This window comes from Equus quagga, chromosome 8, assembly GCF_021613505.1.
Source record: "Equus quagga isolate Etosha38 chromosome 8, UCLA_HA_Equagga_1.0, whole genome shotgun sequence".
Lineage (NCBI taxonomy): Eukaryota > Metazoa > Chordata > Mammalia > Perissodactyla > Equidae > Equus > Equus quagga.
The window spans coordinates 61,612,411-61,674,087 of NC_060274.1; the positions used below are offsets into that span (position 1 = coordinate 61,612,411).

General features: G+C 37.4%; 1 protein-coding gene across 2 annotated transcripts; it reads right to left on the bottom strand.

The window, feature by feature from the left end:
* Nucleotides 1-23,465: 23,465 nt before the first annotated feature.
* Nucleotides 23,466-46,093, bottom strand: SAMD9 (sterile alpha motif domain containing 9). 2 transcript variants are annotated; one of them, XM_046670655.1, is made up of 3 exons: nt 45,921-46,093; nt 42,900-42,987; nt 23,466-29,563 (listed from the first exon to the last, which is right to left on the bottom strand). In XM_046670655.1, exon 3 carries the CDS (start codon nt 29,553-29,555, stop codon nt 24,789-24,791), a length of 4,767 nt encoding a protein of 1,588 aa, XP_046526611.1. In that variant the 5' UTR covers nt 29,556-29,563; nt 42,900-42,987; nt 45,921-46,093; the 3' UTR covers nt 23,466-24,788. The 2 variants fall into 2 exon arrangements, with proteins under 2 accessions (XP_046526611.1, XP_046526610.1); XM_046670654.1 differs by having other exon boundaries at nt 42,838-42,987.
* Nucleotides 46,094-61,677: the final 15,584 nt, after the last annotated feature.

Consider the following 61,677-nt stretch of genomic DNA (forward strand, 5'->3'; position numbering starts at 1 on the left):
TGTGTAAAATATTCTTGTATTATTATATATGTGTAAATATATATATATGCAAACCTTTTTTTTAATTTTTATTTTTTTTGGATGTACATCATATTTCGAATTCTGTATACATTACATCATGTTCACCACTCAAACACTAATTATAGTGCATCCCCTCACATGTGAGCCTAATCACCCCTTTTGCCCTCCCCCCTTCCCCAATGGTAACCACCAGTCCAATCTCCAATGCTATGTGTTTTTTTTTTTTTTTTTGTCGTTTTTATCTTCTACTTATGAGTGAGATCATATGGTATTTGACTTTCTCCTTCTGGCTTATTTCACTCAGCATAATACCCTCAAGTTCCATCCATGTTGTCACAAATGGCTGGATTTCATCATTTCTTATGGCTGAGTAGTAGTCCATCGTGTATAAATACCACATCTTCTTTATCCATTCGTCCCTTGATGGGCACCTAGGTTGCTTCCAAGTCTTGGCTATTGTGTATAATGCCGCAATGAACATAGGGGTGCAAGTACCTTTTTGCCTTTGTGTTTTCAAGTTCTTTGGATAAATACCCAGCAGTGGGATAGCTGGATCATATGATAGATCTATTCTTAATTTTCTGAGGATACTCTGTACTGCTTTCCATGTGGCTGCACCAGTTTGCACTGCCACCAGCAGTGAACAAGGGTTCCCTTCTCTCCACACCCTCTCCAACATTTGTCGTTTCCTGTCTTGTTAATTATAGCCATTCTGATCGGAGTGAGGTGATACCCCATTGTAGTTTTGATTTGCATTTCCCTGATAGCTAATGATGTTGAGCATCTTTTCATATGCCTGTTGGCCATCTGTATATCTTCTTTGGAGAAATATCTGTTCAGATCTTTTGCCCGTTTCCTAATTGGATTGTTGGTTTTTTTGTTGTTGAGCTGTATGAGTCCTTTGTATATTTTGGATGTTAACCCCTTATCTGATATGTGGTCTGCAAATATCTTCTCCCAATGGTTAGGTTGTCTTTTTGTTTTGTTGATGCTTTCCTTTGCTGTGCAGAAGCTTTTCAGTTTGATGTAGTCCCATTTGTTCATTTTTTCTTTTGTTTCCCTTGGCCGGTCAGACATGAGACTTGAAAATATGCTGCTCAGACCAATGTCATAGAGTGTACTGCCTATGTTTTCTTCTAGAAGTCTCATGGTTTCGGGTCTTACATTCAAGTCCTTAATCCATTTTGCGTTGATTTTTGTGCATGATGTAAGGAAATGGTCTACTTTCATTCTTTTGCATGTGGCTGTCCAGTTTTCCCAACACCATTTATTGAAGAGACTCTCCTTTCTCCATCGTATGCTCTTGGCTCCCTTGTCGAATATTAGCTGTCCATAAACGTGTGGGTTTACTTCTGGGCTCTCAATTTTGTTCCATTGATCTGTGTGTCTGTTTTTGTGCCAGTACCATGCTGTTTTGGTTACTATGGCTTTATAGTATAATTTGAAATTGGGGAGTGTGATACCTCCAGCTTTGTTCTTTTTTCTCAGGAATCCTTTGGCTATTCGGGGTTGTATATGCAAACCTTTAGCTTTTATCTGTTACAAATATTTTTCTCTAATCCCTTGTTTGTTGTCTTTGTTTATGATGTATTTTTCCTTATTTAGAATCAATACACTAATAGCTCCCAAATTTATTTCTCCAGCCTAGACCTCTCCTCCAAACTCCAGACTCATTTATTCTTCTGCTTACTCAGCATCTTCACTTGGATGTCTAACATGCATCTCAGACCTACTATGGCCAAAATGGAATTCCTGATCTTCCCTCAATACCACCTCCAGCTTCAGTCTTTCACGTTTCAGTCACTGGCAGCTCCCTCCTTCCAATTAGGCTGAAACTCTTGGAATCATCATTCCTTGTTCTCATTCTCTCCCAATCCATGTCAAATCTGTCAGCAAATTCTGTTGACTATATTTGCAAAATAAACCTGAATCTGGGTACTTTTTTAAAAAATATATTTCTGTGAAAAATGCCATTTGAATTAAAAGAAAAATTTTTTATTGTGGTCTAAATAGTTTATAACATTGTGAAATTTCAGTCGCACATTAATATTTGTCAAACACCATATAAATGTGCCCCTGCCCCCCTTGTGTGCACTCTCCCCCTGCCTTCCCCCCGGTAACCACTAAATTGTTCTCTTTGTCTGTAAGGTTGTTTGTTGAATCTGGGTACTCTTTGCCATCTCTGTTTCTTGCATCCTGGTGAAAAGCCACCATCAACTCTGGCCTAGATAATCACAATAGCCTACAGTCCACAGCTTGTCTCCCTGTTCCTTCCTTGTTCTTGCACACAATAAAGGTTTGGGAAAATAAAGATCGCTAATTTCAACAAAACTTTACTAATATGATACTTTTTGATAGAAGTGATCAGAGAGACTCAATAGTTCCCATCTTACTCAGAATAAAATCCAATGTCCCAGTACGGCTTACAAAAATTTACCAGGTCTGGCCTCTGGCTACCCTCTGACGTCATGTCCTGTCACTTTCCCACTTGCCTATTCTGCTCCAGCCACACTGGCTTCCATTCTGTTCTTCGAATATGCCTAGCCTGCTCCCACTTCATGGCCTTTGCACTTGCTGTCTCCTCTGTTTGGGGATTCCACGTGACCTGCTCTCTTATCTCCTTCAAGGCTTGGATTCAGATCACCTTAATCACCTTTTCAGGGAGGCCTTTCCTGAGCATCCTGTTTTGGGTTGTAACTGACCTCCCACCCTCACTCCCTGGCCTGGCATTCCCTTATGCTTTCTCTGCTTTACTTTTTTCTTTAGGCTTATGCCAAGGATATACTAAATAATTAACTTATTTATTTATTTTCTGATTCCCTCTACTAAAATCCAAGCTCCAGTAGGGTAGGAAATTTTGTGTTTTATTCACTGTTATATCCTTAGCATCTAGAAAAAATGCACAGTAGGAACTCAGTAATCTTGGTGGAATGAATAAAAAATATTTTAATTTTTGCAGGTAAATGAATGCATAGTTTCTTTCATGGCTTCCAGCTTTCTGTCTTGTTTTATGTCTTTCTTGCACTTAGATTGCACTTTTAGTCTCATAGATTTTGTTTCAACATTTTTTATTATTTTTAAATTCGTTAAAAAAAATTATATGCACCCAATATGGCAGCACTTAAATATATTGAGCAAATACCAACAGATCTGAAGAGAGAAATGGACAATAATACAAGGATAGCAGGGAAGTTAAATGCACCACTTTTAACAAGTAGATAAACCATCTAGACAGAAAATCAATAAGGAAACGTTGTACTTGAACTATGCTTTAGACCAAAGGGACCTAACAGACATATACTAACCATTCCATTGCAAGAGAAGCAGAATACACATTCTTCTAAGTGCACATGCAACGCTCTTGAGGATGGATCATACACTATGTCACAAAACAAGTCTTAGCAAGTTTAAGAAGATTGAAATCATACCAACATCTTTTCTGACCACAATGGTTTGAAACTAGAAATCAGTAACAGAAGGAAACTGGAAAATTCACAAATATGTGGAAATGAAACAACATACTCCTGAACAAACAAGAGGACAAAACAGAAATAAAAAAGAATCTTGAAACAAATGAAAATGGAAACACAACATGCCAAGTTCATGACATGCAGCAAAAGCAATTCTAAGTGGGAAATTTATAGCAATAAATGCTTCCATTAAGAAAAAAGAAAGATCTCAAATAAAAGACGACAGGCCAACATTCCTGAGCATGGAGGCAAAAATTCTCAACAAAATACTAGCAAACCAAATTCAACAGCACATTAAAAGGATTATACATCACAATCAAGTGAGAGTTATCCCTGGGATACCAGGATGGTTCAACATACATAAGTCAATAATGGAATACACTACATAACATAAGGAAAGATAAAAGTCATATGACCATCTCAATAGATACAGAAAAAGCATTTGAAAAAATTCAAAATCCTTTCATGATGAATACTCTCAACTACTTAGGTATAGGAGGAATGGACCTCAATATAATAAAGGCCATATATGACAAGCCCACAGCTAACATCATACTCAATGGTGAAAGGTTTCCTTCTAAGATCAGGAACAAGGCAAGGGTGCCCCATCTCACAGCTCCTATTCAACATAGTACTGGAAGTCCTAGGCAGAGCAATTAGGCAAGAAAAAGAAACAAAAGACATTGATTATACCTTTTCTCTCCTGTGTCTTTGGATATCCTTTCTACATGCATTTAAATGTTTTCAAGCTTGTAATTCATATTCTCCACTAGAATATAATTTCCATAAGGGGTATATCTTCATTATCACTTTATCCTTAGGACTTAGAATAATATCTGGTACATAGAAAGTGCTCAGTTATGTTTGATGAAGGAATAAATGAATGAAGAGGCAGCATGACCTAGCAGAAGATATAGGTTTTGATCTGGAATCACATCTCTGCTCAGCCACTTACTAATTGCATGACCCTTGCAAAGTGCTTAACCTCTCTGAGTGCTATTTTTCTCACCTGTATACTAGAAAAAGTGTATCCACCTTGTGAGATTTGAATTTAGATACAAATATAGGCCTGGAGATACCTGGCTTTGTAAGAACTCATGTGGAAAAGATGGGAGTGCTGTAATTCATTCAATCTCAGTCACGATGATGGAGTGTAGTGACTGCTAAAAAAGGAAGCAGGTGTAGTCTTGGTGGCATTTATCAGTCTAATGTCTTTATCGAGGTACCCAGTGGGTTCAACTGGTCAGAACATGTCTCCTGAATTGCATTCTATACTGAGAATGAATTTTAAGAATGAAGTGAAAACTGGAGCACAGCCAGGAAAGTGCTACAAGCATGGTGAGGGGTTTGGAAACTATCAAGTGTTCCCAGTGGAATAGTTTTAGATCTGGTGATGAGAAGGATTTTTGTGGAGAAACTAAGTGAAGACGTGATTACTATTGGCTAATATTTGGACTGTCCTGTAAATAGGAAGGGACCTGTTCTTTGTTCTGGAAGGAATGCCTGACACTAGCTGGCGCCATGCATGGGGACGTATATTTTGACTTAATATAGGGAAAAACTCTCTTACAGGTGTAGCGCCTGACAAAACAGGGCCTTACGTGTTACATGAAAGCATTCAGGTGGTTGAGTGATGACTTGTCAGGGAAATTACGACAGGGCTTCTAGCAGGAAAGGGACACTGGGCCAAGTGACCTTGACAACCCCTTCCAACTCCAAGTTTCTGTGATTCCATGACTCACAAATTGGAAGCCACTAAATAACACCAGATGGTAACTGCTGAAGACTTGGCCTGAGAAGGGATCCTGGAGGAAGATAAAAATAATTAGATTAAAATTGACTTAGCTGGAGATTGGGATTTGCAAATAACCAAGGAGGCATCCATGTTGAAAAAGAAACAGATCATCAGAGGTTTTGAGTGGCTGTTCATAATAAGCAGCCCCTTATGTGGCATAATTTGAAGTATGTTGGCCTGAAATAACCTGACTCTAAATCTTGACACTGTTACTAGTCCTACTTCTGCTGTTGCCTGAAATTCTACCATTAGAGGTTTCATTTTGAATCTTGAAGAGTTTTGATTTGTCAGTGGTTACCTATTAAAGTCAATTAAATCAGTGCTTAAAAACTTTCAAATTGGTGGAATGAAATATTTTTTCAAATAACGTTGTATATGGGATCATAACATGTAAATTAAAAAGGATTAAGCACGTTCTGGATGAAATGGGCACCAGAAAGCTTCACCTGCTGCTGTTGTCTTCGTGTTTGCTACACTTTGTTCCCCAAAGAGCTTCCCGAAGAGCCTCCACCAAAATTTTGGCTCTTCAGGGCAAAGTATACAAAATAATCCACAAAATTACTATCAGCAATCAGTTAAAGGAGGGTTATACAGAGTGTCTGACCTGGGGGGAGGGGAAGAGGAAAAGGGCCAGAAGCAAACGTTTCCCATTTTCTCTTTTTGGTGAGCCTGAGGCTCTAGGATTCCTAATACCAAGAATGAGACTTTTCCTGAAAGTTTGCATCCCTTCTGGAATTGGCTGAGATCACTCCAAGGTAATCACATCCAGCAGTTGATTCAGGCAAAGCACAGAATATACACACATCAGTAAGGTCCCAGCAGGAAATAGATGACAGGAGCAAATTAGGATAATCTAAGGAAGATTATTAAAGGAACATATATAAAGGTGTGAGTACAGGGAAACCATAAGCACTGTCCCAGAGTTAATGGCAGCAGAGCTGTTCCCCTTAGGTCCTAAAGAAATGAAGACGGGAAGGTTTTGGAACCCAAAAGGAGAGAGAGTCTTGTCAAGCAGGCTCCCCAGAAAGAAGTAGTTATCTTTAGTTAAGAACACAGCCAGAAAGGTGATTTTGCAAAGAGGAACCAGGGTAATAAATATCTTTACTTTTCTCCTTCTCTCCAGTTTCTTACTGAGACATCCTTAAAGGCCAAATAGGAAGCCAGAGGGCAAGAGGAGGCCTGTTGATGTGATGCATATAGGTGAGCATCTTGGGCAGAAAGGAGGATGGAGAAGGGTGGGGAAAATGGAAGCTATCAGAACAACAAAACCCTTGGAGAATAAAATCTACCAACCAATAGAGATGTTTCAAATGGTGGCTAATGCAAAATAATGCACTAGATACAGAGTAGAAATGGAAATAATTCTTGCTTTTTCTAAAACCTTCAGGAATGATTCAGATTAGAGAACTGCTGAGCCTTGGGGTGCTGGACGGTGGAATTCAGCTTCTATGACTCTACAATGACTTGAGCACCTCATTCTCTCTCTTCGTTACATCAGCAGAGCCTAGCGACCACCAACGAATTCTGCAACCTTTGTAGTTACTATTTTCAAGTGCCAGAAGTATTAAACAGGTGAGGGCATCTCCTTGCACTGAATCCCATCCAAATTTACCACAGACGAAAGTCTTAGGACTGCAGTGCTACAGCATGCCAGGGGCTGTTAACAGTTCTTACTTTGTCATGTACATTATTTACACATATATTTCATGTATATTATAGTTGTGTTATACACAAGTATTATGTGCATGTATGCATACATTTATTCATTTACTCAAGTTTACTTAAGTTATAGAAAATTTACAAAATTGACTGAAATAGTAAGTTTGGAAAGTTCTATTACTATTAAGGAAATTGAAACCATGGTTTTAAACCTTCCTATAAAGACAACATAAGACAAACAGATCTATATACAATTTCGGGAAACTATAAATGATACATATGAACAAATTCATATATATGAATAAATGCATAATTATGTGAATAAATTTGTAAATACAAATTCATATATACAAATTTATTAATTTACTTGTTTTCAAAGTTGTTGGTGTAAATAATTGGTAGTAATTTCTTATTAAATTTCTTAGTTAAAAAGCTTTGGAGGGGAGGATTGTAAATTCACAAGCAGTTGTAAGAAATAGTAGAGAGAGATCCGGTGTATCCTTTGTCTAGTTTCCCCTAATGGTATCTTCTTGGAAAGCTACAATATGAAATCACAAGCAGGATATTGACATTGATACAGTCAAGATACAGATAATTCCATCCCTAAAGGATCACTTTTATTGCCCTTTTATAACCACATCCTTCTTTCCCCCTACTTCCCCAGACCCAAACTTAACTCTTGGCAACCAGTAATCTGTTCTCCATTTCTATAACTTTTGTCACTTCAGGAATGTTATATGAATGAGATCACTTAGTATGTAAACTTTTGGGATTGGATTTTTTTACTCGGCCAATTCTCCAAACATATATCCAAGTTGTTGAGTGCATCAATAGTTTGTTTCATTTTATTGCTGAGTAATATTTCATAGTATGGATGTTCTATAGTTTGTTTAGCTATTTACCTGTTGAAGGACATTTGAATTTTTTCCAGTTTTGGGATTTTAGAAATAAAGCTGTTTTAAACATTTATGTGCAAGTTTTTAGGTAAACACAAGTTTTCATTTCTACGAAATAAATGCCCGTGTGTGCAAATCCTGGATAGTATAATAGTGGGGCAGTTAGATTTGTAAGAAACTGCCAAATTGCCTTCCATAGTGGCTATATCATTTTCTATCCCATCTGCAATGCGAGTTTCTTTTGATTCCTGCCAAAATTTGGTATTGGTACTATTTTTTATGTTAGCCTTCCTGATAAATGTGTAGTGATATCACATTGTGCTTTTGGTCTGCATTTCCTTGATGGCTAATGATGTTGAACATCTTTTCATGTGCTTATTTGCCATCTGTATATCCTTTTGAAGAAATGTCTCAATGTTTTTTCATGTCCCCCCCATTTCTAATTGAATTGGATGTTTTTTCCTTTTTTAACAGTTGGGTTTTGAGAGTTCTTTATATATTCTGGATACTGGTCCTTTGTCAAATATGTGCTTTGCAAATATTTTATTACATTCTGTATCTTGTCTTTTCATCCTCATAACAGGATCTTTCACAGAGCAAAATTTTTTATTTTGATTAAGTCCAATTTATCAATTTTTCTTTTTGTGAATGGTGCTTCTTGTGTCAAGCATAAGAAATCTTTGCCTAGCCATAGATACCAAAGATTTTCTTCTATGTTTTTCCTAAAAGTTTTATAATTTTATAGAATTAAAAGACTTTATAATTAGTGGCTGGCCCCATGGCCGAGTGGTTAAGTTCATGTGCTCCGCTGCAGGTGGCCCAGTGTTTCGTTGATTCAAATCCTGGGCGCGGACGTGGCACTGCTCATCAAACCACGCTGAGGCAGTGTCCCACATGCCACAACTAGAAGGACCCACAATGAAGAATATACAACTATGTACTGGGGGGCTTTGTGGAGATAAAGGAAAAAAATAAAATCTTTAAAAAAAAAGATTTTATAATTAAACCTAAACCTGTGATCCGTTTTGAATTAATTTTCACATAAGGTATGAGGTTTAGGTTTAGGTTCATTTTTTACATATGAATGTCCAATTGCTCCAGCACCATTTGTTGAAAAGACTATCCTTCTTTCATTGAATAACCTTTACAAATTTGTCAAAAATCAGTTGAGCATATTTATGGGTCTATTTATAAGTTCTCTATTCTGTCCCATTGGTCTATGTGTCTATCCCTCTGCCACACAGCCTTGATCATTGTATATATCTTGAGATCACATAAGCTGATTCCTCCCATTTTATTCTTTAAAAAAAATATTTTAGCTATTCTACTTTCTTTGCCTTTCTATATAAATTTTACAATAATCTTGTTTATACCTACAAAGAATCTTGCTGGGATTTTGATAAAAATTGCATTAAAACTATATATCAATTTGGGAAGAATGGATACCTTTACTATGCTGCATCTTCTAATTCATGAACATGGTATGTCTTTCTATTTGTTTAGGTCTTTGACTTCTTTCCTCAGTGTTTCGTAATTTTCAGTAAGAGTTATGCATGTTTTAAGTACTTCACTTTTTTTTTTTTTTTTTAAAGATTTTATTCTTTCCTTTTTCTCCCCAAAGCCCCCCGGTACATAGTTGTGTATTCTTCGTTGTGGGTTCTTCTAGTTGTGGCATGTGGGACGCTGCCTCAGCGTGGTCTGATGAGCAGTGCCATGTCCGCGCCCAGGATTCGAACTAACGAAACACTGGGCCGCCTGCAGCGGAGCGCGCGAACTTAACCACTCGGCCACGGGGCCAGCCCCAAGTACTTCACTTTTTTGAGTGATTATAAATGGTATTGATATTTTATTTTAGTGTCCATGTGTTGCTCATAAATAGAAAGACAATTGATTTCTTTTTTTTAAGATTGGCCCCGAGCTAACACCTGTTGCCAATTTTCCTGGTTTTTTTTTCTCCTCAAAGCCCGAGTACATAGTTGTATATCCTAGTTGTAGGTCATTCTAGTTCTTCTATGTGGGATGCTGCCACAGCATGGCCTGATGAGTCGTGTGTACATCTGCGCCCAAGATCCAAACTGGTGAACCCCACGGTGCTGAAGTGGAGCATGCAAATTTAACCACTTGGCCATGGGGACAGCCCCCAGACAACTGATTTTTGTACATTTACTTCGTATCATGTAAACTTGCTGAACTCATTTATTAGTTCTAGCTGGGTTTTTTGGGTAGTTTCCTTGGGATTTTGTATGTAGAAAATGATGTCACTTTCAAATGGGGACTTTCTGATCTGTATGTTTTTATTTCCTTTCTTGCTTTGTTGTATTAGCTCAAACTTCTAGTACAATGTTAAATAAAAGTGATGAGAGCAGACATCTTTGCCTTGTTCTCTATCTTAGGGAAAAAGCATTCAGTCTTTTACCTTTTAGGATAATGTGAACTGTAGGGCTTTTTGTAGATGCTCTTTATTTAGTTGAGGAAGTCCTCCTCTATTCTTAGTTTTCTATGAGACTTTATCCACATATGGATGTTGAATATTGTCACATGCTTTTTTTCTATTAGTTGGTATGATTGTGTAGTTTTTGTACTTTAGCCTGTTAATATGGTAGTTGATTAATTTTTGAGTATTAAACCAGCCTTATATCTGTGGCATAAACCCCACTTGTGACGGTATGTAATTCTTTTACATATTGCTGAATTCTGTTTGCTTATATCTCGTTAAGGATCTTTGTGTTTATGTTCATGAGGGATATTCGTCTCTACTTTTTTGGGGAAAGCACTCTCTTTGTCTGGTTTTGGCATCAGGGTAATTCTAGGTTCATAAAATGAATTTGGAATTGTTCTATTTTCTGGAAAAGATTGTATAGAACTGGTGTTAATTCTTGTTTAATTGTTTGCTGGAATTCTCCAGTGAAACTCTCTGTGCCTGGAGTCTTCATTTTTTTGAGTTTTAAAAATATACATTCAATTTTCTTAGGAGTTAGAGTGTTTTTCAAATGATTTATTTCACATTGGATGAGATATAGTAGTTGTGCGTTTCTAAGAATTGATCAACTTCATCTAAGTTGTCAAATTGATGTGTGTAGAGTTGTTCATGGTATTCTCTTATTATCCGTTTGATGTCTTCAGAATATATAGTGATATCCCTGTTTCATTCCTGATATTGGTAATTTATTTCTTTTCTCTTTTTTTTTTCCTTCGCCAGTCTTGCTGGAGGTTTGTAAATTTTATTGATCTTTTCTAATTACCAGCTTTTTAAAAGTTGATTTTCTCTATTGCCATTCTGAATTCAGTTTCACTGAATTCTGCTCTTATCTTTGACTATAATATGTCTTGATGTGCCTGTCTTTGGGTTTATTCAGTTGAGGTTTTCTCAGCTTTTTGGGGTTTTGTTCAATTATTTTATTGTGGTCTTAATGGCTTATAAAATTGTGTAATTTCAGGTGTACATTATTATTTATCAGTTTCTGTATAGAATGCACATGCTCATGACCAATAATCTACTTTTTATCCATTGCCATATATATGCGCTCCCTTACCCCTTTTTGCCCAAACCCCTTCTCCTCTAATAACCACTAATCTGTTCTCTTTGTCCATGTATTTGTTTATCTTCCACATATGAGTGAAATCATGCGGTGTTTGTCTTTCTCTGTCTGGCTTATTTCACTTAACATAATACCTTCAAGGTCCATCCACGTGGTTCCAAATGGAATGATTTTGTCTTTTTTATGGTTGAGTAGTATTCCAGTGTGTGTGTGTATACACACCACATCCTCTTTATCCATTCATCAGTCGGTGGGCACTTGGGTTGCTTCTATGTCTTGGCTATTGTGAATAATGCTGCAATGAATGTAAAGGTGCATAAATCTCTTTGAATTGTTGGTTTCAAGCTCTTTGGATAAATACCCATCAGTGGGATAGCTGGATCATATGATATTCCTATTTTCAATTTTTTGAGAAATCTCCATACTGTTTTCCATAGTGGGTGCACCAATTTGCACTTCCACCACCAGTGTATGAGGGTTCCCTTTTCTCCACATCCTCTCTAACATTTGTTGTTTTGTGTCTTGTTAATATATATATATATCTGACCTGTGTAAAGTGATATCTCATTGTAGTTTTGATTTGCATTTCCTTAATAATTAGTGATATCATGTGTCTGTTGGCCATCTGTATATCTTCTTTGGAAAAATGTCTGTTCATATCCTCTGCCCATTTTTTGATCTGGTTGTTTGTGTTTTTGTTGTTGAATTACGTGAGTTCTTTATATATTTTGGCTATTAGCTCCTTGTGAGATATATGATTTGCAAATATTTTCCCCCAGTTGGTGGATTGTCTTTTCGTTTTGTTTGTGGTATTCTTTGCCTGCAGAAGCTTTTTAGTCTGATGTAATCCACTTTATTAATGTTTTCTTTGTTTCCCTTGCCTGAGTAGACATAGTATTCAAAAAATGCTGCTAAGAGTGATGTCAAAGACTGTACCGCTTATATTTTCTTCTAGGGGTCTTATGATTTCAGGGCTTACATTCAAGTCTTTAATCCATATTGAGTTAATTTTGTGTATGGTGTAAGATAATGGTCTCTTTTCGTTCTTTTGAATGTGGCTGCCCAGTTTTTACACCATTTATTGAAGAGACTTTCTTTTCCCCATTGTATGCTCCTTGCTCCTGTGTCAAAGATTAGCTGTCCATAGATGTGTGGTTTTATTTCTGGGCTTTCAAATCTGTTCCATTGATCTATGTGAACGTTTTTGTGCCAATACCATGCTGTTTTGATTACTGTAGCTTTGTAGTATATTTTGATGTCAGGGATTATTGTGATGCCTCCAGCTTTGCTCTTTTTTCTCAGGATTGTTTTAGCTATTCAGGGTCTTTTGTTGTTCCATATAATTTTTTGGATTCTTTGTTCTATTTCTGTGAAGAATGTCATTGAGATTCTGACTGGGATTGCATTGAATCTGTAGATTGCTTTAGGTAATGTGGACATTTTAACTGTTTATTCTTCCAATTCATAAGCATGGAATATCTTTCCATTTCTTTTTTTTTTTTTCCTGTTCTTTTTAAAAAAAATTTTATTGAGTTAATGATAGGTTACAATCTTGTGGAATTTCAGTTGTTCATTAATGTTTGTCAGTCATGTTGTAGGTGCACCACTTCACCCTTTGTGCCCACCCCCCACCCCACCTTTCCCCTGGTAGCCACTAATCTGTTCTCTTTGTCTGCATTTTTAAATTCCTCATATGAGTGGAGTCATACAGAGATTGTCCTTCTCTATCTGGCTTATTTCACTTAACATAATTCTCTCAAGGTCCATCCATGTTGCTGCAGATGGGACGATTTTGTTCTTTTTATGGCTGAGCAGTATTCCATTGTATATATATACCACATCTTCTTTATCCAATCATCTGTTGATGGGCATTTAGGTTGCTTCCATATCTTGGCTATTGTAAATAATGCTGCAATGAACATAGGGGTGCATGGGACTTTTGGAATTGCTGACTTCAAGCTCTTTGGATAGATACCCAGTAGTGGGATGACTGGGTCATAAGGTATTTCTATTTTTAATTTTTTGAGGAATCTCCATACTGTTTTCCATAGTGGCTGTACCAGTTTGCATTCCCACCAGCAGTGTATGAAGGTTCCTTTTTCTCTACAACCTCTCCAACATTTGTTACTATTAGTTTTAGTTATTTTTATCATTCTAATGGGTGTAAGGTGTTATCTTAGCATAGTTTTGATTTGCATTTCCCTGATGATCAGCGATGGTGAACATCTCTTCATGTGCCTATTGGCCATCTGTATATCTTCTTTGGAGAAATGTCTGTTCATGTCTCCTGCACGTTTTTTGATCAGGTTGTTTGATATTTTTTGTTGTTGAGTTGTATGAGTTGTTTATATATTATGGATATTAAGCCTTTGTCAGATGTATGACTTGCAAATATTTTTTCCCAGTTAGTGGGTTGTTTTTTTGTTTCAATCCTGTTTTCCTTTGCCTTGAAGAAGCTCTTTAGTCTGATGAAGTCCCATTTGTTTATTCTTTCTATTGTTTCCCTTCTCTGAGAAGACATGGTGTCCGAAAAGATCCTTTTAATACTGATGTCAAAGAGTGTACTGCCTACATTTTCTTCTAGAAGCCTAATGGTTTTAGGTCTCACCTTTAGGTCTTTGATCCATTTTGAGTTTACTTTGGTGAATGGTGAGAAAGAATGGTCAATTTTCATTCTTTCACATGTGGCTTTCCAGTTTTCCCAGCACTATTTGTTGAAAAGACTTTTTTTTTCTCCATTGTATGCCCTCAGCTCCTTTGCTGAAGATCAGCTCTCCACAGATGTGTGGTTTTATTTCTGGGCTTTCAATTCTGTTCCATTGATCTGTGCACCTGTTTTTGTACCAGTACGATGTTGTTTTGATTACTGTAGCTTTGTAGTATCTTTTGAAGTCAGGGATTGTGATGCCTCCAGGTTTGTTCTTTTTTCTCAGGATTGCTTTAGAAATTCGGGGTCTTTTGTTGCCCCATATGAATTTTAGGATTCTTTGTTCTAATTCTGTAAAGAATGTCATTGGGATTCTGATTGGGATGGCATTGAATCTGTAGATTGCTTTAGGTAGAATGGAAATTTTAACTATGTTTTTTCTTCCAATCCATGTGCGTGGAATGTCTTTCCATCTCTTTATGTCATCATCCTTTTCTGTCAGAAAAGCCTTGTAATTTTCATTGTATAGGTCTTTCACTTCCTTAGTTAAATTCACCCCAAGGTATTTTATTCTTTTGGTTGCGATTGTGAATGGTATTGTGTTCTTGAGTTCTTTTTCTGTTAGTTCGTTATTAGAGTATAGAAATGCTACTGATTTGTGTAAATTGATTTTATACCCTGCAACTTTGCCGTAGTTGTTGAATACATCTAAAACTTTTCCAATGGATTATTTGGGGTTTTCTATATATAAGATCATATCATCTGCAAACAGCGAGGGTTTCATTTCTTCCCTTTCTGTTTAGATTCCTTTTATTCCTTTTTCTTGCCTGATTGCTCTGGCCAAAACCTCCAGTACTATGTTAAATAAGAGTGGTGATAGAGGGCATCCTTGTCTCGTTCCTGTTTTCAGGGGGATGGTGCTCAGTTTTTGCCCATTGAATATGATGTTGGCTGTGGGTTTGTCATATATGGCCTTTATTATGTTGAGGTAGTTCCCTTCTATCCCCATTTTGTTCAGAGTTTTTATCATAAATAGCTGTTGGATCTTGTCAAATGCTTTCTCTGCCTCTATTGAGATGATCATGTGGTTCTTATTCCTCAGTTTGTTGATGTGGTGTATCTTTCCATTTCTTTATGTCTTCTTTGATTTTTTTCAATAATGTCATAGTTTTTGGTGTATAGGTCTTTCACCTCCTGGGTTAAATTTATTCCTAGATATTTTATTCTTTTTTTGCAACTGTAAATGAGACTGTATTCTTGAGTTCCTTTTCTGCTAGTTCATTATTAGTGTATAGAAATGCAACTGATTTTCGTAGGTTGATTTTGTACTCGCCACTTTGCTGTAGTTGTTGATTATTTCTAATAGTTTTTTATGGATTCTTTAGGGTTTTCTATATATAGACTCATGTCACCCACAAACAGCAAAAGGTTCACTTCTTCCTATCCAATTTTGGATATCTTTTATTTTTTTTTTCTTGCCTAATTGCTCTGGTCTAAACCTCCAGTACTATGTTGAATAAGAGTGGTGAGAGTGGACACCTTTGTCTTTTTCCTGTTCTCAGCAGGATGGCTTTCAGTTTTCCCCCATTGAGTATGATATTGGCTGTGGGTTTGTCATATATGGCCTTTATTATGTTGAGGTACTTTCCTTCTATATCCATTTTATTTAGAGTTTTTGTCATAAATGGTTGCTGGATCTTGTCAAATGCTTCCTCAGCATCTATTGAGATGATCCTGTAATTCTTATTCCTCATTTTGTTAATGTGGTGTATCACATTGATTGATTTGTGGATATTGAACCATCCCTGCATCCCTGGAATGAATCCCACTTGATCATGGTGTATAATCCTTTTAACGTATTGCTGTATTCAGTTTGCCAATAATTTGTTGAGGATTTTTGCATCTATGTTCATCAGTGATATTGACCTGTAATCTTCCTTCTTTGTGTTGTCCTTGTCTGCTTTTGGTATCAGGGTGATTTTGGCCTCATAGAATGAGTTAGGAAGCATTCAGTCTTCTTCAGGTTTTTGGAAGAGTTTGAGAAGGATAGGTATTGAATCTTCTTTGAATGTTTGGTAGAATTCTCCAGAGAAGCCATCTGATCCTGGACTCTTTTATTTGGGAGGTTTTTGATTACTGTTTCAATCTCTCTACTTGTGATTGGTCCATTCAAATTTTTTATTTCTTCTTCTTCTTTTTTCTTGGAGAGGAAGATTGTTGCTGAGCTCACACCTGTTGCTGATCTCCCTCTTTTCTTTTTGCTTGAGGAAGATTGTCACTGAGCTAACACTGTGCTGATCTTCCTCTATTTTGTATGTGGGATGCTGCCACAGCATGGCTTGATGAGCAGTGTGTAGGTCTGTGCTTGGGATCCAAATCTGTGAATCCTGGGCTCCCAAAGTGGTGTGCGTGAACTTAACCACTACACCCCTGGGCTGGACGCTGTATTTCTTCTTGATTTAGTTTTTGAAGATTGTATGAGTCTAAGAATTTATCCATTTCTTGGAGGTTATTCAATTGGTTGGCATATAGTTTTCTGTATTATTCTCTTATAATCCTTTGTATTTCTGTGGTTTCCATTGTGATTTTTTTTCTCTCATTTCTAATTTTACTTATTTATATATGAGTAAAAATATAAGTATTTATATAGTGAGTCTGGCTAAGGGTTTGTCAATTTTGTTTATCTTCTCAAAGAACCAGCTGTTTGTTTCATTGATCCTTTCTACTATTTTTTTGGTTTCTATTTCACTTATTTCTGCTCTAATTTTTATTATTTCCCTCATTTTGCTGACTTTGGGCTTTTTTCCTCTTCTTTTTCTAGTTCTGGTAGGTGTAGTTTAGGGTTACTTATTTGAGATTTTTCTTATTTGTTGATGTAGGTCTGCATTGCTATGAATTAGTCAGTTTTTTGAATCTGTAGATTTATGTCTTTTGCAAAATTTCAAAAGTTTTTGGCCTTTATTTCTTCTAGTACTTTTCAGTCCCATTTTCTTTCTCCATTGCTTCTGGGATACCCATTAAATGAATAATAGATTTTTTTGTTATGGTCCCACAGGTCATGAGTCTCTTTGCATTTTTTTCCCAGTTGATTTTCTCTTTTTTATTTAGACTGGGTGATTTCTATTTTTCTAGCTTCAAGTTCATTAATTCTTTCTGCTGTCCCCTGAATTCCACCACTGAGTCCATCAATTGAGTTTTCTATTTCAATTATTGTGTTTTCAGTTCTAAAATGTCCACATGGTTCTTTTTTCTATTCTATTTCCTCATGGAATCTATTTCTTTGCTCAAATTTTCTAGTTTTTCATTTAAGTGTCTTTGTAGTTCTTCATTAAAGCAGTTTTATGATACCTGTTTTAAATCTTTGTTATAGAATTCTAATCTCTTTGTCATTTTGGTGTTGGCATCAATTGTATTTTTTCATTCATGTTGAGATTCTCCTGGTTCTTGGTATGATTGGTGATTTTTTAATTAAAATCTGGACATTTTGGGCATTATGTTATGAGGCTCTAAATCTTGTTTGAACCCTCTGTTTTAATAAGCTTTTGTGATACCACTCTGTCACAGAAAGAGGGGGTATTCCTTGTCTTATTACTCCCAGGTAGGGATAGAAATCCAGTTTCCCTACTTGATTTCCACTGAGTTGGGGCATTACGACTGAACAAAGGTGAGAGTTCTGGTTTCCCAATAGATGCAGATGTTATACCTGGTCATCATGTTGTTTCTTTGAGATCTAGGTGTCTAGTTAGTTTACCTTTGTTTCTATACATCTCAGAGCCTTCTTTTGTACTTAAGGAAGGAATAAGGAAACGTAGGTTTACTACATCTTCCTAAAAGAGAAAATCTATCTTTTTAACTTTATGTTTCTTTTTCATTCATTGTATCTTTAATTACTTTTTTCATTAATCATGCCAGAAATTTGCCTAGTTTATTAGTTTCTTCAAACAACCAGTTTTTGGTTTATTGAGCTCTTCTGTTTTCTTCTTTTCTATGTCATTATTTTCTGCTTTGATCTTTATTATAATAATATTATAATCTATCTTTTATTATTTTTTATTATATTTTTATAACTAATTTATACCAATTCATTAAATTTCTTTCTTTTTTATTATCTGGAATAAGCAATAAAGACCGTACATTTCTCTCCATGCAACAGTTTTGCTGCATCTCACAAGTTTTGAAATGTAATCTTTTAATTTTCCTTCAGTTATAAGCACTTAAAAAATTTCTTTCTGATTTTCTCTTTAGTTTGTGAGTTATTTTTTGTTTTCAAATTTCCACATATATAGGGGCATTTCTATTTAATTATTTTTATTTTTCACTTCAACCTTCCTTGCATTATAGTTCGATAATGTGAGTCTCTATTATGCTTATTACTTGAAGTTGTTAAGACCTCCACTCTAGACAATAAATTACCACAAACTCAACCAAATAGTAGTCCTAATTGCAGCTTCCTTGACAATTGTGGTGTCTTTGCTAGAGAAGATTAAAATGACCTCAGGTACATGTTATGAGGCCATTGTTTTAACCAATATCTAACATTCTAGGCCTATCAGAAAAAAGGATCAGAAATGGACAACAGTATACAATCATGGTTTTGCTCCAGGTCTGTGTAAACTCTTGGGCCCTCTGTCATGATACAATTACATGTATCTGGACATCTGCAGAACATCACTGTGATCCCCTATGTTGATGACATTATGCTAATCAAGTCAGATGAGCCAGAAGTGACTAGCATATTGGGAGGCTTGGTAAGAAACAAGTGCCCCAGAGGAAGAGAGAGAAACACTCTGAAGGTTCAGGGGCTGGCCATGTCAGTTAAAAGTGTCTGAGACCGCTTTCAGGAGAACATAAACTGCAGTTTATCATTAACTCTAAAGATACGTGAACTATTGATGTAGTATTTAATGCAGGCAAAAGTAAATTAAAAGAACATTATTGCTAGCCTTCTGCTTATTTTTCTATTGCTGATTCTGTGTTTGATTTTTTTTATAGAACCAATGAGATTCTAAAACTACTTCACATTGTGGAATATAATGCCGTGTGGAACACACCATGAGAATGAAGTAAACAGCCCATTTCTGTGAATGGCTAACTTTCCTTGTTTTATATGATCCTTGTCACCCTATGTCTAGTCATTAGCATGGGCCAGTGAACATGAACTATGTGCTGATCAACTTTTTTCTTCCCCAATAATCTATCTATATTACTTTTTTCTTGTATCATAATTTTGATATCATAATTAATGATAAAAAATTTTAAAACACTCAGCTCACTTAGAGTTTTCCATATAGATATTTATAGAAACAATACATCTCTTTGCATAGACATTCAGAGATCAAATTGACTTAGTTTAGTAAATGTGTTCCGTTTTTATCTAGGACTTGGAACTGTTTTAATTTTGGTTTATTTGTGTTTGGTGTTTGTGACAGCCAGGGGAATTCACTTTGCCAATTTCCATCTGCAGGGAGCTTAATTGATCAAGGGCCCTTGCTGCTGGGCTTTGAAATCCATTCCTTCATTTGCACCAAAAGAAATTCTATGAGCTTTTCCCAGGCAATGACTTAGCACAACAAGGATGCTAAGTAAGACTGGTTTCTGGGAGATATGAGACTCCTCTGATGGCTGACTTTTGGTTCAAGGACTGTATTAGCCACAGTTCTCCAGAGAAACAAAACCAAGAGGTTGTATATATAGAGAGAGATATACACATATAGATAAACATATATATATATAGAATGTGTGTGTGGTGTGTGTATCTATGTACAGAGAGAGAAAGAGAGAGATTTATTTTAAGGAATTGGGTCATGTGATTGGGTGGCTAGAAGTCCAAAATCTGCAGGGCAGGCCAGTAGGCTGGAGACCAAGGGAAGAACTGATGTTGTAGTTCGAGTCTGAAGGTAGTCTGAAGGCAGAATTCCTTATTCTTCAGAGGACCCCCGTCTTTTCTCTCTGAAGACCTTCAACTGATTGGATGAGGCTCACCTCTATAATGGAGGCTAAAATGCTTTACTCAAAGTCTACTGATTTAAATGTTAATTTGATCTAAAAAGTCCCTTCACAGCAACATCTAGATAGCTGTTTGATCAAATATCTGGGTACTGTGGCCTAGCCAAGTGACATATCAAACTAACCATTACAAAGACTCTCTGATAGAGGTCCTGCACCTTCCTTAGACTGCGCAGTAGTCAAGGATGCTTCTCCTGAACTTCTTTCCTTCTCTCCTTCATTTGGGATCAGACTTGCATCACAATCTGATGGCTCAGCTTTACCAGATGCGCTCTCCTCCATCCCCTCCCCCACCCCCCTTTTCTCTTATAGGCTTTCCCTCTAATAAAATCTTTGCACTTTCAATCCTTTCTTATTACTTCTTGGGCTTTTGACTAAGATCAAGTATAATCCTTTCTTGGCATCTATTTCTTGGAGGTCCTGGTTTAACAAACTTGTTTTTCTTTTAACCAGGTAAAAAGGGGTGATAAAGTGTTAACCTCAGAATATTGTTATAGGATCTTCAAGGGAAGGAGAAACGTAATCTATAAACTTAAAACGATAACAACAACAAGCATTACCGCAAAAAAGGCAGTTGTGATACAAGAGACAGAACTCTTCTCCTCACTGCCCACCTCAGTGAGTTTCTAATTCTCTCCTGAAACATATACGAAACTTCTGTAAATTGGAAACAAGTGGGTGCTGGAAATGATACTTAAAAACAAAGACAAAATTAAATCTATTCCCAAGCATGTACCCATTAACTAATTCCATTTGTAGGTTCCTCAATTGCCTTACTGACCAACAGGAAGAGGATTAGGTGAATGTGTGAACACCAAAACCAGGTTAAGATATCACTGTCATCACTAAGGAGTAGCGAAAGGAATTTACTCTTTAAAGTCATGTCTCAGTGATATTTAAGTTCCAGACATAAGTTAGTGCTGGAGATGGTTGTAGGAATTCAAAGGTTGCATGGACATGGTGCTGGATGTCTTGTTTGTCCCTCTAGATACTCTCTTCTCTTTTCTGTACCCTGTTGACCTGCATGGATTACATTAGTGGGCTCCCTTGCCCTCTGGCTTCTGGTTGGGTTTGGGCCAATGCAAGAATAGGCAAGAGATTAGGAGGAGGAGGAGAGTGAGGTCAGGGCGTTTCCCTGGGCTCTCTCCTTGGGAGGTACCTCAGGCTGGGTGCACCCCTCTACTGAACATTACAGCTCCCATTAGACAGTCTTCTCCACATCGTGTTCTCTCTTTCTCTCTCGTTTCCACTAACAGGTCCCCTTCAAGTTTAGGAATAGTAGGGGCTCCCGATGTTACTAGCAAGCCCTAGGGTATTGCTTTTATCCCTTGGGACTTCCCTACACCCTACTTACACTTTTGTAAATAGTTCCTCTGTTAAGCTCTCTTCAAATGACTCCTTTTCAATGTGCTATCTGCTTAATGCCAGTTCTGACACTTGTAGATCATCATCTTAAGTGAATCACTAAATTGTGGGCTTAAACTATTTCTTGCAACTAGGAAAAGATGATGATAGCATCTTGCTAAACGGAACGCTTCTGGATTTCAAACTGAACGATTTCCTCCCTCCACTAATGAAAGGAAATGTACTTTTTGACTTACTTGGAACGTCTTCAGTGGTGACGCAGGACGCTCAGACCATAAAGGCTGCCTTAGAGTTGGAAACTTGGCTACAATATTGTGATGATAGTGGACATACATATTTAAGTTTTAAAAATACAGAGAGTATTTAGAGTGAGACTAATAATACACATATTTTAATTGGAGCTGGGCTTCTTGACAATGCAGAAGATGAAAAAATAAAATATTTCAGTGCATATGAATTCTTTTCTAGTATGTCCCAAGTTGTGCAACAGAGAGACCTTTGGAGGAGCAAGGATATAAAAATAAGTGAGGAAAAAAAGTAAAATTTTAAAAAAAGAAATGTTAGTGTGTTTAACAAATGACCTTCCCTTTGATATGCCTGAGAGCTTTTTTGCTAATCCACATTCCAAATAGCCAGAAGCAGAATGTCTTACAGCTTGCAAAGCTCATTTGTTCAGGCCGCCATTTGTTTTGGGAGTATTGGTTAACATTTTCTTTTGAACACTGAGTTGGGAAACTGCTGCATCATAATGATCTAATCAATGGTTTTCAAGGTGACGGTTTAAAAAAATTCTGATTGCCTTCTCATTCTAGGCTCTGTCTCATTTGGGAGATAGAATATGCAACTTGGAGAGACCTCTTGGGGGGCTCTGTTCAAACTGAGAACTTCTGGCCTGTGGAATAGTAAATTGTTAATATTTAAATCTCACATTCAAAGTTTCTATTTTTCAAGACCAAATTCCATGGATCTAAGGAAAATATAAAGCTAAATAGGTACCGAGAATGATGATAGATCAATGTGCTTGTCAAATTTATCCAGCATAATTTGGCTACTTTTTAATTCATGAAAGGAGCACTCATACACATTTGTCACTCTGCTCTTCCTTGGGAAAGTGGACCTGGATTATTATAATGTGAAAAACAGATTTTGTGTGTTAAAATGTTTTGAAATTTTAACTTTTACCCTAAAATGATAGAAATCAGATACCAAAACTAGGTGATAAACGAAAATGCATATTTCAAAGTAAACGTCCACAAACCTATTAGACAATTGACCTAAAATAAAGACATAAAAGGGTTGACAGCATGGAGAAGGAATGGGCACACTTTTTCTGTAAAAAGCCAGATAGCAAGTATTTTAGATTTGCAGGCTATAGGGTCTCAGTTGCAACTACTCAACTCTGTTGTTGCAGTGCAAAAGCAGCCAAAGCCAATACTTAAACACATGAGCATGGTTGTGCCCCAATAAAACTTTATTTAGAAGACAGCCTAGATTTGGCCCACAGGCTGTAGTTTGCCTCCTGCTCGCATTGGGGAAGAGAGGGTTTATGAAAAAGTTCTTTCGGTGAAAGTTCTCCCAACCACCACGAGAATCTCATCTCGAGGCTAGAGGGAGAGGGGCTTGAAGTGGACCATCTGGACTGCTTGACCTGTGTCCTTCTGACTTTATGGGGCATGCTGTTCCCCAGACTGGAAATTAGCTGCACCCCCTACCAATGGTAGAACAAACATCCATGAGTGTTTCTTGTGCACCCAAGGAAGGTCATGGGGAGAGAGCATCTACTGAAGCTGGTCTAATTTGAGTTCAAAAGAATCACCCAGGAAGGCAAGAGGACTCCAACAGGGACAGTTCTGTATAAAGTAGACTGAAATCTGGGATAGTGGGAAGCAGCCCCAGAGAAAACTGTGACTAGACATTCTCATTTCTAAATTGACACTGTGTTTGACTAGAGCATTTTTATTTTTCTATTTTTTTTTAACCAAGAGTAAGCTGATAAGTTGTGAAGCTGAAATTTCATGGAGGAGCAAGGGGAAAACCTCCCTCAGTGAAAAAATTGGAATGAAATTGTGAAGATAAAAACAAATTGCACTTTTTATTTTACAAATGTTTTATAACAGAAAATTTCAAAAGCACAGTCCAAAGAAGAGAGGAGTATAATTAACTCTCATGCATTCATCATGACGTACTTGTTAACTCAGCTATCCTGCCCCTTCACTTTCCTTTCACTATCCCCATAACCCATACATGGAATTACTTAGGAGCATATCTAACATCTGTATTTCCTTTAAATTGGAAGCAAGATCCAGAGGCTTGATCAGATTCAGGTTCAATTATTTGGCAAGACTATCTCCAGGTGATGTGTGCACTCCTGTAGCACTTCAAGGCCCACAATGTCTGGCTGTCTCTCTGCAGTGTTAATATTGATCAGGATTTAGGACAGTCTGATTCGTCTGTTATAAAATTTTTTATCAGCTTTTATCAGTTTTGGCAACCATTGACAACTGCCCATATCCATAATTTTATTAGGGAAAATTACACTTTGATTACATCTCAGTGATTGTGCTCGTTCAGTGTGTAGGTTATATGTATACTTGCTAGTACGTTGGGATCTCCTGGATGGGTGACTCATTAGCCTTTTCACAGGAATCCTTTTTATTCATTAGCCTTGGAGCTTGGGTGTATTTTTGTTTGTAAGTCTATAAGCTCATTAGCTGCAGAGACAAATTTCACTTTTGCTCAACTGCCTCCTACTGCATGAAAAGGTAGTCTAATTCTCCAGCTTATTATGGTAAGATCAGCTGACTTCTATGGGTGTGACCTTCAGAGAATTGGTTGGTTCTCTTCTTTGAAAGACCTATGAGTGCCAAATACAAGTACATTTCTGTTCTGCCTGGAAGAATAAATGTTGCTCCTTGTTTGGAGAGGTTTTCACTTTTTTTGTGAAATAGTTTCTCACATGTTGTAATGTCTTGGAATGATAACTATTTTTTCCTGTTCTGAAAAATTTTCACATTTGAGAAGAAAGTAGGCAATCTTCCTCAATCCATGCCTTGGTTGGGTAATTGGGGGAAGTGGTGGGGTTCTGTGTGGCTCAATTATTACATTCGCCTCTCTTAATTCCATCCACAGCTCCTTCTTATCTTGTCTTCAATGGTGTTATCCAAACCAACGAAGATATTTGATACTTTCCACGTCTCTCACTCCTTCCTTTTTGACCACAGTCTGTGTAGGACTCATAACACGCTTAAAAGGAAATATAAATATTGTATGTACAGGGCTGAAAAGCCAGGGACTATATCTATAAATTTGCCAATTTAAAGTATAGATCTTGGGTCTAAAAAAAATTAAGTGCTATTGAGATCATATTCCTGGAGAGAGAGGGTCAGGTTCTTAAATAATCTCAATGTCATAAGCAAGTGGGCCGCCAATGGAAAATCCCAGGTAAAAAGACACTTTTTCTATGCTTCTGCCACTTCTAAGTTGACCAAAGAAAGCAGGTGTGATGGGTATTGTGATTTTATCATTGACCCCATATTCTATGTACAAACAATTATTTTCAGCTCGTCCCTTTAAACGAAGCAAAAGTTTTTGCACATTTCTCTCCTTCCACACATCTCCACTCTGCCACAAGGAATTAATATCAGATGTATTTCTAAAGCATTGATCAATTTTTCCTTTGTGAACAAGTCTGGTCATATTGTTACCTTTCCCAAGAAAGAAATATGCAATTGGTTGCTTCGTGCGATACATATGTTTATATTGCCCCCTGAAAGAATTTTCCAATGACCGAGCATACTTTTCCATTTGTTTAGAATCTTGATCTAGGTCTTGGTTTTCTGGCCAGAATAAGAGGGAAGCCAGGAAATAAGGTTCTGAAAATCGATAAGTCAGCCCTATTTGTTGCAAGACTTCTCGAAGCTGATCTTTCAACTTTCTAATTGGCTTCACTATTTTGGAGGTAGGTTTAATACAGTAGAGAATGATGTTAGCCAAGATGAAATTTTGCTTTTCTTTTGGCTGGATTTTGACAGTGCCCTGTTCAAAGAGAAAAGTATATTTGTTCACTATATCGTCCATGGTCCTTATAGCATCTTCTTGATTTTTGATAAGATTTTCCAAGAGCCCAGAAAACTTGTCTGCTTTTAAAACTTCTAGGCTTTTCCGATACAGCTCTACTTGAAGTGGGATACTAAGCTTTGCTCCGAGATCTTTGTTTTGTGATTCCACTGAGGGACCAAATATATCTACATACTTCTTAAAATGTCCAGCCACCTTTCTCCGAGTTCTTGCCTCTTCATTTTGCTTAATGTTGTTCCTTGGTTTTAGAAGGACAAAGTAATCATCAAAAAAATCAAAGCACCTTTTCAAAGAACATTTCAAATTAGTTAGATAAGGAATAAAGTTCTTGAGGGCTAATTTAAATTCATTGCTTGAATCCCCAGGAATATCACTACTTCCTGATATAAAATTGATCATATCTCTTTTAGACAATTCATTTTTGCTGTCAAAAAAAGGAATTAATTGAAGAATCTGGATTGTATAGAGCCCAGCTTCTATCTCCCCTTGATAACCAGCTATATTGTAAGTGTCATACCGCCTTTTTGACTTCTGATAAAACCTCTCCTTCCCCTCGTACTGTCTGTCTTCACTTTGCTGTTGAGATTCTTTGAAGGCATTTGTGGCTTCTACTGCTAATTCCAAAAGATCAGTTAGATTATCAACTGAAATGTTCCTGTTTTTTCCATTATCCTCTATCCACCATCTTATTTTACTTTTGTAGACTTGGCCTAGTGTATCTGAAATATAAGAATTGTCTGGTTCTATCTTTTTTGCTTGATTTGCCCATTTTAGAGCACTGCTAAAGTCCTTCTCTTTAAGGTAGAAATGTCTTGCCAAGGCTTGGCAAATGAATGCATTTGAGTTAAACCGACGAATACCTTCAAGCAATACCTCTTTAACTGCCACGTTCCCTTCATCTTTATGTAATGCTTCAATGAATGGGGAAAACAAAGTTCCTGTTTCACCTTCATGTTCATTGCGCTGCCTTGTGAGCAGCAGTGTTTGTATATGTTCTGAAAATCTGCTTTTTCCTAGACCAGTTTCATAGAACAAATTTTCTGTTAACATATCCAGCATAATTTGACTTTTATCCAGGTGATAGCTTGTCCTCAATTCTTCCAGTGAGCGATCGGCAATCAAAGGGTGAATAATGCGCACTCCACAGTACTTCCCGCATTCCACCACCTCTGTTCTTATCAGAATTGTAGAGTAGGTGCCCATCTTGTCTTCAAATTTTTCTACTCCCCAGAAAGCCTTCTTGTTTGTGATTCCTAAGAAATTTTCACACTGTGATAGTGAAATGGTGGTATCAGGCACATATGAATTAAGAAGAGCTAGAAAAGAAAAGAGTTTTGCTTCCTTGGTGGAAATATTTTGTCCTTTCAGGATATTCCTGACTACATTTTCTATGTACTTTTCATTAAAATTGGTTTTCATGATCATGAAGGAATAAAAATCTTTAAAGTTTTCATGTTGCTCTTCAATTTCTTTCAATTTAAACTCAAAAGCTCTCTGTTCTTTGGGAGATAGGTTTTGTATCAGGGCGATACCATCCAAATTCTTTGCACATTTTTCAGGATTCTGTGATCTCATGCAATTTAGGATGATCACGAGAGGTTTCTCATATCGAATGTACTTATTAGCTACAGCTGTTTGAATAGAGGACTGCAGAAGATAGACATTATCTTCTTCTTCAAAATCGTCAACAAGGAGCAGTAAAGGTAGGTATTCTTGCTGGTTTGTTGCCCCATAGGTGATTAAAGTAGCTACTTGTTCTCCAATTTCAGAAAAATCCATTGTCTTGTTTTTCAGCACAGCACACCTGAATTTCTTTCTTAGTTCCCAGAGAATATGCATAGCCAAGGTAGTCCCACCACAGCCTGGATGGTGATACAGATGAATAATTTTGACACATGTTGGTTTAGAAGAATCTGCCCAGTTTTGAATCATTTCTTCAAGTATTTCATATTTATCCCTTTTGACAAAAGGTAAAGAATAGCTTTTAGAAGAAAAGTAGAAGTTCCACCATGATACTTTACCACCTCGATAGAAGTCTTCCTCTTTTGATGTCTTGAAGTCAAGGAATTTTTTTTTATCCTTCTCTAAGAGAGTACCTTCACATTCATTTTCACAGAGAATTTCCAGAGAGGTCATGATATCTTCTTCCTTTTTCAGAAGGACAGTAGACGAACCAATAGATGGCAAAAATCTCTTTAAAGATTGAGTCACAGATTTTAGTTTAAGAATGGTTCCATTTATCTCTTCAAGACTTAAAGCAGAAATACATTGGTTTGATAATTCATCTTGCTGTTTTGTTAATCTTGCTTCAAGTAGATCTTTCCATCTCTGACATATGTGTGAGTGTACACAAATACACAATATATTTTCCATTCCTTTGAGATCTTGGTAGAAAGCACAGAAGGTCTCAATAAGAGGGTCTCTTGGGTCATCCACGGAGGAGAGTAATAGAAATACCACCAAAAACTTCCCTCTTGGCATTATATCTTCATGAGTAAGAAACGAAATCAGTTTCCTGACTTCAGATGCTTTTTCTCTTTGCCAGGAACTTGGGTCTAAGGGTTTATATTTTTCACTGTCAAGGTCTATCCTGCCATTGCAGAAAATCCAGCTGGGTTGTTGATAAAGATTCAGACTAGTAATCTTCTCATTTGATGTGGTTTTCCCCTCCATGTATAAACTTGGAAAGTGAAGGTTTGTTATTCGGCTTTCTTTGTAAGCTTTGACTACCCCATTGCTCACAGATTCAGGATCAAACTCTAAGACAGCAAACCATTTAATTTCCTTTAGGAAATCTAAGTGTTTTATTTGATTTGGATGGCATTTATTTGTTACAAGAATATACCAGTCGTAGTATGAATTATCTAGCAAATCCTGATTTCCTGTCAACAATTTAACAAGCTTTGGTCCCTCATTCTCTTTTTTGCTTGTTTTTAGTCTGTATTTTTCTTCTGCCTCCTTTCTAGCCTCTGCCAGTGTTTTTAAATCTAATTTAAACTCTTTGAAATCTGCATTATTTTTCATGATATCCTTGGAGCTGGCCCCATCTCGCACAAAGATTGAGAATTTTGAACTCTGTTTCCATGTGTTGTTGTCGCAATTTTGTATTTTAATCCGGAAATAATCATCTTCACATTCAGAGTATTTTGGAATGACATCCACTTCAATAACAAATCTGTCAGATGGAGTACTGTTTGGCAGTAAAACTTCTACAAATCTTGGCTCTCGAATGCACTTCTTTGCTTTTTGGACCTGATGGTCTTCAAAGTACTGCTGAATCATCAGATTGAAGTGGTCAATGAGGGTTTCCTTGGTGACTGTGGTGACTTTCACGCCAACAATTTTTCCATGGGGTTTATCTTTGACGCCAAAATGAATGGTGCCATTGGTACGTGAATTCATGCAAGCTGAAGCAAACCGGAAAACCTCATTGCTAAATTTCATCTTAATGTCCTCTTCTCTGGCTCGTTCTGTGTTCGTGAATGCTTTGAATTCATGTATTGGATCAATGAGATTGAGCGGTCCTGTTTCAGGCTGTAGACTAAAATTCAATTTGTAACGATATGGATCACTGAATTCATCAAAAGGGTATGATACACATGTTAGTTCTACGGATGGCTGCTTTTCTTTTGTGTCATCTATTTCATTTACCTTGAATTCATTTTTTAGTGACTTAGAATCTTTAGTAACTGTGCTCACTGTAGGGGCATTAGCCATATCTGATTTCTCTTTGTTCTTTTGTTTTTGCTTTGAAGTTTCCCCATTTTCCTCTTGCATCACCGTTTGTGTTTTAGGAACATTTTTACTGCCTTTTTTCTTCTTACTTGTCTGCAAAGAACCTTCAGAAGATGTTTTCTGCAATTCTTTGAATAGATTTTCTATTTGGATAGCTGGTCCATGTGTTATGCCCATTTCGATAAGGTTATTTTTAGTTAACCACTTCAAGATTGCTCCACTGACATCTTGTGCAATCAAGATTTCTCTGTGCTTTTGGTCAATTTTATGACTCTCTAACCACCGATTTACATCCTCTTTTGTCCAGTCATCTGTATTTTCTGGCAGGTTCAGTTGCGCTGCCATTCTGATACCTGTGTACAGAAAAAGAAAAATAATTTAGTATATTTATAAGTAAATTTTTAAAATAATCAATTAATTCTTCAATGGGTAATATATGCATGTCCTATAAAATTTAAAAAGATCAAAAGGATATGCACACCATCTAATTATCTTCCTGAGAGGAAATTACCATTACCAGTTTCCTCTGTATTCTTCCAGAGAAATACTACCAAATACAAATACATAACTTTTTCCCCTACACAATGGCAACATACTATACACAATTCTCTTTACCTTATTTATTTACTAACTGTATCTTGGGGATGCTTCTAGTCAATGTATAGAGAGATGTTTCATCCTTCTTAATGAATGTTTGCTATAATGTGTATTAGTTGTATTGTTTAAAAATACTCAATTCTTCTATAAAAAATAAGAGAAACAAAGGAGGATATATAAAACTAAATAGAGAAAGATGTATGAAATAAGGAGAATATATAAAACTAAATAGAGAAAGATGTATGAAATAAGGAGGATATATGAAACTAAGTATAGAAGCAAGTAGTTTGTGAAAAATGCTAGACGTTGCTAAAGTAAATAGTGCACCTGAATGTTAAACATAGTTAGGAAGAAATAGAAGGGCCAAATTAATATTAAATATTCATGAGACACACTGAAGCACTTAATATTTTTGAAGTCTTAATTGGTCACCTATTGTGACACCCATTCTGATCCTTTGTGTCCTCTACTCAAGAAACATAAATAAAATCCAGATTAGTTTATCAGGCTAATTGATGAGCTATAGCTATGGTCAGGCATATGTGCCCCTCTGCATCTCTCTGATTAGAGCAAGTGTATGTCACTCACCCAGGGTGTCTTCTATCTGTTGATCCCCCTTGGACAGACCTCAACTCTGCTTCTCAAAATTACACAATCAGTGGAGAATGCTGATATAGCAGAGCAGGAGAGAAAGGACAGATGAGCTTGCATAACTCAGGTAGTGAGATCCTTCTACCCCTCTTGTACATCATTCAAAATATGTTACCCATCTCTTTTCCCTTGCTTTTTGTTGTGCATTTTAATTGATTTAATAATGCTTGTGCCTCAAGCATCTTAAATTGGTCTGTGAGCCATTTTGTTCCATGATTTCTATGAGAGCTTGCTGGTAGTAAACTTGGAGGCTACTATTATATCAAAGCAATTTTTCACATAATAATTGATAATAGCTGATTCTTGAGCAGTAACAAATGACATCACTATTTGGTCTACAAATGGGCAGACTACTATCTGGAAAATTAATGGCAATCTGGATTACAGAAATATAGCAATGGTCAGAAAAAACAAAATCCAAATAATAATAGTCCATTTTAAGTATGATCCAAAAATGGCTCCCAAAATGTGAGCCATTCCAATGAATTCATCATGGGAGAAACCAAATTAACAGAAGAAGAGATAAGCCTGGGGAATTGTGGCAAATAGACTATATAGGCCCACTTCCAAGAACGAATACATAGGAATATTGCCTCCCAGTGGTAGATACAAACTCAAGATTAGGATTTACTTTCCCTTCTACACATAGAGAGGACAGAGCAATGGTCCAAGTTTAAAGCTAGTATTTTTTTGGTTAGTAGCTCCTATATGCATAGGAAGTGAATAAAAAACACACTTTACAGCTACATTAACATAAAAATAGGCAAAGAAATGCAAAATTGATGGAAATTGTACTCCCCTACAATACTGTAACTATCAGAAACATAGAAGATTTAATGCCATCTAAAAAGAAGTGAATTAGATGAAGTTTCTGTCAGTAATTTGGCTTATAGAGATTAAGAGGCTCAAATTTAAAATAAGCTGGAGAGAGAAAAAAGAGTGGTGGGGGGAGACTGCTTTAGGTGTACTAATCTTTAAAGTAAACCCCTTTTGTGAGACTACATCAAACTTAAAAATTGTGCATCAAAAGGCACAACAGAATGAAAAAGCAAGCTATGGAATGGGAGAAAATATTTGCAAATCATATTATGATAAAGAGTTAATATCCAGAATATATATTTAAAAAGCTCCTACAAGTCAACAATAACAACAAAACAAATAACCCAATCAAAAAATTGGCAAAGGTTGGGGGCCAGGGTTAAGTTCGTGCACTCTGCTGCAGTGGCCCAGGGTTTTGCTGGTTCAGATCCTGGGCTCGGACATGGCACCACTCATCAGGCCATGCTGAGGTGGTGTCCCACGTGCTACAACTAGAAGGACCCACAGCTAAAATATACAACTATGTACTGGGGGGATTTGGGGAGAAAAAGCAGAAAGAAAAAAAAAGATTGGCAACAGTTGTTAGCTCAGGTGCCAATCTTTAAAAAAAAAAAATCGGCAAAGGACTTGAACAGACATTTCTTCAAAGATGATATGCATGACCAACAAGCACATGAAAAGATGCTCAACGTCACTAATCATTAGAGAAATGCAAACCAAAACCACAATGATATATCATCGCACAACCATTATGATGACTACTATTAAAAACCCCAGAAAATAGCAAGTATTGCCAAGGATCTGGAGAAACTGGGAGGAGCCCTTGTGCACTACTAGTAGGAATGTAAGCCAGCCAACTCACCAATTGGGAGAAAACATTTGCAAATCATATATCTGACAATATATATATTTGTATATACATATATATATATACATGTATATGTATAATATACAAGGAACTCACACAAGTGAACAACAAAAAAACAGCCCAATCAAAAACTGGGCAGAGGATATAAACAGACATTTTTCCAATGAAGATATAGAGATGGCCAATAAACACATGAAAAGATGTTCGACATCACTAATCACCAGGGAAATGCAAATCAAAGCTACACTAAGATACAACCTAACACCCATTAAAATGGTTATAATCACTAAGACTAAAAATAACAAATGTTGGAAAGAGTGTGGAGAAAAGAGAAGCCTCATACACTGCTGGTGGGGATGCAAACTGATGCAGCCACTATGGAAAACAGTATGGAGATTCCTCAAAAAACTAAAAATAGAAATGCCATATGACCCAGCTATCCTATACTGGGTATCTACCCAAACAACTCGAAATCAACAATCCAAAGTGACATATGTATCCTTATGTTCACTGCATCACTATTCACAATAGCTAAGACATGGAAGCAATCCAAGTGCCCATTGACCGATGAATGGATAAAGATGTGGTATATATATAGAATGGAATACTACTCAGCCATAACAAAAGACAAATTCATCCCATTTGCAATAACATGGAAGGACCTGGAGGGAATTATGCTAAGTGAAATAAGCCAGACTGAGAAAGACACACACCATATGATTTCACTCATATGTGGAATATAAACAAACACATGGAAAAAGAAAATAGTTCAGTGGTTACCAGGAGAAGGGTAGTGGGGCGTGGACACAGGGGGTGAAGGGGAGCACTTATGTGGTGATGGACAAGAAATTATGTACAACTGAAATTTCACAATGATGCAACCTATTTTGAACTCAATAAAAAAAGACAAAAAAAGTTACTATATAATGATAAAGGTGTCAACTCATCAAGATGATATAACAATTGCAAATATATAAAGCACTCAATTTCAGAGTACCTATAATATAGCAAATATTAACAAAACTAAATGGAGAAACAGACATATATGATAATAGTAGGTGACTGCAATATGCTGCGCTAAAAAATGGATAGATCATCCAGACAGAACATCAATAAGGAAACAGCAGACCTGAACAACATTATAGACCAAATGGACCTAACAGATATATACAGAACAGACCATCCAATAACAACAGAATACACATTCAAGTGCACAGGGAACATTTTCCAGGATAGATCATATATTAATCCACAAAACAAGTCTTAACAAATTTAAGAAGCTTGAAATCAAATCAAGTATGTTTTCTGACTACAATGATGTGAAACTAGAAATCAGTAATAGAAAAAAAATTGAAAATTCCTAAATAGGTGGAAACTGAATGACACTCTTCTGAATAACCAATGAGTCAAAGGAGAAATCAAAAGGGATATCAAAAAATATCTTGAAACAAAATTAAATGGAAATACAACATACTAAAATTTATGAGATGCAGCAAAAGCAGTTCTAACAGGAAGTTTATAGTGATAAATGCCTACATTAAGAGGACAGAAAGATTATAAATAAACAACATAGGGGTTGGCCCCATGGCCGAGTGGTTAAGTTCACGCACTCCGCTGCAGGCGGCCCAGTGTTTCGTTGGTTCGAATCCTGGGTGCAGACATGGCACTGCTCATCAAACCACGCTGAGGCGGCGTCCCACATGCCACAACTAGAAGGACCCACAACGAAGAATATACAACTATGTACTGGGGGGCTTTGGGGAGAAAAAGGAAAAAATAAAATCTTTAAAAAAAAAATAAACAACATAACTTCATACCTCAAGGAACTAGAAAAAGAAGAACAAACTAAACCCAAAATTAGCAGAAGACATGAAATAATAAAGATCAGAGCAGGAATAAATAAAATAGAAGCTAGAAAAACAATAAAAAAGATCAATGAAAGTAAGAGTTGGTGTTTTGAAAAGTAAACAAAATTGACAAAACTTTAGCTAGACTAATGGGGAAAAAAAGAGGGAAGACTCAAGTAAATAAAATTATAAATGAAAGAGGAGATACTACAACTGATACCACACAAATACAAAGGATCATAAGGGACTACTATAAGCAATTATACACCAACAAATTGGACAGCCAAGAAGAAGTGAATAAATTCCCAGAAACATACCAAGACTGATTCATGAAGAAATAAAGAGGGCCAGCCCTGTGGCACAGCAGTTAAGTTCACACATTCTACTTTGGTCACCTGGGGTTTGCCTGTTTGGATCCTGGGGGCGGACCTATGTACCACTTGTCAAGCCATGTTGTGGCAGGTGTCCCACATATAAAGTAGAGGATGATGGGCATGGATATTAGCTCAGGGCCAGTCTTCCTCAGCAAAAAGAGGAGGATTGGTGGTAGATGTTAGCTCATGGCTCATCTTCCTCACACACACACACACACAAATAAAAGAATCTGAACAGACAAATAATGAATGAGGAGATGGAATCAGTAATTGAAACCTCCCAAGAAAGAAAAATCCAGGACCTGATGGCTTCACTGGTGAATTCTGTGAAAGATTTAAAGAAAAATTAATGCCAATCCTTCTCATACTCCTCCAAAAAATAGGGAGAAACACTTCTAAACTTATTTTACAAGGCCAGCATCACCCTGCAAGATACCAAAGCCAGAAAAGAACACTAGAAGAAAAGAAAGTTACAGGCCAATATCCCTGATAAGTATAGATGCAAAAATCCTTAACAACAAATACTAGTAGGGGCCTGCCCCTTGGCTGAGTGGTTAAGTTTGTGTGCTCTGCTTCAGCGGCCCAGGGTTTCACTGGTTTGGATCCTGGGCATGGACATAGTACCACTTGTCAGGCCATGTTGAGGCAGCATCCCACATACCACAACTAGAGGGACCTGAAAGTAGAATATACAACTATTTACTAGGGGGCTTTGTGGAGAAGAAGAGAGGAAAAAAAGAAGATTGGAAATAGATGTTAGTTCAGGTGCCAATCTCTATGAAAAAACAAACACTAGCAAACCAAATTCAACAGCACATTAAAAGGATCATACACAATTATCAAATGGGATTTATCCCTGGGATGCAAGGATGGTTCAATGTACATAACTCAATAAATAGGTTACACCACATTAAGAGAATGAAGGATAAATATCATGTGAGCATTCCAATAATCCAAAAAAAGCATTTGACAAAATTCAACACCATTACATGATAAGAACTCTTAACAATTAGGTATAAAAGGAATGTACCTCAATATAATAAAGGTCATATATGACAAGCCCACAGCTAACATCACATTCAATGGTGAAAAGCTAAATGCTTTCCTCTAAGAGCAAGAACAAGATAAGAATGCCCACTCTCACCACTTTTATTCAGTAGAGTACTGGAAGTCCTAGCCAGAGCAATTAGCAAGAAAAATAAATAAAAGCCATCCAAATTGGAAAAGGAAGAAGTAAAATTGTCTGTTTGCAATGATATTATACTCAGATAACCTTACAGACTCCACCAAAAAACTGTTAGAACTAATAAACAAATTCAGTAAAGGTACAGGATACAAAATCAATAAACAAAAATCAGTTGCATTTGTTTATATTAACAGCAAACTATCTGAAAAAGAAATTAAGAAATCAATCCCTTTTATAATAGCATCAAAAAAATACTCAGGGCGGGCCTGGTGGCGCAGTGGTTAAGTTTGCATGCTCTGCTTTAGTGGCCCAGAGTTTGCCAGTTCAGATCTTGGGTGTGGACCTAAGCACTGCTTGTCAAGCTGTGCTCTAGCAGACATCCCACATATAAAGTAGAGGAAGATGGATACAGATGTTAGCTCAGGGCTAATCTTTCTAAAAAAAAAAAATATTCAGAATAAATTTAACTAAGGAGGTGAAAAATCTGTACACTGAACACTAGAAAATATTGATGAAAGAAATTGAAGAAGAGACAAATAAATGGAAAGATATCCTGTGTTATGGATTGGAATAATTAATATTGTTAAAATGTCCATATTATGCAAATTGATCTAGAGATTCAACATAATCACTATAAAAATTCCAATGGCATTTTTCACAGAAATAGAAAAAACAACTCTAAATTCATATAGAACCATAAAAGACCAGAAATAATCAAAGCAATTTTGAGCCAAAAAACCAAAGCTAGAAGAAAGGAGGTGACGTCAGCAACATGGCAGAGTGAACTGTTTCCTTTATCTCTTTTCCTTTGAAGTACAAGTAAATGGACACTTACTGACAATGGAGGAAACCCACACAGCACAACAGGACACTTGAGAGACCCATGCACCTATATATCTGAAGGTGGATTGACTGGCCCTCTGGGAAGTGGTGGAGATAGGTGAGCACTTTTAGCCCTTCCCTGGCAGCTCTGTGCATATGCAGAAGTGCTTTCCAGCCTGGCACAAGCACCTATAGTATTGCTGTGCCTCAAAAGTGGGAACACGCCCCAGGGTGACTCTAGGAAGAGGCAGTGGCAGCTTGTAGCCCACTTGCAATAGCTTTCCTGGTCGTGGGGGAGCCCACCATATTCCTGTGGCCCCAAGGAGCGGCCCTGGTTTGGTTCCCATGAGGAAGTCCCACCCACCAAGCACAGCAGCCAGCAGGACCACAAGAAGAAGCAATGGCAGGTCTACGCTTGGGGCAAGTGCATTCCCAGCTCACATGGGTGCCTATAGTACTGCTGCATCCCAAAAGTGGGAATGTGTCCTAGGGCGACTGTAGAAAGAGATGGTGGCAGCCCTTAGCCCACTCATGATTGCTTTCCTAGCAGTGGGGGAGCCCACTATGCCCCTGCGGCCCCACAGAGTGCTCCCTGGCTCGCTCCCTGCAAGGGAGCCCTGTTCACCAAGCACAGTTGCCAGCAGGACTGCAAGAATAGGAGGCAGCAGATCTACACACCAGGCTGAGTGCATTCCTGGCCTGCACAAACACCTGCTGTGCCCTGGAAGTGGGAACGTGCCTTGGGGAGACCCGAGAAAAAGGTGGTGGCAGCTCTTAGCCTGCTGATGATAACTTTCCCAGTGGTGGGGGAGCCCACCATGCTGCTTTGGCCCCAAGGAGTAGCCCAGGCTTGGAGCCCATGAGGAAAACCCACCCACCAAGCACTGTCTACACACATCCCCAAAAGCTCTCCAGGCTGGTGAAAGCACCCATAGTACCCCCACAACTTCCAGCCGATGGGATGGAATCAGAAACTCAGCACCTGCTTACCCTTAGAGGTAGCAGGTGGAATCTGCCACCTAATACTACCACAAAGGTGCTGAAAAAAGATTAGTTCACCAAACACCATGAGAAACTATAGCAACAATTCAGCCCAGAAAAAAAACGACAATTCTCCAGAAACCAACCCTGAATGCACAGAAATTTACAATCTAAATGTCAGAGAATTCAAAATAGCTGTCATAAAGAAACTCAACAAGTTACAAGGAAACTCAGAAAGACAGTTCAATAGGTCAGGGATAAAATTAATGAGAAGAAGGAATACTTCATTGAAGAGATTGAAGCTATTAACAAAACAAGCAGAAATTCTGGATTTGAAGAAGACAATTAATGAAATAAAAAATAATCTAGAATCCTTAAGCAGTAGAGCTGACTTTATGGAGGAAAGAATTAGAGAGTTAGAGGATAGAAATACAGAAATGCTATAGGTGGAGAAAGAGAGAGAAATAGATTTAAAAAAATGAAGGAATTCTTTGAGAAATATCTGACTCAATTAGGAAAAGCAACATAAGGATTACAGGTATTATTAGAGGGAGAAGGGAGAAGGAGCAGAGAGCTTGTTCAAAGAAATACTAGCTGAGAACTTCCCAAGCCTGGGGAAGGAACTGGACTTAGAAATACATGAAGCTAATAAAACTCCTAATTACATTAATGCTAAAAGATCTTCTCCAAGGCATATAATAGTAACAATGGCAAAAGTCAATGACAAAGAAAAAATATTAAGAACAGCAAGGCAGAAGAAAATAATCTACAAAGGAACCCCTTTCATGCTTTCAGTGGATTTATTGGCAGAAACCTTACAGGTTAGGAGGGAATGGAATGATATATTCAAAATACTGAAAGACAAAAACTTTTAGCCAAGAATACTCTATCCAGCAAACTTCCCTTCAGATATGATGGAAAAATAAAAGCTTTCCCAGATAAACAAATGCTGACGGAGTTCTTTGCCACTAGATCTCTCTGACAGGAAATTATTAAAGATGCCATCACACCAGAAACAAAAAAGCAAAGGCCTATCAAACTTTGAGCAAGGAGATAAACAGACAGACAAAATCAGAAAACTGCAGCATTCTATCAGAACAGGGAAGCAAATACTCAATGATAACTTAAAGATAAAGGGAAGGAAAGCATTGACAGTAACTAGAAACACTTAAACTTAGTCACAAACTCACAACACAAAACAGAATGATCTGTGACAATAACTCAGAAGGGGAAGAGGAATGGGATGGAACCTGCTTAGGCTAATCGAGATAAGAGGCTAAGAGAAAATGGACTATTTCATCTATAAGATCTCTTACACAAACATCATGGTAACTATTAAACAAAAAATCAGAGCAGAGACACAGTTCATAAAAAAGAGAAAACTGAGAAAATCTCCACAGAAAACCACCAAAATGAAATGGGAGTCAGGAATACAAAGGAAGAGAAACAATGGAAACACAGAACAAATGGAAAACAAGAAATAAAATGGCAGTATTAAGCCCTCATATATCAATAATCACTCTAAATGTAAATAGATTGAATTCTCCAATCAAAAGACACAGAGTAGCTGGATGGATTAAAAAACAAGACCCAACAATAAGCTGCCTCCAGGAAACATATCTCAGCTCTAAAGACAAACAGGCTCAGAGTGAAGGGATGGAAGACAATACTCCAAGCAAACAGCAAACAAAAGAAAGCAGGTGTTCCCTGCTATATCAGACAAAGCAGACTTCAAGTTAAAAAAGACAATGAGAGACAAAGAGGGGCAGTATATAATGCTAAAAGGGACATTCCACTAAGAGGACATAACACTTCTGAATATAGATGCACCTAACACAGGAGCACCAAAGTACATAAAGCAACTATTAACAGACCTAAAGGGAGAAATTAACAGCAACACAATAATAGTAAGGGACCTCAACAGCCCACTTACATCAATGGACAGATCATCCAGACAGAAAAGCAACAAGGAAATAGTGGATTTAAATGAAACACTTGATCAGATGAACTTAATAGATATACAGAGAGCAATCCATCCAAAACTAGCTGAATACACATTCTTCTCAAGTGCATATGGGCCATTTCCAAAGATAGACCATACGTTGGGACACAAGGCAAGCAACAATAAATTTAAGAAGATTGAAACCATCTCAAACATCTTTTCCAACCCAGTGCTATGATATTAGAAATCCACTACAAGAGAAAAACTGGGAAAGTCAGAAACATGTGGAGACTAAACAAGATGCTACAGAACAACAACTGGATCAATGAAGAAATCAAAGAAGAAATTTAAAAATACTTGGAGACAAATGACAATGAAAATACAACATAATAATTCTTAGGAGATGCAGCAAAAGTGGTTTTAAGAGGGAAATTCATAGCAATACGGGCCCACCTGAACAAACAAGAAAAATCTCAACTAAGTAATCTTAAACTGTGCCTAAAAGAACTAGAAAAAGAAGAATAAACAAAGCCCAAAGTCAGCAGAAGGATGGAAATAATAAAAATTAGAGCAGAAATAAATGAAATAGAGACTAAAAATAACAGTAGAAAGGATTGATGAAAGTAAGAGCTGGTTCTCTGAGAAGATAAACAAAATTGACAAAACTTTAGCCTGACTCACCATGAAAAAAACAGAGAAGGCTCAACTAAAATTAGAACCGAAAAAGCAGAAATTATGATGGATACCACAGAAATATGAAAGATTATAAGAAAATACTGTGAAAAACTATATGTCCACAAATTGGATAACCTAGAAGAAATGGATAAATTCTTAGACTCATACAACCTCCCAAAACTGAATCAAGAAGAAATAGAGAATCTAAAGGCGAATCACAAGAGATTGAAACAGTAATCAAAACCCTCCAAACACACAAAAGTCCAGGACTAGACGGCTTCTCTGGAGAATTCTACAAAACATTCAAAGAAGATTCAATACCTATCCTTCTCAAACTATTACAAAAAATTGAAGAAGATGGAATGCTTCCTAACTCATTGTATGAGGCCAACTTCACCGTCATACCAAAACCAGACAAGGACAACACAAAGAACGAAAAGTACAGGCCAACGTTACTGATGAACATAGATGCAAAAATCCTCAACAAAATACTGGCAAACTGAATACAGCAATACATTAAAAGGATCATACACCATGATCAAGTGGGATTGATTCCATGGACTCAGGGATGGTTCAACATCTGCAAATCAATCAATGTGATACACCACATTAACAAAATGAGGAATAAGAATTACAGGATCATCTCAATAGACACTGAGAAAGCAATTGACAAGATCCAACATCCATTTATGATAAAAACTCTCAATAAAATGAGTATAGAAGGAACGTACCCCAACATAATAAAAGCCTTATATTGCAAACCCATAGCCAACATCATACTTAATGGTGAAAAGCTGAAAGCCATCCTTCTGAGAACAGGAACAAGACAAGGGTGTCCACTCTCACCACTCTTATTCAATATAGTACTGGAGGTTTGGGCCAGAGCAATTTATAAACCATTATGATCTCAATAAAATTACTAAAAAAAAAAAACAACCAAATAAAGCTAGAGGTACCACACTACCTGATTTCAAAATATACCACAAAGCTATAGTAATCAAACAGCATGATGCTGGCATAAAAACAGACATATTGCCCAATGGAACAGAATAGATAGTTCAGAAACAAATCCACAACTTTAGGGTCAATTGATTTTGAACAAACGTGTCACGAACATATATGTGGAAAGGACTAGTATCTTCTTTAGGTGGTTTTCGGAAAACTGTTTTTTCACAAGCAGAAGAATAAAATTGGACCCTTATCTCACTCCCTATACAAAAATCAATCCAAAATGGATTGAAGACTTAAATCTAAGACCTGAAACCATAAAACTATTACAATAAAACATAGAGAAAAATCTTCTTGACATTGGTCTGGGCAATGATTTCTGGATATGACTCCAAAAGCACGTGTAATAAAAGTAAAAATAGACAAATGGAATTGCATCAAACTAAAAAGCTTCTTCATAGCAAAGGAAACAGTCCACAAAATGAAAAGGCTACCTACTGAATGGGAGAAAATATTGCCAAACTATATATCTGATAAGGGGTTAATATCCAAAATGTATAAGGAACTGCAACTACTCAATAGCAAGAAAACAACCTGATTAAAAAGTGGGCAAGGGACCTGAATAGACATTTCTCAAAAGGAAACAAACAAATGACCAACAGATATACAAAAAGTGTTCAACATCATTTATCATCAGGGAAATGCACATCAAATCACAATGAAATATCACCTCACGCTTGTTAGAAGACTATTGTCCCTAAGACGAGTGATAAATTTTGGCAGGGATATGGAGAAAAGGGAACACTTGTACACTTACGGTAGGAATGTAAATTGATATAGCCATTATGGAATACAGTATGGAGGTTCCTCAAAAAATTAAAAATAGAACTACCATATGATCCAGCAATTCCATTTCTGGGCATATATCAGAAGGAAACAAAATCAGTATCTTGAAGACATAGCTGTACTCCCGTGTTTATGTAGCATTATTTACAATAGCCAAGATATGGAAATGATGTAACTGTCCATCAACGGATGAATGGATAAAGAAGATGTGGTATATATACAAAATGGAATACTATTCAGCCACGAGAAAGAAGGAAATTCTGCTATTTGAGACAACATGGATGAACCTGGAGGACATTACGCTAAGGGAAATAAGCCAGAAAGCAAAAGACAAATATTGTATGATCTCACCTACATATGGAAAAAAAAAGAAGTTGAACTCATAGAACAGTGGTTACCAGGGGCTGGAGTGTGGAGGGGAGATGGGCAGATGTAGGTCAAAGGCTATGCATTTGTAGTTATGCAGGATGAAAAGTCAAGAGGTCTAATGCACAAGCATGATGACTATATTTAATAATACTGTATTGAACACTGGAAATATGCTAAGAGGGTAGATTTTAGGTGCACTCATTACAAAAAAAAAACTATATGAGGAGATTATATGTTAATCAGCTTGACTATAATAGTTATTTCATTATGTATGTGCACATATATTAAATTATCAAGTTGTACACCTAAAGTATATACCATTTTTATTAAAAATATTGCATTTGAAAACTTGTAAGATACAACGTCAACAATACTTGGAGAGACATTTATAGCCTTATGTGCTTTTATAAAACTAGAAAAATGACTGAAAAGCATAAACTAAATATCAATTTAAAAAGTTCAAAGAACAACAGAATAAACCTAAAGTAAGTAAAAGGAAGGACAAAATAAAGAGCAGAAATCTATAATATGGAAAACAAAGCTACAATAGAGAGAATCGAGAAAGCCCAAAAGTTGTTCTTGATAAAGAGTAAAATAATTGACGTATCTGTGGAAAAAGTAACCAAGAAATGAAAGAGATGGCACAAGTAAACAATATCAGATGCTGTAAAAATTAAAAGGATTAGAGATATTTTAACCTACTTTCCATGAATACATTTGAAGACTGAGGTGAACTGAACAAATTCCTTGGAAAATGTACGCACCAAAACCGACCCAAGAAGAGGTGGAAAGAGCTCCACTTCCCAGTATGACGTACTAGATCACAGCAGGCCAACGCTCTCACCGCAACAACTAGAAAAAAATCAGATACGTTACAAAACACATTTTCAAAGTTATCACAGAGTTGTAGGTGGACTTGCTGGCAAGGACTGGATGAACGAAAATTCCAGGGAGGGAAAGTCCCTCCTACGTAAGCTTTGGGGCACTGGCTGATTCTGGGCTGGGGTTGAGGCCCCTACGTGGCCTACTGCGAGGAAGAGAAACCAGTGGCTTTTGACAGGCATGTGGGTGATGTGATGGATTGGAATCCAGAAGTGTTCCAAAATCTTTAATCATTATGAAAACGCAAAGTGAAACCACAGTGCGATGATACTACATACCCAGCAGAATAGCTAAAATTAAAGATTGGCCTTAGGAAATGTTGGCAAAGATGTGGAGTCAATGGAACTGTCATACATAGCTAGTGGGAAGGTAAAATGTTTCAGCCACTGTGAGAAACTACTTGTCAGTTTTTATAAAGTTAAATGTAGACCTACCCTATGATTCGGCAATTCTAATGAAAAAGATTAAAGTGCTGATATAGATAACAATACGGATGAATCTCACATATGTAATGTTGAGTAAAAGAAGCCAGTAACAATAGAAAATATACTGTAGGATTCCATTTATATGAAGTTCAAGAACAGGCAAAATCAATCCATTGTGGTAGAAGTCAGAATAGTGGTTACCTTTTCGCAGGGAGATATTTTCTGGGAAGAGGCTCAAGGAAATCTTCTGGTGTGATAAAAATATTTTATATCTTGATCTGGTTAGTAATTACACTAATGAATACATGTAAAAATTTCATAGAGCTGTACCCTTTAAATTTGTTCATTTCATATGTTACACTTTAAAAAACCAATGATGTACCCAAAACACATGATAAAATAATCAGAGTAATAAAATAAAAGAGGTGCTTGCATAGAAAAACATGATGATGTGTTACCAATCAAGGATAATGATTAATTCAATTCTGGACATCTGAGTTTTGCAAGTTTTACTAGCGATTTATTATGGCAGCCTTGGATTATGGGATTAGCTTTTGGTTTTCACATCCCAGTGTTGATTCATACTATAGTTTTATAGTTTTATAGTTACTAAAACCTGATCCCACTCTCCTCTAGTAACTCTGCTGTCTAAGCCATTTTCGTGTGTCCCTCTGCTCAGTCCCATCTACTCCACCCTGTAAATAGCACAGCTCACTTCTGTTGCACCCACACTGCTGTAACACCTAAAGCCAGAGGCACCCTGATCATTCTGCTGCCAGCTGTGCTCAGGCTCCTGAGTCCTCATATCAGGGGTTCTCATGTCCCATCTCTTGACCCATCCTACCAGTATGCTTCTCCTGGAGTCTCCCTGACTTCCTCATCAGCCAGGGCCTTTCACAGCTTTACAAACTTGGACCTTGCCCCCTAAGTGATAAATCATAACCCAGTTTATGAGGCTGAGCGGTGATTTGATGGATTATTTGGTTTACACATGAGCTGCATACTGTATACGTACAAAAACATAAAGCCAAGTTCTCATATATGGGTTGGGGGATAGGGAGCTGGGCCCGAATGTTTGGCTTGGAAGGTGAACAAATAAAAAAGCAATGACTTCTGACTATGTTCTCTACCAGATTATGGATCTTTAAGTCATGATTGAACAGGTTTCACTCTTTCCCTAAAGCCTGTGTTAGAGTCTTGATAGCTGAGCCTTTCAATAACTTACTTTTAAAAAATTACTGAAGATGCCACTTTTGGAGATTATGCACTAGATGAATGACTGCATCTAACATCTGTGTTTTCTCCATTTATGCCACTGTTCATAGGTATTTCACATATCAATGATTTTTTTATACCTGTTCCAAGACAGTTTTTAGGTAATTTGGAAAGTGACACAAGATCACACATATATGAAAACCCTTGGGTAAAGAAATCAGAGAGAAGGCTAGATACGGGTAGGAGGGGAAAAGAGGTGAAGCCATGGAGTAAAGTTAGTGCCTAAAATAACTGTTTTTAACTCTATATACTTTACTAGCAGTGGCCTGAAAATTTGTTTCTGAGCTTCTTAGCAATCACTATAGAAGAGGAAACAATTTGTTACGTAATTGAACCCACATACATTTAGTAACTGTAGGTTTCATTAGCTTTTCTTAAGGAAGTTGAAGATCAGGCCTTTATTCAGTAATGTAGGGGCCAGCCCAGTGGTGTGGTGGTTAAGTTTGTGCATTTTGGCAGCCTGGCTTCCAAGTTTGGATCCCCAGTGGGGACCTAGCACAGCTTGTCAAGCCATGCTGTGGTGGCATCCCGCATAAGGTGGAGGAAGATTGGCACAGAAGTTAGCTCAGCGACAGTCTTGGCCCTGAGCTGTCTGTTGCTGAACTCCCTCACAAAAACAAAAAAAAGAAAGAAATGTAATTCCTCCCCACCCCTTTGTATTACCTTGATCTTTGCTTTGGGGGAAATCAGACATAAATCTAGGGTTTTTACCAAGAAATAAAATTAATAAAGCTGCCATAGTGCGGAGGACTTCCTGTAGCAGTCTCTCTGTCTCTGTTTCTCCCTGTCTCTCTGTCTGTCTCTCATATGTGTCGTCTGCCACTAATATCTGAGAAGCAGTTGGGGAGTTTTATTTTCCGGCAGCTCCTTAGAGTAGATGGTGGGAGGTATCTTTGATTAATGTAAAGTATATTTTTAAGTTTTCATTATATGTTCTTTCTGAAAATGCTATTAACGCCTTGAGGGATTTCATCAATAAAAGTGCCTCTAGTTTTCAACTGCATCTTTTATGGAATGTTATGACTCCTGTTTCAACTAATATAAAGCAGACTGCTGTCACAGAAACGAATAGTCTAGAAGTTCTAGGCTTAAATATTTTTTGGTTTGGAGTACATTTTAATTTTCTAATTGAAAAGTAGATTCCTTCCTATTCAATAAAATGCTATAGATGGTAATAATATTAATAGTAGCGATTGTACTTACCCAGATTTTCTTGCAAATTTCTTCTACATAAATGAGAAAACCATGTATTTCGGTGCAGAAAACATCTGACGTCTCTGTTTTCTTCCTCTTACGATATTAGAGAAAAATACCTTTTTCATTCTGGTTTTTACGAAAGTGTACCGTCTGCTTCTGCTTCCATCCGAGGTCTAATTGGCTCGGAAACAGCAGGGCGTTTCTCAGAAACGGGTGTGCCGACACTGGCAAGCCTGCAGATTTGAGTTTAGTTTCGTTTTCCTAGACCTGAGTTTACGGATGTAGCTGTTCTCTCTGAAATGCTTTTTGTGGTAAGACACTACTCTGCCATCTTCTGGTCTTTTTGGTTAGAATCCAAAGGTTTAAAATTTATTTGCTTGCTTAAGTTCCGAGGGCTGCCAAGAGCCCTGGTGTCTCAGCTACAAACCCTCTCCGTTATTTTCTGAATGCGTCTCTTGGGAACACCGGTTGTCATTGCCCTGCGGAGCCTTGTGGAGCTCCGGGCAGGCAACAGTTTATATTGCTATCTCTCCGGCCTTCCAGGGTGGACTAACCCTCCATCTCTGTTTTCCTAAAGTCTAAAGGAATGGCTTTTAGGGAATTTTTGAGCTCCCTATAAATGCTAAAGGCCTTTGGGTTAGTGCTGTGGGGCAGACCAGGCTCAGGGGCCGACGGCCACACGGCAGGGATTCATCTTTTCCAACGTCAGGGTCAGGGTCAGGCAGAGAACTGCCTGAGTGAGAGTGACAAAAGAGTTAACATTTAAAAGATTAACAGCAAGCGCTAACATTTATTGTGTGTACTCAATTAGCTTTTGGTTGCCACTTTCCACTGATGATTCACACTTGTTTTATATATATATTTTTTATTGAAGTATAGTTGACATACAATATTATATACACATGTATGTTTACGTGTGTGTGTTTCTACTTCTCTGGAGAACCCTGACTAATACAAACAGCTTATAAAAATTAACTTCTGCTCTGCTTTCCATACTCAGTTTTATTCCACTAGCTTATCTAGTTGCTCTGACTGTGAGGCTGGTATGAATAATCCTTCTCTTCTGTCCCGTGTCGCTCTCCTCATGCTGTCTCTCTGCCCAGACCAGTGTTTCTCCATTTTAAAAATTCCATTATTGCCCCCTTAAGGAGGGACATTTTTAACCTAGCTGTCTCCCTTCCCTTAAAATTTTAATACCACAAATATATCTGTGCTTTATACATTAAAAAACCCCAACATTATATGTTGTTAGGGAACTGCAAATTAAAACAACAATGAGATACCACTATGCATCTATTAGAATGGACAAAATTTGGAACACCGACAACCCCAAAGGCTGGTTAGGATGTGGAGCAACAGAAACTCTCATTTATTGCTGATGGGAATGCAAAATGGTAGAGACACTTTGGAAGACAGTTTGGTGGTTTCTTACAAAAGTAGTCCTACACTTAACCGTATGATCCAGCAATCACACTCCTGGGTGTTTACCCAAAGGAGTGGAAAACTTACGTCCACACAAAAACCTGCACACAGATGTTTATAGTAGCTTTATTCAAAACTGCCCCAAACTGGAAGCAACCAAGATGTCCTTCACTAGGTGAATGGATAAATAGACTGTGGTATATCCAGACAATAGAATATTTATTCAGTGCTGGAAAGAATTGAGCTGTCAAGCCATGAAAGACGTGGAGGAAACGTAAATGTATATTACTGAGAGAAGTGAAGTGAAGAAGCCGATCTGAAAAGACTAAACACTGTATGATTCCAATTATACGACATTCTGGAAAAGGCAAAACTGTGGCAACAGCAAAAGGATCAGTCGTACCAGGAGTTAGGAGGGGAAGGAGGAAAGAATTGGCGGAGCTAAGACGATTTTTAATACAATGAAATTATTCTGTATGATACAGATATACATATATATTTGCCAAAACCCATAGAATATACAACACCACGTGTGAACCATAATGTAAACTACGGACTTTGGGTGATAATGATGTGTTCAGGTAGCTTCATCATTGTGACACATGTGCTACTCTGGTGCAGGATGTTGATAGTAGGGGAGGTTGTGTGTACGAAGGGGCAGAAGGTGTACAGGAAATCTCTGAAACTTCTGCTTATTTTGCTGGTAACCTAAAACTGCTCTTAAAATAAAGTCTATTTTTAAAAAGGTATGATTTTTTTTGCTCCCAAGAATCGATTTCCACCTCCTTGTGGTGATAGCACCTCCGTTGAGAATGCATGATCTAGCCTTGCACGTATTGTCTGTCTGGAGCTCTCATTACTTCACCCACCATGTTGGCTCAGGCCTGCTATTGCAGATAAACTTCCTGGGCCAATTCTTTCCTGAAATGGTTGTGTAGAAAATGGAAATCAGTTATGCCTTGCCACCTGAGGGACTGGATTCTGCTTTTGAATTCTGATGTTGTCCAGCACTCCCTTTCTCCTGCTATCTAAGACCCATCAGCCCTCTCCTGCTTTGAGTAAGCCTCTGACTAATCCTGGGATGTGGCTTTTCTCACTAGAGGACATGCTCAATGTTTGAGGGGAATCCTTTGCTAAAGATCAGGGAAAGTTCCTTCTCTTTTCCAGGTCTTCTTTTTTTTTATTTTTAAATTTTATTTTATTGAGGTCATAATAGTTTATAACATTGTGAAATTTCAGTTGTACATAATTACTTGTCTGCCACCATATAAATGTACTCCTTTACCCCTTATGCACACCCCCCCAACCTCCTTCCCCTCTAATAACCACTGATCTGTTCTCTTTATCCATGTATTTGTTTATCTTCCACGTATGAGTGAAATCATATGGTTTTTGTCTTTCTCTATCTGGCTTATTTCACTTAACATAATACCCTCAAGATCCATCCATGTTGCGGTGAATGGGATAATTTTGACTTTTTATGGCTGAGTAGTATTCCGTTGAATATGTATACCATATTTGCTTTATCCATTCATCAGTTGATGGGCACTTGGGTTGCTTCCATTTCTTGGCTATTGTAAATAATGCTGCAGTGAACATAGGGAGCATAAGTCTCTTTGAATTGTTGATTTCAAGTTCTTTGGATAAATACCCAGTAGTGGGATAGCTGGGTGGTATGGTATTTCTATTTTTAATTTTTTGAGAAATCTCCATACTGTTTTCCATAGTGTCTGTACCAGTTTGCATTCCCACTAGCAGTGTATGAGAGTTCCCTTTTCTCCACATCCTCTCCAACACTTGTTATTTTCTGTCTTGGTGATTATAGCCATTCTGACATGTGTGGTGTGATATCTTAGTGTAGTTTTGGTTTGCAATTCCCTGATGATTAGTGATGCTGAACATCTTTTCATGTGCTTGTTGGCCATCTGTATATCTTCTTTGGAAAAACGTCTGTTCATATCCTGTGCCCATTTTTTGATTGGGTTATTTGTTGTTGAGTTGTATGAGTTCTTTATATATTTTGGAGATTAACCCCATTGGATATATGATTTACAAATATTTTCTCCTTGTTGGTGGGTTGTCTTTCGTTTTGCTCCTGGTTTCCTTTACCAGGCCTTCTTTTAAGCTCTTTGTTGGAGTAAGGTTTAGTTAACTTTAAAAATTATTTCAATAATCCAATTAGTAAGGATCCCTTTCTTAAGAGAAGATTGTTGAAAATTAAGCTCCCTGGATGCCATATGGTCAATGTTTCTCTTCTAAACCATTAGGATCTGTGGGGTGCGGGGAGGTGTTTCTTCTGTTCTCTAATAAAATTATTATGATGTTATTATAATGCAAGCACAGAAAAATTTGTCAGGACTTAGAAAAACTTTGTAGAATATCCTATACTTTCATTCCTTTCTCTTGTTTTTATAGAAGATTTTTCTTAGGAACAAAATCAAAAGTTTTACATATTACCATATCTCTCTTTCTTGCAGATAAAGGAACTATTGCCAAATTACAGTGCCAAGAAACCTCTGAGCCTATAGGACAGGTTTTTTGCAAGAGTCCTGGGCACATTTCCATTCTTCTTAGTGATTCAGAGTGGTTAGGACCAGTATGCTCTTTTTTTGGGCTGTTATCCTTGGTTATTTTTTAAAAAGTAACATTTAAGGTATATTGTTCTAATAAAAAACAAATATGTATTCAATTTAAAAAGTCAGAAGCAAATAGATAAGAAAAAACATACCTGGATCCCATCCACCACTCACAATGGTTAACATTTTTGGCATATAATCTCCTAGTCTTTTATGAATAGGTAAATATTTGTGCAACAATAGATGCATGTGCCATGTAATATTTTGTTTTCTTCTTAGCAAAATATAGCTTGTCTTTTCTCACATCACTAGATAGACTTTTATAGCATAATTTTTAAAACTTTTGCTTTGGAAAATTTCACATATAAATGAAGTAAAGAGAACAGCGTAATCACCAGAAAGAAAGGTGTGCAGTCCTTTGGTGAAGAGACTCATGGATAGGCTCTGGGTGCATCTCAGTGAGAGGTGAGACCTCTCCAGGGACTGAGACATTGGCAGCAGCCATTAGTGTGACCCAGTACAGGCATGCTGACAACAGAGGCTGGCAGACTCCACTGGAGTTCTTCCCCTGGCCTGGTAGCCCAGGGGTCTTTCTATTTTTCCATGGGTAGAACACGAATTCACCTTTGAAGAGAGACGAAGCATTTGTTTTGGGAAAAGCATTTTAGTGGGCTCTTTGATTCTAGAAGAGTAAAGCAAAGAATCTCTTCTGGAATTCTGCTATTCTCGCTCTCTTTTTTACATTTTGTACTCTTGTTTTAGTTATACCTCCCCTGAGGTAAAATGGGAGTATATATATATTAAATGTTAAATTTGACAAATGGTTTGACAAACTGGAGTAACTCGCATACAAATGTAGATGGAGAACGTTTCTGTTACCCCATGTCCTTTCCTAGTCACTCCTAACCCTCCAGAGGAAACCACTTTACATTAGTTTTACCTGATCCAAGCGTTCATACACATCGAAGCATGTAGTATATGCTCTTCTGTGACTGGCTTCTTCTATTCAACATAGTGTCATTGAGATAGGTCCTGGTGTTGTATGTATCAGTAGCTTGTTCCTTTTTATTGCTGAATAGTATTCTGTTTTATTGATATACCATGACTTTTTAAATCTAATTTCCTTTAAGTAAACGTCTGAGTTATTTCAATTTTTGGCAGCCATGCATAAAGCAGCTATGACTCTTTTTGTACAAGTGTTTTGTTGAAATATGTCTTCATTTTTCTTAGGTAAATACCTTGGCATGGAATTGCTAGATCAAATAGGTGTGTGTTTTACTTTATAAGAAACTTTCAAGCCTTTGTCCAAATTCATACTAGAAGCAACACTTTTTAAGGCATGGTGAGTCGTTGTGTCAGGCCACTGTATAACTCAAAGTGAAATAAGGAACTGGTGTCATGTCATCTGTCAAGTTTAGGAATAAAAAAATAATGATACTCAGCATATCAGTATCAAGAGTCTGAGGCTGTCAGGCACCACAATTGTATTTCACCATATCTGCGGGTAACAGGTGTTTTAGTTTACTTGGTACCCATGATAGCTGGCCTGATTTTAGAATTTTCTAATATGTTCTCACCATCTTAGGAGCGGTCAGATGTGGCACCCACTAGTGAATGTTTATATTTTTACAGTATCTGTAATGAACATCATTTCAGAGCTCCCAAGATGAGCCCACAAAATGAATCTGCTTTATATGTATTGAATGGGCAGTTAGAAATTTAATACAATTGGTTGAAAGAACAGGTAAAGTGACATGAAGGTCACAGATTCTGCTCCTTGGCACACAATTGATACACTTTTGTTGTTTTTTCAATTTGCAAGTATTTGTTTATTTATTTTTTATTGTGGTAACATAGGTTTATAACATTACATAAATTTCAGGTGTACATCATTATCTTTTGATTCCTGTGTAGATTACAACATGTTCACCACTCAAAGACTAATTACAATCCATCACCAGACACATGCGCCTAATTACTCCTTTCGTTCTCCTCCCTCCCCCCTTCCCCTCTGGTAACTACCAGTCCAATCTCTGTCTCTATGTGATTGTTGTTTTTATCTTCTACTTATGAGTGAGATCGTACAGTATTTGACTTTCTCCCTGCTACTTATTTTGCTTAGCATAATACCCTCAAGTTCCATCCATGTAGTCACAAATGGTCACATTTCATCATTTCTTATGGCTGAGTAGTATTCTACTTTGTGTATATACCGCATCTTCTTTATCCATTCGTCCCTTGATGGGCAGTTAGGTTGCTTCCAAGTCCTGGCTATTGTGGATAATGCTGCAATGAACATAGGGGTGCATGTATCTTTACTCATTCGTGTTTTCATGTTCTCTGGATAAATACCCAGCAGTGAATAGATGGATCGTATGGTATTCTATTCTTAATTTTTTGAGGAATTTCCACACTGTTTTCCATAGTGGTTGCACCAGTTTTCACTCCCACCAGCAAAGTATGGGGATTCCCTTCTCTCCACATCCTCTCCAACACTTCTTATTTCCTGTCCTGTTAATTATAGTCATTCTGATGGGAGTGAGGTGATATCTCATTGTAGTTTTGATTTGCATTTCCCTGATAGTTTAATGATGTAAAGCATCCTTTCATGTGCCTGTTGGCCATCCATAAATCTTCTTTGGAGAAATCTCTGTTGAGATCTTTTGCCCATTTTTTAATTGGGTGGTTAGTTTTTTTGTTGTTGAGATGTATGGGTTCTTTACATATTTTGGCTATTAACCCCTTATCAAATATATGGTTTGCAAATATCTTCTCCCAGTTGTTAGGTCATCTTTTCATTTTGTTGATGGCTGCCTTTGCTATGCAGAAGCTTTTTAGTTTGATGTAGTCCCATTTGTTTATTTCTTCTATTGCTTCTCTTGCTCAGTCCGATGTGGTACTTGAAAATATGCTGCTAAGACCGATATCAAAGAGTGTTCTGTCTCTGTTTTCTTCTAGAAGTTTCATGGCTTCAGGTCTTACATTCGAGTCTTTAATTCATTTTGAGTTAACTATTGTGCTTGGTGTAAGATAATGGTCTACTTGCATTCTTTTTGCATGTGACTTTCCAGTTTCCCCCAAACCATTTATTGAAGAAACTTTCCTTTCTCCATTGTATGTTCTTGGCTCTCTTGTTGAAAATTAGCTGTCCATAGATGTGTGGATTTATGTCTGGGCTCTTGATTCTGTTCCATGGATCTGTGTGTCTGTTCTTGTGCTAGTACCATGCTGTTTTGGCTACTATAGCTTTGTAGTATATTTTGAAATTAGGTAGTGTAATACTGCCAGCTTTGTTATTTTTTCTCAGGATTGATTTGGCTATTTGGGATCTTTTGTTGTTCCATATAAATTTTAGGATTCTTTGTCCTATTTCTGTGAAGAGTGTCATTGGAACTTTGATAGGGATTGGGTTGAATCTGTAGATTGCTTTAGGAAGTATGGACATTTTAACTATGTTAGTTTTTTCCAATCCAAGAGCATGGAATATCTTTCCATTTCTTTCAACAATGTTCTATAGTTTTCAGTCTACAGATCTTTCACCTCTTTGGTTAAATTTATTTGTAGGTATTTTATTCTTTTTGTTGCAATTGTAAATGGGATTGTATTCTTAATTTCTCTTTCTTCTACTTCATTGTTAGTGTATAGAAACACGACTGATTTTTGTATGTTTATTTTCTATCCTGCAACTTTACCATATTCATTTATTATCACTAAAAGTTTTTTGGCAGATTCTTTAGGGATTTCTCTATATAAAATCATGTCATCTGCAAATAGTGACAGTTTCACTTCTTCCTTTACAATTTGGATCCTTTTTATTTCTTTTTCTTGCCTGATTGATCTGGCTAGGGTTTCCAATACTACATTAAATAAGAGTGGTGACAGTGGGCATTCTTGTCTGGTTCCTGTTCTTAGAGAGATAGCTTTCAGTTTTTCTCTATTGAGAATGATATTAGCTGTGGGTTTGTCATATGTGGTCTTTATTATCTTGAGGTGTTTTCCTTCAATACTCATTTTATTCAGAGTTTTTTTTTATTGTAAATGGATGCTGTATCTTATCAAAAGCTTTCTCTGCATCTATTGAGATGATCATGTGATTTTTATTCTTCATTTTGCTAATGTGATGAACCATATTGATTGACTTGCAGATTTTAACCATCCCTGCACCCCTGGAATAAATCCCACTTGATCATGATGTATGATCTTTCTAATGTATTGTTGTATTCGATTTGCTAGTGTTTTGTTGAGGATTTTTACATTGATGTTCATTGTGATATTGGCCTGTAATTTTCTTTTTTGTGTTTTCCTTGTCTGGCTTTTCTATCAGGGTAATGTTGGCTTCATAGAATGAATTAGAAAGCTTCCCCTCCTCTTCAATTTCTCGGAAGAGTTTGAGAAGGATAGGTATTAAGTTGTCTTTGAATGTTTAGTAGAATTCCCAAGGAAAGACATCTTGTCCTAGACTCTTATTATTTGGGAGGTTTTTGATTACTGTTTCAATCTCCTTACTAGTGATTGGTCTATTCAAATTCTCTATTTCTTCTTTTTTTTTTTAAAGATTTTATTTTTCCTTTTTCTCCCCAAATACCCCCAGTACATAGCTGTATATTTTAGTTGTGGGTTCTTCTAGTTGTGGTACATGGGACACCACCTCGGCATGGCCTGATGAGTGGTACCATGTCTGCGCCCGGGATCCGAACTGGCGAAACCCTGAGCCACTGAAGCAGAGTGCGTGAACTTAACCACTCTGCCATGGGGCTGGCCCCTCTGTTTCTTCTTGATTCAGTTTTGGAAGGTTGTATGATTCTACGAATTTATCTATTTCATCTGGATTATCCAATTTGTTGGCATATAGCTTTTCATAGTATTCTCTTATAATCTTTTGTATTTCGGAGGAGTCTGTTGTGATTTCTCCACTTTCTTTTCTGATTTTATTTATTTGAGCCTTCTCTCTTTTTTTCTTCGTGAGTCTAGTTAAAGGTTTGTCAATTTTGTTTATCTTTTCAAAGAACCAGCTCTTGGTTTCATTGATTTTTTCTATTGCTTTTTTAGTCTTATTTCATTTATTTCTGCTCTGGTTTTTATTATTTCCTTCCTTCTACTAATTTTAGGCTTTGTTTGTTCTTCTTTTTCCAGTTCCTTTAGGTACACTGTTAGATTATTTGAGATTTTTCTTGTTTGTTGAGGTAGGCCTGTATTTCTATAAACTTCCTTCTTAGAAGTGTTCTTGCTGTATCTCATAAATTTTGCCATGTCGTATTTTCATTTCCATTTGTCTCCAGGCACTTTTTTCTTTCTCCTTGATTTCCTCATTGACTCAATTATTGTTGAGTAGCATTTTGTTTAATCTCCACATATTTGTGGCTTTTCCGATTTTCTTCCTGTAGTTGATTTCTAGTTTCATACCTTTGTAGTCAGAAAAGATGCTTGGTATTATTTCAGTCTTCTTACATTTGTGGAGACTTGTTTTGTGGCCTAATATATGATCAATCCTGGAGAATGTTTCATGTGCTTTTGAAAAGAATATGTATTCTGCAGTTTTTGAATGGAATGGTCTGTTTATATGTCCAAAGCCCATCTGGTGTCATGTGTCGTTTACAGCCAATGTTTCTTTATTGATCTTCTGTTTGGATGATCTATCCATTGGTATAAGTAGAGTGTTAAAGTCCCCCAACTAGTATTGTGTTACTGTCTATTTCTCCTTTTATATCTGTTAATAATTGCCTTATATATTTGGGTCCTCCTGTGTTGGGTGCATAGATATTTACAAGTTTTATATCCTCTTGTTGGATTGTTCCCTTTATCATTACATAGTGTCCTTTGTCTCTTGTTACAGTTTTTGTTTTAAACTCTATTTTGTCTGATATAAGTGTTGCTATTGCAGCTTTCTTTTCTTTGCCATTTGCAGGGAGTATCTTTTTCCATCCTTTCACTTTCAGTTTGTGAGTGTCTGTAAGTCTGAAGTGTGTCTCTTGTATGCACATATATATGAGTCTTATTTTTCTATCCACTCATCCACCCTATGCCTTTTGATGGGAGCGTTTAGTCCATTGACCTTTAAAGTAGCTATTGATAAGTATGTGCTTCTTGCCATTTTGTTACTTTTTTTCTGGGTGTTTTATAGTTCTTCACTGTTCCTTTCTTCTTCTCTTGCTGTCTTCCCTTGTGGTTTGATGGCTTTCTTCAGTATTATGTTTGGGTTCCTTTCTCTTAATTTTTTGTGCATTTATTATAGGTTTCCAGCTTGTGGTTACCATGAGGTTCATATATAATAACCTACGTATAAGCAGTCTCTATTAAGTTGATGCTCCCTTAATTTGACCTCTTTCTAAAAGCTCTACTCTTTTACTCCCCTCCTCCCACATTTTATGTTCTTGATATCATATCTAACCTGTTTTTTCTGTGTATCTGTTACTATCTTATTACTGAAATAGGTGATTTTAGTACTTTTGTCTTTTGATCTTTGTATTAGCTTTGTAGGTGGTTGACCTGCTACTTTTACTATATCTTCGCCTTTACCAGTGATTTTATTGCCTTGCTTTGGGATAATTTTCTGATTCCTGTTTGTGGTCTTTTCTTTTCCTCTTAAATATGTCCCTTTAGCATTTCTTATAAGGCTGGTTTCTTGGTGATAAACTCTATTAATTTTTGCTTGCCTGGAAAACTCTTTCTCTCTCCTTCCATTCTGAATGATAAACTTGCCAGGTAGAGTATTCTTGGCTGTGGGTTTTTTCCTTTCAGCACTTCAAATATATCATGCCACTCCCTTCTAGCCTGTAAGGTTTCTACTGAGAAGTCAGCTATCAGCTTTATGGGGTTTCCTTTCTATGTAACTGGTTGCCTTTCTTTTGCAGCTTTTAGGATTCTCCCTTTGTCTTTAATTTTTGACAGTTTAATTATAATGTGTCTTGGTGTGGGCATCTTTGGGTTTATCTTGTTTGGTGCTCTCTGTGCTTCCTGTGCTTCAATGTCTGTTTCTTTCCTTAGGTCAGGAAAGTTTTCAGCAATTATTTCTTAAGATAGATTCTCTGCCCCTTTGTCCCTCTCTTCTCTTTCTGGGACACCTATAATATGAATGTTTGTGTATTTGATATCCCAGAGGTCGCTTAGACTGTTCTCATTCTTTTTAATTCCTTTTTCTTTCATCTGTTCAACTTGAGTGCTTTCCTCTAGTCTTTTGTCCAGCTCACTGATCCATTCTTCTGTAACATCTAGTCTGCTATTGAGTCCCTCTAGCGAATTTTTCATTTCAAGTATTGTATTCTTCACTTCTGATTGGTTCTTTTTTATATTTTCCAATTCTTTGTTGAAATTCTCAGAGTTTATCCATTCTTCTTCCAAAATCAGTGAGCATCCTTATGAGTTTTTGTTTGAACTCTTTGTCAGGGATATTGTTTATTTCTGTTTCATTTAGTTCTTTTTCTGGGGTTTTGTCCTATTCCCTCACTTGGAATATATTCCTTTGCCTCCTCATCTTACTTCTTTCTCTGTGCTTATCTCTATGTATTAGGTGAGTCAGCTATGTATTCTGGTCTTGGAGAGGAGGCCTTATGTAAGAGATGTCTCATGAGGTCCCGCAGTGTGCTTTCCTCTCGTCAATAGTTCCAAATGTTTGAGGAGTGACTCCTATGTGGAGTCACTATGTGTGTACTTCTGATGTGGCAGGGTTGCTTTTGCTGCAGGTGCCCAGGCAGGCTAGGCTGTCCCCCTGGCTGGCTGGTTGTGAGTCTCAGCTGGGTGTGGCTACCATGGACCTTTCAGTCACTTTATCAGGTGTGGAGAGACCCAGCAAAGTTGGTTGCAAGGTCCAATAGCACATTCCTATTGCAGTTTTTCTGTTAGGTCGGTAGACCACCCGCATGCCTGGTTGCCAGGCTCAGGGGCTTACAATCGCTGTAGGCCTCTGGCCTGCAAGGCATTGTCAGCTCTCTCATGATTGCAGCTGATTGTGGCTGGCCCCAGTCACAGAAGCACCCAATTGTTTCAGCCTTTGGAAGGTGGGGTCAGCCTCCTATGTGGCTGTTTGAGAAGTTCAAGTCTTCTGCAGCTGACAAGTCCATTGCCCACAGGGCCACACACACTGTCAACACAGTCCTGCCCTGTGCACACATCCTGACCCCGTGAAGCAGACCCAGTCACCCCCTTTTAGTGGACCCACATGGTCCACCAATGCCCCACACACTCCACCCACCCCTTGTGTATGCCTTGCCCCACAGAGGCAGACCCATTTGGCTACAGAGGATCCAGGCACCCAGCCTATTCTGGCCCACAAGTTCCCTAAGGGCTTGTTGTTGTGTGGGGCCATTCCCTAGGGTGGGCTGCCTGCCTGGCTGAGCTGGGTTAAATTGGTGCTCTAGTGGGTGGGACAGGCCCCTGGGCTAACAGGCCAGGGGAAGAACTCCAATGGAGTCTGCCAGCATCTGTGTCAGCATGCCTGTACTAGCTGACACTAATGGCTGCTGCCAATGTCTCAGTCCCTGGAGAGGTCTCACCTCTCACTGAGATGCACCCAGAGCCTATCAGGTGAGTCTCTTCACCAAAGGACTGTGCACCTTTCTTTCTGGTGATTTTAGGTTGCTTTCCAAAACAGGTAAATTTTGAATTGGGCCCTTTAAGAGCTGGCTTTATTTCCCTTATGTCCAATAGCTTTTCTAGGGGTATTCCCCATTGTTGTTAGTAGCCAGTGAAACCAGATCTTATGAGGCTCACCTCAATTGTGCTGAGTCCAAAGGATGCTTATAGTGGTAACGTTCCTCTCAGGTCCCCCACTTCTCCAGGGAAAGCTGTATACCTTAGGATTGCTCCTGGCTGGACGTGAAGCACCACAGCTTGTGAAAGTGGCTTTTTTTCCTCTCCAGAAAGGAATTTCTGTCTCTTCCACCTCAGTCAGGACTGTCTCTTGTTGCGGGGGTTCTTTTTATCCAGTTTTCAGTTCTCCCTCAGGGGTAAATGTTCCCAGAGTAGTTGTAAATTGGTTGTCCATGGGAGGAAGTGAGTTCAGAGTCCACCCATGCTGCCATCTTGTCACCTCTCCCCCCGATATGCTTTTTAATTAACAACAGACTACATGGATATTTCCTACTAACTCTCCCACTCTTACTAATTTTTCTTTCTGGATGGACCAATATAAATTGGTCTGGATGGGCCATGACTCATTTTGAACACTACTTTCCACTTTTCTAAGACTGTAAGAATAAGTTGAATCTTCCTGCGGCTATTTATACCCAATACACATCTTCAGTATTTTTGGACACATGAGGAACTGTTTTGTGCCCTATGAGCATTAGATACAGCATTGCCAACTGTCCATTCTGGAAGGCCCACCTTTCCCACAGGGACTAGGTATGTTTGGACAACAGAGTCTGTATTCTACAGAATGTTAAAAAAAAGTTGGGTAGACTCAGAACATATAGGTATGTTTTATTTACTCAAGCATTATTTGGCTTTAAGCAGATCTTCGATGTTTGACTCCTCTTAAACATTTTCTTCCATCCTATTACATTTTCTCTTTGTTAAGAGTCTGGTAAGTGTAAGTACTATTCACATGATTATAAATTCCATATTGGGTATGTATTTCACATCATAGGTATTTCCAAACTGACATGCCAGTTCTCTCTCCAGGGTGATACCAAGCTTAATGTAAGTCCCATTTTCTCTAATCCAGTCTCTTTGTTTATATATTCATGTGTTTTCAGAAAATATTGAGAATATTGTTAATATGGGAAAATAGAATGATTGTTCCCCAAGGGATTTGCTGATCTGAAGGGTCTGTATTTATCCACTTCTCATGAGATACTGTAATGTGGCTTCACAGTGCTCAGTAGAAGCCAACCATGTTTAAAGATATTCTGGTTCTTAGATCACTCATGCATATTTGATATTCAGGAATAAGATTTTCTTTCTCAAATAAGAATGGAAAAATAAAACATTTAAAATTGTGTGAAGAAACATCCTGGGGTATAATTATTTTTCAGTTCATACTTGACTTGGGCATGAGTAACAAATTAAAAAAATCTATGGGGACTGGGCTGGTTGTGTAGTGGTTAAATTCACACTCTCTGCTTCAGTGACCCAAGCATCACTGGTTTGGAGCCCAGGCATGGACCTACATCACTTGTTAGCAGCCATGCTGTGGTGGCATCCCACATACAAAATAGAGGAGATTGGCACAGATGTTGGCTCAGGGAAAATCTCCCTCAAGCAAAAAGAGGAAGATTGGCAACAGATGTTAGTTCAGGGACAATCTTCCTCACCAAAAAAAAAAAAAGAAAGAAAAAAACTCTATTGGTTTGTTTTTTGTTTTGTTTTCACCCAACTGTCCATTTTCCTTTTCCCAATGTGATAGTTTTCCAAATATTAAGGAAATATTATTTTTATTTAAAATCATATAAACTGATTTACTCCAACATGTCTACGTATGAAGATGAGTATTGGAAAAAGGGTAAACAACATAGCATGAGAAAACTAAGGTTGGGGAGTGGCTTGAATTTGAGTATCAGTGAATAAGTTCCATTAACCAAAGACTGAAATGGAGTGACAAAGAGAGCTAGCATTTAAATTCAAGAAGGCCTAAGCAAACTTGGTAAAATACACCCATCTTAGATCAATAAAACAATATTCATTTAGTGCTTCATAAAAATAAATTGCCTTTCATGACTGGATAAACAAAATGTGGTATATCTATACAATGGAATTTTATTCAACAATAAAAAAGAATGAAGTCCTGATACATGACACCACATGAATGAACTTTGAAAACATTATGCTAAGTGAAAGAAGCTATTCAAAAGACCACATATTGTATAACTCCAATCAGAATTATGTGGGGCCAGCCCGGTGGCGTACCAGTTAAGTTCACTGCTCTGCTTCAGCATCCCGGGGCTTACTGGTTTGGATTCAGAAGAGGTAAATCCATAGAGACAGAGAGAAGATGAGTGGTTGCCAGGGGCTGGGGGAAGAGATAAATGGTGTTTGACTGCTAATGGGTACAGGGTTTCTTTTGGGGTGATGAGAATGTTCTAAAGTTGATTGTGCTGATGGTTGCACAACGAGGATATACTAAAAACCATTGAATTGTGTACTTTAAATGGGAGAATTTTATGGTATATGAATTGTCTCAACAAAGATGTTTAAATTTCCCTCCTAATGAGAGCCTACTGAGTGCCAGACATGTAATTTATGCTATCCAATTTAATCCTCATCAGATGTTAGCAAACAACGTTTATTTTCCTCATTTTGCAAATGAGGAAGCCAGCGTTCTAACTCAGCTGTGTACACTAACTCGATGAAAGACTGGCATGGTTAAGCTTGCATTATAAGCCTGTCTATTTTCTAGGTATGAGCTTTTTCTACTACTTGTCTCAGTTCTCCCTGTTTCCAAATGGCTACCGGGGTAACCATTAGTTGTGCTGTTATCAGTTGTGACTTAGTTTACCTATGTGGGTAGGACTGGTTATTTATGGACCAGGTGGAGTCCTGAACAGACTGCAGATAATATGAGGGCATTGCGTCCTCATGACTAGGGAGTTGAGGGAAGAGGTAGTAGATTTAACATGTAGAGTCACAAACTAGTAAATACTCAATCCAACAATGTTTTTTACTCTCAGTTTTCCCTCATGGCAACTGGAAAAAAGACAAAAGGGAGGGAGTTTGAAGAAAAGAATCAGTTAAAAATTATTGTTTTTCTATTTTAATGGACTTCTTTGAGCAAAGATTGGATCCCAATATTTTGAATCATAGATGGCAGAAATGGGATAAACTGGAATTTA